Source organism: Triturus cristatus, chromosome 11 (genome assembly GCF_964204655.1).
Source record: "Triturus cristatus chromosome 11, aTriCri1.1, whole genome shotgun sequence".
Taxonomy (NCBI): Eukaryota; Metazoa; Chordata; class Amphibia; order Caudata; family Salamandridae; genus Triturus; species Triturus cristatus.
The window spans coordinates 1,116,563,452-1,116,635,540 of NC_140594.1; the positions used below are offsets into that span (position 1 = coordinate 1,116,563,452).

General features: G+C 42.6%; 1 protein-coding gene across 1 annotated transcript; it reads right to left on the reverse strand.

The window, feature by feature from the left end:
• Positions 1 to 8,702: 8,702 nt before the first annotated feature.
• On the reverse strand, positions 8,703 to 57,329 carry LOC146786137 (cytochrome P450 2J5-like). The gene is made up of 9 exons (XM_085635640.1): positions 56,719 to 57,329; positions 52,349 to 52,511; positions 50,934 to 51,083; positions 37,550 to 37,710; positions 34,543 to 34,719; positions 22,830 to 22,971; positions 14,326 to 14,513; positions 12,770 to 12,911; positions 8,703 to 9,926 (listed from the first exon to the last, which is right to left on the reverse strand). The coding sequence occupies exons 1-9, from the start codon at positions 56,887 to 56,889 to the stop codon at positions 9,748 to 9,750; spliced, it is 1,473 nt and encodes a 490-aa protein (XP_085491766.1). The 5' UTR covers positions 56,890 to 57,329; the 3' UTR covers positions 8,703 to 9,747.
• Positions 57,330 to 72,089: the final 14,760 nt, after the last annotated feature.

Sequence of the window (72,089 nt, forward strand, 5' to 3'; positions counted from 1 at the left end):
TGACCAGGTGTCTTCTGTCAAATGTGAATTGATGCCTTGGATCGATGAACTGGTCAAAGTGTTAATTGTTTGCCAGAAAAGCGAGTTATTATTGATCTTAATATCATATAAAAGTTTTGCCCACAGAGCCTTTTCTTCTTCTTTTTTGAGGCGTCAAATATTTTTTTTTTGTGTAGCTTTTATTTGACTCAGGTTGTTCAAAGCAGAAAGATCTTGACCACATTTTTTAAATTTCCTAAGTGCATGATTTATGGAGGCCTTAGCATGTTTTACTTGTGCGTTTTTTTCAATAGCGGAAGTAAGGGATCTGCTTTGAGGCAGACTGCTCTCCTGTTTTGTTGTTGTTCATTTGTATCTCCTATGTGTTGTTCCTTTTGATCTCCATATGTATTGCCTAGGTTTTTAGTGAATATCTCCCAGCTTTTTATTGTATCAGGCTCTGCAGCTTGTGCTTCTCCGAGAAGTTGCTTTGCAAGGGCCAGACAGCCTACCGGGTCATCTGTTTTGCATTTTACTCTTTTGTCTTTAGTTGTACATACTTGGCATTGTGCTTTTGCTGGCAAATATCTGGTTGTTGCCAACATTTTTATTGTAGTTTCTTGCGGAAAGTGATCGCTGTGATCCAAGATTCCAATATGGTAGTTCTCTACTTTTTTCAAACATATGGAGAGAGATAAAAGTATATTCGATTGTCGTGCTTGCTACTGCGTTATAGAATGTTGCCGTCTGTGGGCCATCTCCTGGGAATCTGCAATTTAGTGCACAGAAGCCCAGTTGCTCTAGGGTTGCAAGGAACTTCTGCGCTAACTTAGTTTGTCTTCCGCTAGTTTTGCTTTCTTGTGGCGGTATGTTCCATGCGCACAGTTTATCTTCCATATGATTGTCATCGACTGTTGAACTGTTGAACTCAGCATGTGTAAATTAAAGTCCACAGTAATGATCATGTTGTTTTTTTTCTCCTCCGTTAGTATTTTCATCAATTCTTCCCCCAACTGATTGGTGGCCTTGATTTTATCACACGGGTGTAGGTATGAGTTTATTAGTAGCACATATTGATTTTGATTCACCCCCTGTGTCATTATTCTACGTACTTGCATTGTGTTGGGGGTAATAAATTGTAGGGCAGTGATTCCACTGCATAGATGCTCCTAACAGAGCTGTATGTGGCAAGACCCCCCTTCCGATGGCCGAATCTGGCACTCTTCGTGGCTGCTACATGATGTAGATTAAATCCTTGCATTTAAATTGGTGATTCGCTCTATGTTTCATGCAACAAAATGATGACAATTTTTTTTAAATATAATTGCAGCTCCAGGGTCCGAAGTCTTGTCTCCCATACCGTTAATGTTCCAGGAACAGAGTTTTAGAGTATTTTTAAAATTTGATGTAGTTGGTGAATTATGTAAAAGATTATGACTTTTGGTGTTAATAGTCCTGGACAGCCATCCTCGTTCTAGTGGGGCTATAGTTCTGGTTTTGTTTATCCTAGAATTCGGCTGCTCCACGAATTCTGTAATCGTAGGACATTTGCTGCGGGCTCCACGTAATACTGAGTATGGTCGAGTGCTGGGTTATATTTCTGGTTGGTTATTTGGGTCTACTAGTAGGGGTTCAGGTATCTTGGCTTATTAAAGGGCCGCATTTTAATGCCCCAGGCGTTAAGTTGGGCATACTCATTCAAGACTTTCTTGGCTAAGGCTAGCGATGCCCAGACTGTTTTGGTTGCCTCTGTTCCCGGTTGATCTGTCGCTTCCACAAATTCTATTGACTCCAAGTCATTGGTTTTTCTTTTTTTTTTTTTTGAAAAACCTTTATTGACATTTCAACCAATGACAAGTATGGGCCTACAACCCCCGGGGCCGGCCGCTAAGCAGTCAGAGTAACAGAAAGCAAATTTTACCACAGGCAGCACCTCGGGGAGCAGAATCTCCATGCTAGTATACTCTCGGCCACTGAACAGCCCAAGTAGGAGACCAGGATACAAAAGGTTTTCATTTTATAATAAGGGAGGATGGAAGGATCAGGTGCCAAACAGTTTCCCAGCAGCGAAAAATGGCAGGCAGAATAATAAACGTCAACAATAAAGAGCAATCTATCTAATCAATGGCGCTGAAACAGGAAGTTCAGGATGTGGAGGAATATCACGGCCATTTGCGCCTGCAGTCCCCTGCCCTAAGACCCAGAAAACACCACGGAAATTGTGGCATACATGAAAAACCAGCCATTAACAACGAAGGAGTTCTACCATGCTGATCCCAGAAAAGAAAGACAAAGAAGAATAAGAGAAGAAAAAGGAGGCCATGGAAGAAAAGGGTTAAAGACTAAAGAATCCCCTCCCCCAACCCCCCACCCTGCACCTCTGCAGATGAGTACGGCCCCCCCCCCCAGCAGTGTGCCTGTCGCCCCGGAACCAGACCCGAAATATAGAAGAAACAGAGAAAAAGGAGTAAGAAAAGAAACCCCACCAGACGGGGGGGTAGAGAGAGAATTAATAAACTGGAGGAGGGCCTTCAAAACATGCCCCCGGCTTCTCCCTCCCGCACAATATGTTTTCCCCCAAAGCAAACAATAAACAACACAAAATCGACCATGTCAAAGAAAAGTGGGGAGCATTACGCACCTATTACACTAACAGTTATGCCGTGAGAGCACGCAACCCCTGAGCCCGCCCGCCTATTAGATGACCACCTCTGAAGGATCAGCCTTATCCTTGGCCACTCTTTGCGAATCTACCCATGCATACCCATCGACCCAGTGCCATGTCCAATGTTACAAGGAAGAGGAGCGTCCAAAAAAGACCAGGAAGCGACACACACAGGTAGGGTGGAAGTCTCTGAATACCGTCACAGTCAGCATTATGGAGGGTCGTCTTTCCCAGTGCTGCCCCAGGATCTGCACTGCACACAAGGTCCAGGAAGGCGGAATCAGCCAGAGCAGGCAACCGTTGCTTGAATATTGCCTGGGTCGCCAGAGGCTGCGCACGGGACAAGGCCACCACCCCCCACTCAGGTCCAAAACCTCCGGAACAGACCAGACCCACAGCCAGCCGATCACACGTTAGTATACTGTCCGGAGTTTCCAGCTGTTCACTATTCACAGGGGCGGCCACGACACTGTCCTCCTGTGTGCAGTGTAGGAAGTCCCTGCGTACCTGGGGACAGGCCGGCCGCAACTGTTCCGACGCTGATGCCACACCATCAAGCTTACTCCCCAATACCCAGGCGCCGTGAACCAAGGTGGAATGAAGGGCACCGAGAGCTTCGAGAAGGTCACCGTACCCCAGCACAGCTCCCGGCACTCGCTCCGCTACGCTCCTCATAGTCGCACACTCCCAATCTTGCTGCGACCCAGTGTACAGGATGGTAGACTTCGTCCTATCAAGATGGCCGCCGGGTAGGTCCAACCCAGATTGGGACCGGGACTCAGGCACAAGCGCCTCAAGTTCCATGTCACTGGAAACAGGGTTCCGGGGGCAGGCAAAAATATATATCCGGTGTGTGGTCACGGGCAACAGTCATCCCCGCCACGGACCAGCGCCCACGAAAATCCGGGAGCAGCCCGCGAGAATCGGGGCGAGTTACGGGCGGCGTCCGGGCAGCTCACCGGCGAAGGCTGAGGCAATCACCGGAGAATCTTGGAATTGCCACCTCGGGCATGCACTCGTTCCGCTACGCTTAGTGGTAGGAACGACCACGGCGAAATGTAGGCCGATATTTGCACCGCTCCGGTAGTCCGACTCCACCCAGTCACCAAAGGCCGCTGTTGTTGAACTGCCGCCCGGCCATGTTGTCCACTCGAGGTCCCGGTTCCAGGGTTGCACAGGCCGCAAACTTCAAATGGACATTTCTCCGGCGGTACCGCCGCCAGAAACTTCGGAGTCACACGATCGGTTGCCGCTCTCATTCACCAACACGGGCATATAGCGCAGGCTAAGGATCTCATGCAGGATATCTGTGCGGGATGCGGAGGTTCACGGAGCCGGGAGCCTACGCTGCCGTCCCGGTCGCCATCTTGGCTCCTCAAGTCATTGGTTTTTCGATTCTTTAAGCTACTGATGGACTTTCAGAGAAGTAAGATGTTTCCCCTGTTCAATATGTCAGTCCAGCCCTTTGATTTGTATTCAGGAAGAAACACAATGGTTTTTGACTCCTGTTGGGCTGCTTGTTCGCAGAGTGACTATATAAGTTGATTTTTTCGTGTTGGGCTTTGGAGGCTCGTTTCGACCACCCGTGCTGAATCTATGCAAGGACCTGGTATTGTGGTTACGAACCCATGTGTGATTCTTCTTCCGTCTCAAGGGTTGTCATTGGCATCTATGCTGTTGTTTGTTGTTATATTTCCAGTAGCACTTCTTTTGGTGTCTTTATGCCCTTCCTGAATGATGTTCTGTACTGTCTCATAGTTATGATCATGCTGTTCCCTCTCCGAAGTTGAGATGCCTACTGAGTTTACCTTTGGTTGATTACCAGGGCTTTGACTCTGATCACGGGTGGAAGATGCTGGGTGAGTCATTTTCCTTTTCCGACCCTTCCTCTTCTGCTTTCTCTGCTGTTTTCATGGTTATTGATGAATCAGTTTCCTGCGGAGATTTACTTATCATGACAAGGTCCCCAATTGGGGCTGTTAAGACCCTTCGAAACAAGGATGTATTGGAATCTTTTGCTTTTAGCCTCAAATCCTCGTGGGGCTGCCCTGCATCTGATTTTAAATTATAACTGAGCTTGCCTCAATCTTGGTTTATTGGGTTCATTGCTGGTGGGTCGTAGGCTTGGCGGGGACTGTTATTTTTGCTGACTGACTTACCATAGCCTCTCTTATATCAGCAAAGAGATTGCCCATTGCTGTTGGTAATGTTGACAATTTGTCTACAATTGTTACGCAGGTACAGCTGGCCTGTGTAAACTGCGCCTCTGATTGGGCCTTACTGATCAGGTTGTTAAGGTCTGCCAGTTTAATATCGATATTTGCCACAAAAATAGAGAGTGAATTTAAGACTAACAGTTGGATATCCATCTTTTCAGATTGGTATTGCATGGCGTTCATGGACATTTGCGTAGTATGCAACAGGGAGGTCCAGATGTCTTTTCTTTCCTGCAGTTTGACTTGTTTGATATCACATTCTGATGAAATCCTGCTCTTACCTTTTGGTTCTTCGCGAGAGGCCTTGTTTTACGAGGCTACCAACTCCTCCCATTCTTTCGGTGTAAGATAAGATGTCTTTAGGTCCAAGTCCTGCGTTTTTAATGTGTGTAGCCCTTGCGCTTTTTTATTGAGTTGAGTTTGACTGATACTTTGCGAGAGTTGGTAACACAGCTGTTCCTGGGATAATCTATCCAGTGGCTCTACTGTTGTTGTTTGGAGCTCATCAGATGGTTGTATTACTTTTTTGCTGACCGCTGAGTTGTGGGGGTCATTTTTACCCTCGGTGACCTCTGGTATGGCTGCTGAGACTTGTTGCCTCTCCTGTTTAAATTCTACCTGTGTCCCAATTGACTCATGTTGTTGGAGGGTCTCAAGGATTCCTACGTCTCTCTTTGGGGTGGTGATGTTATTTGAATGTGTACTCAGTTGTACCTCCTCCTCCTTTTTCTTGAGTAGTGCGAGCCATTTATCCGGGTTTTCAACCTGAGAGTGCCCTTTGGAATCGGGAATTTTTCCTTTTCCCTTCTCTTTCATAGCTAGTTCATGGTTTGTAGTCTGTCCTAGAGCATCATTTTCACTCCCTGTGCTTTTAACATAGCTGTCGTAGGTGCCGCAGGTGCTGGGCCTTACCGGCTCTTGCAGGTGCAGAGATTCTTGGCTTGTTTGCTCCCTTTCCTCGGTTCCTTTCATCTTCTCTTCTTTCCTTACTTCTTCTAGCTCTCTTGTACTTGGACCATTATTGGAAGTTGTCGGTACTCCGCATTCCTTCTTCTGTTGTTGCTGTACTATCGTTGGTTGGACAGGGGTGGGAAAACTGCTTAGGATGTCATTGCTCGAACACAGTACTGCCCCAGCATCTTTTATAGAAGAGAATTTGGTGTATATTTTTGGTTGGCGATTAGGTTTGGTCAAAGTGGTTGCGCTAGATGTTGTAGGGGTTATGAAAGCGGGAGCCTGTGGGCTGGAGAGGAGTGGAGAGATCAGGGAGCAGTCTTCCTCATTTCTCATCAGTTCACTTTTGCTTTCTTTGGTGTTTGCTTTGACAGTTGTCTTGCACATCCTTTTACTAGGCTTTGTTACGGTGTGCTGTCTTACTTTCCCTGATCTCATTATGGTCTCGAACGGTCTCAGTCCTTTCCTTACCGCTTCCACAGCGGGTCAGTGTTCACCCTTTTCTTCAGCTCCTGGTGCCTCGGCTGTCTTACATGTTTCCCCTTGGCCTCTGGGTTGGTTCTGAGCGGGACAGAGCCGGCACACCGGATGTGGAATTGTGGATAGCAGGTGTGCAATCCTGTGGAAGAGTGCTAGCTAGTGTGTGGTGTGGGGGGACTCTAATGGCCTCTCTGATGGCCCTGGGGAGTAAGAACTGTCAGAAAAAATGACTACATGTCCTCCCACCAAGTTTAGATGGGCGGATATGTAGTCATTTGTTACTACTCCTTCCACAAGGTGAAACCTAGCCGTAAGGAACTGTAAAACAATAATAATGCTTACTCTACCATGGGAGAAATCTCCCATGGTGAGGGAGCATTCATTTGTTTCTTTCCAAAAAGCAAATTCAATTTCAGTATTTTCTGTTTGAAAAGAAAAATCGATTACTGTTTGCTACAGGGTTGGGTCCTTCGGCGAGGAACCGCTGTGACGAAGGTTTCTGCCACTGCCTTTATACATGCTGCTTGGCAATCATTTGTAAATTACATATAAATCAGGGCTTGATGGATCTTACACCTATAGCAGTGGCGGAACAACAGCCCCTGCAGCCCCCGAGCTCCAGGGGCCTCCTCCGCACTATGCACTGGTGGTGGGGCCCCTGGCCATAAAGCTGCTGACTGGGTCCGGAGCATGTGGGGTCCCCTCGGTTAACTTTGAAGGGTCCCCCCCAAGTTTTTTTACTCCACTGAATTATAGGCTTGAAACAGAAGTTGCAAGCCTTATATGCAAGCTGTGAAATTAATTTCCTGACAATTAATGTGGATAAACCCAAGACCTTGAGCTTTTTTAGACGAGGCCAAAGACATTTTCCTGGTATTTGAGTACGTCCCTTTTAGAGAAGGTAATATAGGTATTAGCTTCTCCTGGAATCTGAAATGGGATAGGCCCATGTCTAAGATACAAACTGTGCTTTTAAGCACAGTTAATGCTCTGAGGAGATTTGATCAGAGAACAGGGGTCTATCCATTGATCCACTTTTAAAAGCAGTATCAGGGAAACTGATCCCTCAGGCCCTATAAGTTGCATTGTATTATATATATATGTGTGTGTGTGTGTGTGTGTTTGTGTTGAGCAGTAGTTATGGTAAAGCAGCTAGAGAAGCTTGAAATGTATGATGAACTTGATTGAGTTTAGGGAATGATGTTCTATATTGTATTTGAATTGTTTTAAAGAAGATACTGTATGATGAATTTGAGTGTTTTAGTATGAATGTATATATTCTTTTTTAGTCCTCATTTCAAGACGATGTCAGTGTGCATATTTCTATGTGGTGTATGTTTCAGAAGTAAAGTATTTAACATCTCAATGCTGCCACAGAATGTGTAGAAATGCACTTTCCTGTAATATCCTATAGCATGCAAAAGGAAACTTGTTGTTTTACACATATCTCCTTTCAGCTGATCACTGTTCCTTTGAAAAACAAATCAGAAAAAAAAGCAATTTTTTCCCTTGTGCAGACCTGCAGCTGTAATTATGCTCCAAGATCTGCCTTCCAGTGCCTCTGCTGGCTTTCGCAATGGACATTAAAATATCACAACTTAACTGTATAACCTTATTACACTTCGTCATTTGTTTACAGATGACTAGAGATGTAATAACTATAGTGTGAAAAGGAAATAATGTGCAAGCTCCCTTGTTTATATATATTATAACAGTATTAGCCATATTGTAATTCCACTCCCATGCATAGGACAATGTGGAAAAGGAAGTGCCCATATCACACGTCTTTTGGGTAATATTGCTGCTAGTTATTGATATGAATTTCCTACAGCAGGTGGTTAGGTTTGTTGTGTATTAGTGGTAAGAATGGACCTCCCTTGAATGCCTCGCTTATCTGATAATTGAGCAACTCCACTTCCAATTTTCCATCTTTACCCGAAGCAGCTCTTTAGCCTCAACCTCTTACGGTCACTGTCGATCTCCTCCACTCCTTTCTGCTTTCTCACCCTACCTTCTCTAACTCTCCACTCGCTCCCTCTATTTACTATGCCCTCTTATGACATACCCTACCCCGCTCTTTAGTTTGTTTCTTGGCAAAACACCCCACTTTCTTTCTCTATATGATAAAGCCTGCACTTAGTCCACTCTACCCACCAATGCATTCCTTTGGGAAAGTACTCTTCATAACTTTACGTGACTAACCTCTAAACACTTGTAACTAAATAAAAATATGTTGAGAATACACACCACACTGCTACCCCTGCCTCTGCCCCATGACTGAAGACACATAAGCCACACTCCTTCCACCCTGCAGTTTCCATGTGCTGAGTACATTTCTATAGTTTCTAGCCACAATCTTAGTGATGCCACAAGGCACCACTCATCAAATCAATGACAGAAAAGAGAAATTATATATTAGTGAATTTTATATAAAAAAAAAAAGTTCACAAGAAGAATTACACAAACATACAAGAAAAAACACAGCACTGACTCTGGCCAGCCTTAATTTATAAATTAAGAAGATGTAACTGAGCAGTGGTCTAGGTGTGGGTAATGTCTTAATGTTCTCATTCTGACCACATAGCCCATCTCTCATAGCTACTTTAATCTGCAGGAGAGAGACACTGTGTTAACCCCATGCCTCTCTTCCATCCTCTTCTGCAAGATACATCCTCAGTGGGTCATGAACGCTCTTCATATTGTGTTGAAGACTTCTTACTGATCATGTTGTCTCTTTTTGTAGCTTTCATAATTGTTGATTTTAGGGGATTTCACTCATCTTTCTTTCAAAATAAGGTCCAGTGGTTCATGTATCAGCATCTGAATATTTTATATATTTCTAGTACAACAGCAGTGGATAGGTACCTATTGCCTTGTGTGGTTCCCTACATCAGTGGTCCCTTTGAAGTCCATGAGGTAGTATACTTTTGGGTTGATTGGTGGGTGATTGTCCAGGGTCATGGTAATCCCACAAACTGGACTACCTGTTGGAGGTCTAGCAAGCATATGATACCACTTGGCCTAGCTAAGTTTTTTTAAAAAGACAACAATAATTGGGGTAGAGCCTGCTTTGCCCCTAGAAGAAACATTAAAACTGAGTACTCTATTCCAAATACCTTCCAGGTACCAATTTTAGATTATAGCTCCAATACTGTCAGAAAGTCAGGAGAGGAGCAGACACAGGTGCCCAAGCTTGAAGAATGAGAGATTCTCTAACAGTTTGTCAGAAGACCTGTCATAGTTATAGATTCTAACACATGGAAGGTCATCTGAAAATGTGTTAGCAGTATTGAATACTTTAGCACAATATCATGGCTGCTGTTGTGGTGAAAGTAGTTCAATTAATATACACCTATTGTAGGGAGTAATAAGATGGTGCCAGTAGGACATTGCTCCTGCCCCTAAAACAATTCTGTATTATGAGCCCTGTCGTCTGTCCAGGGCCCTCTCTGCCTAGCGGGGTACAGCACAGATCTGATACCCGTGAGGCTGTAGTGTTCCACCGAATATAGGGTCCATGTTCACATTCTTCACCCCATCCGGAAGCCGGAAGGTGAAGGCCCGGAGGAGGCTTGTGAAGAAGATGAATAGCTCAATCCTGGCCAGCGTCTCCCCCAAACACACACGGTGTCCTGTAAGATGAAGGACAAGAAAGTTGCAGTCACTTCTCTTACAACTATCACAGGCAATGGTTAACATACATAATCCGCAATCACATGGGAGAAGGCATACCTCTGATGTGGAGATGGGCAAGGTGCACAGGAGCACAAATGGGGGAAGCTACATTGCGATAACTCCATGAATACAGGGAAGTATCTCTCCATCCAGATTTTGGCAGGGATTTACTATGATTTTGTTTCAGGGTATGCCAATTTTATGGCGCAGCCAAGATGCAAAATATTTTATGGTAAGCAATGCAACGTTTATTTTAGTGGCTTTGCATGTTTTAGTAAATAAAAAGTGACAGCAAGGCAGTGCTATGTGCTGTCGTGTGTTACTTTGCATTGAATAGTTATTACATGTTTGGAGCATTGGCTTCCCCATGCATCCGCCTATGTATTTTGATGCAATCCCAAATTTACAACTACATGTAATCCTGGGTTCGCATTAAAAGGGTGTGCCTAACCAAGAGAGGCATAACAAGGAGAAATATCTTTATTTCTCCTTGTTTTGTCCTCTTTCCATGTGTGTTGCATTCTGAGGCACACATACAACGAGGAATATACCTCTAAACATTGTTTTTGTACAGGAAGGTATTCCTTCCTGCACAAAAACAGTCTTGCTCTTTAACACAAGCACCCTTTGCTTTGGCTCTAGGCAGCCTCAAGAGCTCCAGTGTAGAGAGAGAGGTGACGTTCTCCATATCTTAAAAGATATGATGGCACTGATGAGCGCTCTCCCCTTCTTGCAATGCAGCACAGCAACTCTGCTAGCCATTCTATGTTGTGTGAACTCTTGATAAAATTGCCCATTTTTGCAATGGTTTCTTGCTTGGCTTTCTCAGGTCTTTTCCCAAGCACATTTTAATGGGGAAAGTGCCCTTTTATGAATAGGCATTGCTGTGTTTTTCTCCAGCAAATAAACTTCTTTCAGCAATATATTTTAACCATCTAACTTTTTTAAACTATGCAAACATCTTTAAGTTACATGTTCAGATCTTCAGAAATTACTCAGACAGCCTGAATCTTGCGTGAATATCGGGGTAAAATAGTACACAGATTGAAAGCAAAGTAGTGACCATAAATATTAAGAATTGTCCTTGAGCATTGTCGCAAACAAAACTTCAGAATTGAGAAGGAAGCTGGTAGGACAGGAAGAGTACTTCATACAACAATTACTGCATACCAGGCAATTTTGTTTGCACAACTCACCCTTTGTAAAAGCAGGTGAAGTTTGTGGTGTGAAAAATAGTAATATTCCAAATTCTCAGTTTGGTACATTTGGATTACCAGTTACCCCTCATTCCAGCCTCTAGAACTCAGAATACAAGAATAATATTGCACAGTGGAAAAGTGCACTTGTGGTATCTGCATTCCCTCAGCAGTATTCCCACTCCTTAAGAAAGGAAAGGGTAGTTGTACCAATCCCCACCCCTAACCGTACTTGGACAAAATAGAGGATATAGTTATTAGCTGCCCCTATGTATAAATTGGACCTGCCTGGCCCAACTCCAATGTAAATCAGAGAATGGGTGGGATACTGGACAAACTCTTCAACTTATAGGGCACATATTTCTCCACCACTGCTTCTGAAGGTAGGTGAAGAACATTTTTAGTGGAATCTCTCCCTCACAGGTGAAACAGGCCGAGGAGAAAGCTGTATGTTTGTAGAACTTATATTGCAGCAGTCTAGCTGGGGAGAAAAGGACTCTGCAGACATATGCATAAACAAAAGGGACAACGTTAGAAGAATGACATTTCTTAAGACGTGTGATGTCAACCTTAACTACTGAGGAGCAATACATTTAAGAGACCCATTAAAAAGGAATGCATACACTTCATTCCGTGGACAAGGACTCAAATCTGCTTCTGCAGAAGTCAGACCTAAACCATGCATAGCCCCTCAGATCAAGACCCCAAAAGACAAGTGGAATAGTCACTTTAAGTTATGATTTACACATTCAGCAAATGTTTATGTACTTTGCTAGGACAAGATGTGTAGGTTTTTCCTATGATATCACATGTATTATTATTATGATGAACCTATTTGCTTTAGAAGAAAAACGAAAACCTCACACTTGTCATGGAGAAGCATTTATTTAAAATCAAAATTGCCAGTACCATATCAACTTAAACAAAAGGTGGAGAGAACTCAGGTGGGTGCAAGAAGGAGGGGAATGAGATTTTTTGATCATAATATATTAGGGAGCTGATTTAGAGTTTGACAACAACCCTGCTTACAAAACCCTCAGTATGCACAGCTCATTTAGATGCTGGTGGACCTTAACTATTCCATCTACGGAGCCCCATTTCCTCCATCGATGGAAAATGTCTTCTAACAGCCCAATGAGGTAGCGATCACCAGAGGAAGAACATTACACCATTTGTGCTATGTCAAGAAGACAGTGTCATTCCTTTTTTTCCTGTCCATCACGAGGAATGGAAAAGAAACAAGAATGACTTGAACGCCCAAGGAGAAAACTTCCATGGTGTGGTGTAGATTATATTTTAGTTTTTTAGAAAAAAAAGTCCTGCCTGGTAGTTTGTTTCTGAAAAACTAAAAATAATTGTCAAGATTGTGGACAGCTGTTCATACTGACAGCAGCCATCCACCAAAGTTTTAATGCATTGAAAGGAACCACTATGACAGCGGTTACCTTCAAGGCACAGAGATGACCACTTAGCCATGTCTAAATTTGGCAGATGAAGGACCATTAAGATGAAGGAGGTAATGTTCTCCAATATTCTGATGAACACTACTCTGTCTGCCAAACTCTGATTCAGGCATTAAATCTCTTGAACCCGACTTGGCGTACCTGCAGAAAAGGCTAAGAAGGCCTCATTGTTCATGAACCTCCGTTCTTTGTCAAGGAAATGTCCTGGATTGAACTGCTGAGGTGTCTCCCAATGCTCAGGATCACACAGAGCTGAGGAAAGATTAGGTATGATGAGAGAACCCTAGGAGGGAAAAATCGGTTATTGGATTAGAATGACAGGCAAAAGAGGTTCCTAATATATAAATTATTTGATATGGCACAACTCTCCCCAAGGTGGATGTCAGTGCTCTAAGCTCGGTTCTGAGAAGGTGGGAGATGTACGGGTGTCTTAATCTTTCCAGACTCCAAAACTCATGCAGTCATCTAAGTGATTGTAATAATGATCATTGAGAGTTTGGAAGGAAGATGACCATCGAGTCATAAAATCTCTGAGGAATGGCAAAGAAGAATTCTCAGAGGTAATACATGTTGAACATAAACATTAGGAAGGCTCATCAAAATGGATAGTGGTCTGAAGGGAATTCAATATCTTTGAGAAACCAGGGAGATTCCCTCAGGAGATAGACCAATATGTCTACTATGATCTCCTTTTTAAAGGTCATCTGTTTGATGGGCTTAACTCTTTGGCAACTCTTTCTGGCTTGTTGCACAATATTATTTCAGAGAATACCCTTATCAAGATCCCTTTCATGGAGCAAGTAAGAGTGTGGAGATGGGAGTTGATGTAAAAAAGTTATGGCCAGATACTCTCTGGTAGGATTCTTTGGGTCATGTGGTGTTCAGTTCATAAAAATGTAGGAAAGTTGAACTCAACACTAGAAAATGCATTTGATTTGATGGTACTCCTTAGTAACATAAGGGTTCTTCAAGCTCCCACCAGTAATGCTAACTGAAAAGAGGTGGCGTAACAGGAATGATGTGAAATAACATTCATGAAGAAGCATACCCATAGAGTACCAGAAGGAAATTAAGATTATAAAGCAACTACTTTGGAGATAAATATAGTTATAGCTAGTATAGATGTTCATGTTGCAGTCCCTGGAAACTAGGATGACCTCACCTGTTGAGATGCCACATAAGAATGTTAAATTGTTTCACCACTTAAGTTTACTTTTTGAGCACAACATTGCTTATTTCTCCAACCCACTGGTATATAGTTGTCTGTCTCACTTGCCTTAATTCTGATGAGTAACTTCTAACAAAATATTTTAAATGTCCATTTCATACTTTACTTCATGTATGAGGTGTGTCTTGAAAGTAACTGATGGCAAAACGTGTAATCTCTGCCACTGCACCACCTCGTAATGCTGATGATTCGTTCCTTTTCATGGTATAAACCCTGCACGTTGTTCTTCTTATCCTGCCTCACAATACTAGTGTATTCACGTTGCTCGTCAATAGATGCCCCAAATGTCACCCACAATGTTAGTGGATTTGCAACTTGCCTGATGGAAAACTTTATACTCAATATTACGTATTTTACCTCACAATAATGCATTACCTGTACACTGCCAGATGATAACCCCGCTCTGTCTGCTTCGTATTTTGTCTCTCAATGCTGGTCAATAGGTGACTCAATGCTGGTGCATAAGTACCTTCTCAATGTTGAATCCCTGCAACGAGGTCTCCTTCACAGTCTTCCTAAAAAGCCCAATAGGTACAATGCTGCTCATGCGCTGAATCTCATGGATCACGGCATTGGTGTAGGGAAGCCTCTTCCGGTCCTCATAGTGAATGATCTGTGACTCTCCTAGGACATCATCCAGCTCCTTCTGGACATTCTCTGGAGAGAGATAATTACACAAATCAGGGAACTGGTGGCATTCTAACACACTAATGTCTGCAAGTAAGATAGTTTTTGCAAGATAGTTGACAATTTAAGCCCATCCAGTCCCTCAACCCATCCTAATTCAGACCAACTGAGCTCAAACCAACTCATTGGAAGTCAACTCTGCTCAGTTCAATTGAATACACCCGTGCCTAATGACATAAAATAAAAACCTCCATTCAAGTGCTGAAAATATGCTCTATCATTTGAATTAAGGAAGAGACCGGCACTCTGGGAGCGATTTCACAATTTTGTTTATTACAGTGCCACGACGATTAAGCACATCGATGCGCGTGGCTTTACACAAGCCTTGGTCATGATGTGCATCACCATCTTTGATGGTACTTTATATACATTGTAAAAAAAGTGAAGACAGACCGTAATACAAACACTGAAAACTAAACATATTTACATGAGATTAAGAACACATGCCTGCACAAAAATAATTCATAGTCAATTTACACAATTTTTGGGGGAAATAGACAAAAACTATAAATTCATCTCCTTTCAAACTCACTAATAACTCAATAAACCATCAGTATTCACCTGTATTAATTCATCAAGCTCAAGGCTTAGCTTGTATTCAAATTGACTCAACATACTCCACAGTATTTAACAGGCATATATCATAATGAACGAATATTCACAAAGAGTATACTGCTTGTCAAACTAAATACAAAAATAAAAAAGATATATTAAATTAATAGAATTAATTATACTCCTGTTAACTCATGATCTGCTCTCATGTCCCAGTGGGCTATCACAGGCACTCTCTGATGTATAGTGGAAGCTCACTAGGGCAGGAGTTCTAAGAAATATAATTATTTTATTCACTTATAATACTGCAATGAGAGGAACATAGTATTTTTATGTAATTTTTTTTATTTATTAGATTAAGTTCCTCACCCAATGCCCGTGGGTGCACAAACGTCTTTTAAAAAAAATAATTGGTGGAGTTCCATTTATCAGCAGTCAACCGTCAACCATCTTTTGCCCTAGTATTTCTCCTCCCTTCTTCCAAAGTGGTACCAATAATCTTGCACAGTTTTATACAGTGCTTCCTCCACCCGGAGGCTTTTACCACTGGTAGTCACAGTAGTGATCGTGAATAAAAAAGGTGAAGTGATTGTGGTGAAGAAAAGTGTTGTTTTAAAAATCTCGTAAAGCCAGTAGATTTCTTTATTAGTACTGGATTCGGGATAGGTTTAAAAAAGTTTTCTAGTTGTGCACATATCCGACTTATTATGGTCAAGTGCACTTTTTAAAAAAATTTGTGTCCAAAAAAGGTCGACATGTTTCAGCCCTCGTCAGCCCCTAGGGGTCAAGTGGGCTTTCTTCAGGACCTGGTGCAAAACAGAGTAGCCTTAACTACAGGCACCCTTGTGGATGTGCGGGAAAATTGTTTCCTTCTTGGTTGCACATTCAATCTAAAACCATTGGGAAAAAATATTTGTAGGGGGAGGGGAAAGAAAGAAGGAAAAACACAAAAATCATTGTGAATTCATTCAATATATATGCAATCATAAAATGACAAAACTTTTTCTTGAGTGAGACCCCCTAGGTGGGGAAACACTTGGTATGGCAAAGTTCGTCCCTCCTTTACTTGTAAGAAACAGACCCTATTCACAATCCATTTTGTCATATTCCCAAAGGGGTGATAAACCAAATCTCCAAGCATCTCCTCATTACCAACACTAGAAGTGCGTGCTCTGTACTCCCTTGTGAGCGATTCAGGTTAAGGGGTCAAGAGAAATAACACTTCTAGATGTTCACAGAGGGTGACTGGGACCTTGGTCATCACATGGGACCACATTGTAAATCGGGATGAGACTAAGCTCATTTGAAAGCTTGTAAATAGATACATTTCTGGACAATAAAGTTTTTTCAGACAGACAGAGCTAAGCGGTACGGGACTTTCGTTTGTATTAATTCCGTGGCTAAGTTTTTAGAGATAATAACCCTGTAATATGAAACAGAACCTTGAAAATGAAAAAATACAATGCGCTATTCTATTCTTTTCAATGGCTTCTGAGTTGCGTAAGGCGAGTAAAATACACGACATTGTGAGCACGCTAGAGACAGAAATGCAGAAACTGTCGTGGTTACCTGGTCTCCTTGGTTACAGGCCACAACGGGTACTCTAGGGGGGTCGCTTCACGCTCTAGTGGTGATTGAAGAAAAAGCAGTGCTTCAAAGAAAGTAATCTTAGGAATACGTTACGTTTTTTCTCTCTCGGCGCTCTGGATCTCCTTCCATTACCTCTTTGGCGTCGGTCTGTGACCTGTGCTGACTCTGCCTCCTTTGACCCGGTGAAGACAAAGGTTCCGGGTCGGCTAGTTCTTTTGAAGGCAGAGTGGTCATAGACATGGGAAAAAGACTCACTAGTTTCATCAATACTTTCATGATGCGCAACTAGATTTAATTGCCGTCTAATTCTCATGATATAAAAAAGGGGTATTCGTGGAAGAAAGTCAGAAAATTAAACATAGAGAGTTCTTGTATGTCTTGACATAAAAGTTCGTTCATCGATTCATTGTATTCTCCGTTACCATTGTGAGTATGATACCGTGATCTTTTGAAGCAATTGGTGATCACATTTTTTAACAAGGATCAACTACTTTTTTTCTCAAAAATTAATGATATAGGTTTCTTCAAGCTCAGGTTTGTTGATAAGGCGTCTCTGAACTGTAAAGCATCTAGTGAGTAGATAGGTCATTTGCACATCTACTTACTGTGGGAGATGGACAGATATGGCCGCATTGGTCAATGCTCATATTCGTAATATTTCTCTCGTTTTTTTGATAGAAAGGAAGAAATATTGGTTTTCGGAATAGCGCTAAAGTTCTCAAATTACTTCACGTTGATGGGTGTTGATCTATCAATCATGTGTTCTTGAGGCTGAGCCATGGGATATTATCGTTCAGACCTCGTCTGTGTGTTTGGAGACGATATACCCATCTTTGTTCCTTTTTGAACAGTGTTCTTTCGGCATTGAAGTTTCTAAAGGGTAGAGTCTCTAAAATGACCCATTGCAGATCATCAACAGTGTGTCCTTGCTCTAGGAAGTGACAACTCATCTTTGTGGTCATTTTTTTGCATTTCACATTGCTTCTATGTTCACATAGTCTCGTCTTGGCTTTTCGTGTGGTCATGCCAATGTATCTTAAACTGCAAGGGCATGTAATCATGTAGATTACATGGGTGGTATTGCAGTTGGTATGTGATCTGATTGTCCATTTTAAATCAGGCAGTAGTTGCAATGTTTTGGTCGCTGTAGTTAGGTGACATACTGAGCAGGTGCCGCATGGAAAGTGTCCTGTTATGGGTGAGTTGTTCCATGGACCTCGTGGGATTTCATTGACAGTTTTCTCTGGAGGTCTTGTATGGACGAGTAGGTCTTTTAAGTTCCTAGTCCTTCTATTCGAGAACCTTGGTTTTGGCCATTTTAGAGATCCAGAGGTGAGGATCTTCCAGTTCTTGTTTACGATTTTCTTGATGTTATTGGACATCGTACTATAGGTACTCACACAGGTGATGAGGTCAGGTGTTGGTTCTTTTATGATGGTTTCGAGTGGCACTTCTCTCTGTTGATTTTTCGCCCTCTTTTGGCATTTTTCGATGGTCTTGATTGGGTAGTCTCTTGTACGGAGTTTCTCACTGAGTTCCCTAGCTTGACTTTTGTAATCTCTCATCTCACTGCAATTACGTCTTAACCTAAGGAATTGCCCATAAGGGAGATTGTCTCTTAATGGGCGTGGGTGAAAGCTCTTATAGGACAAGAGACTATTCTTGGCGGTTGACTTAAAGAACGTTTTGGTATGTATTGTGTTGTTTTTGATGAATATCGTGACATCCAGGAAATCCAGGCTATTTGAACTCGCTGTATATGTGAATTTCAACCACGCATCTCTCTCGTTCAGCCAATGGTGGAATTCAATCATGGTGTCTCTATCCCCTTCCCATATTAGGAGCACATCATCGATGTAGCGTTTCCAAAAGACGATTTTGTTTCGAAAAGGGTTAGAGGTGTCAAAAATATGGTTCGTCTCAAAGTCACTGACATACAGCCCTGCCACACTAGGCGCAAAGGTGCTCCCCATAGATGTTCCGTGGCACTGCTTGTACATTGTTTTGTTGTATTGGAAGTGGTTCTCAGTTAGTGCAAATCTGCAGCATTCAAGTACAAAGTGTCTCGGTGTTTTGTGCTCCCATTGTTGGTTGAATAGTAGTGTCTCTAGGGTTTCTAGGGTCTTCTGTTGAGGCAGGCTTGTATATAAGCTTTCAACGTCTAGACCAACCAATAGCATCTTATCCTCTGAGAATTGTAGGTTCTGGAGATTATGCGATCACGTTAATACCAAATCCAGCGGAGAATCAAGATATACCGCTAATCTCGATCCCTTACCAAACGTGAATGAGGGTTTCTTAAACAGTACAAAGTACTAACCATGCAATACCCTGGTTTCCCAGGACCAGTGATCCACTCTCCTATTGATTTTTTGATATATTGAGATAAGGAAGCTGAGTGGACCTAAGCCCTTCTTTCTCCCTCCTATCTGATTTTTGAGCAGTTTTATACAGTACATTTATGTGAATAATGTACTAAGAGTATATGATTTAGTACTCTCTTTACTCTTCTATCTTTATAACCTACTGCTGTTTTTTTTCTTTTACTTTATTAAACATTAAATAAAAAGAGTTTGAGATAAGTAGAAAATGGTCAATAATTGGTGTGGTTTTTACCAGAGAGTTATTGTCAGCTCTTGAAATAGGTGGTCACAGAGGTATGACAGGAGAGAAAGCTATCTGTGACTGAAGTATTCACTTTATTAGCAGCTAATGGCACAAAATATGTGTGCTCAGTGCATAATCTGGTAAATAGATTGAGGTTTTTTCAATACCATTGGAAATGTATGGAAAGAGCTAATTTATGATTATAAGAAACATTGATGAGAAGAAGACGCAGCAATATCTTCGCACAAATAATAGCTATAGAGAAGCCTATAACAGCCAAGGTGTATTTACAGTGCGCTCTTGGAAATCAAGATACCTATACATTTTGGCATTTAATTGAATGGAACTCATATTTGGCCAAAGACATACTATGTTTCTCGGTTAAATGAGAAGAAAACATTTATAAACTTTACAATGGGACCAAAATTGGAAAGTGGGGATGTTTATGTTTGTGTTTGAAATATGTGGCACATCCATTATCAGGTTTCGCCGAATTAATCAAGAACAATCAAGATGTAAAACTGTGACCATATCCTTAGAGTAAGGGTCACTGTTGGCACAGGACTCCTTTTACAGTGGTCAAGCAGTCTCACTAATCAGCCACGTAAGTGAACATCACACTTGATCTTCCATCTGCCACCAGGGCCACTGGAAGAAGAGACAAGCAATCTCCTACAAACCTGGAATGAGTAAATGTGTTTTTCCTACGCACACCAGCCAGGCAGTGGTGTATTTTGAGGCAGAAGTGTCAATGCATTTTTCAGGCTTCTGCCTTCCATTAATGGTTGGACCATTGTTTCCACAAACAGAAGATAGAAATCTCTGTTTTTCTTTCTTGATAAACTCAACCATGTTCATGTGAAGCATCTACATCATCTGCTTATCGGATTACACCTAAATACCGTGCATTGGGGGCTTGTGGGAGTGATATTTACCCTTTGCCACATAGATCTACCAATGAAGTGTTAAAATAGGGGAGAAATTGGCACTGCTGCTATTCAGACTAGACAGAGCATAGATAAAGAAAGCACGGAAATAAGTGCATAATATTCTTAGTTTAGGGTGGTGATATTAAACATATTGGACCTGAGGCACAAAGGTAACTTACACTTTTGACTAAGTTTATGCTTTTGAATAAGTTTACTACTTTTTTTGGTATTCAGAAACTGTGCTTTTGTAGTAACCCCCATAGGAAATAGTGTTACAGGAAATATAACTATTGTAAATAGTTAAAATAGTTAAACAGATACATTGAATAGTGTATATTTGCTATTTAATTGTAAAATATTTTAATAACCTGCTGTGAATTTGAAAAATAATGTAATTAAACATTTTTATAAAAAATCATTAAAATAACTTTAATTCAGTCTGTACATTACTTTAAATAATTATTAATGCACATTAAAAAAAATCACCGCCCTGATTGCCACATTCAGGGTGGATGTCTCAGCATGGTAAAGTGTAGAGAAAAATTAAACAATTATTAATTGTTACAAGTGATGTAGAGATTTGATTATAATTAATGTAATTAGTTTTAATAAAGATTTATGTTACATTATGTTGAATTATGTTATACTTAATTAATAGATGTTCTTACTGTTGCATATTTTTCAACAATAATAAATATGTCCTATTTTTACAAATTATGTTTAGAATTAATTTATATTTCTAGGTATCTTAAATAATCTGATTTAATTTAACATTCTTTCCTATTGGGTTTTATTTTAACTCCCTACCTCCATTATTTTGGGAGGGTGTTGCTATACAAGTGGCTGGACCTTTGTAGTGCTGGCCTTACTATAATATTGTAATTTACTACAAAAGTATAAGTGAAAAGGGTTGGTTACTACAAAAGTTTGTGAATAGCACATTGTAGTAGGTTTTGTAGTAGTACTACTCTGGACTACAAAAAAGAACCACAAAGTGCAGTTTGTGAATCGGGCCTGGGGTTTGTACGTTTGAAAAGTGTTAATATGCAGCTGACCTATGGGTGCACGGCATCTGACGTATAGTTAGAATACTAAGAGAAAATCCTGAAGGAATAATTTTCACTCATTACATCAGTTGTTTGAAAGATTAGTCTGAACTGTATTTAAAGACAGGTGTAAGCAATACATAAAGCGATTTGTTTAAGAGTAGTTTTTTCAATACTAAATCAAACTTAGATTAATGTTTTTTTTCAATACATACAACAACAGTGCCCTTAAATTAGTCCACGCATCAGTTCGTAGAGACATTTGATAGTGTATGAACCAGTGAGACAAAAGAGAAAAGTCTCTGTAGTTATTTATGAAGCATCAACTGTTGGTTTGTCAGGCTGATGGGGAAGGACCTGACATATGGAGGCTACACCCTAGTTATATGTTGTCATGAAATCAAATATAACTTTTCAACTTTTTAACAACTTTTATTATTATTAACTTTTTGTGATTTATTTATTGTGCACTTTTGTTTAACTTTGTTTACTGCTACCATGAAAGTTTTATGATTTCACCAGTGTCAAAGAGAAATTCACATCTCTTTCTGGTGTGTTAACGTGGTCAAAGGTAATGTGAAATCACAAATTGTGATAAGAATAGAGGCTGTATTAAGGATATGGAGCATATTTACAATAAAGTGGCGAAGCTTGTCTTTAAGCCAAGAAGGCTAACGACATGCTTCGTCACTTTAGAAATGCGGGGCAGCACCATATTTACTACAATATGGTGCAGCCCTGCATTTCCCCCTGCGCTGGAGCTAAATTAAGCTGCCTAGCGCCAACGCAGGCCCCCTTGAACCATAGTGCAAGAGTGCCTGTGTTGAGGGGAAGATTGTTTATGTGCAGGAAGATCCCCCTTCCTGCAAATAAACAATCTTTAAATGCTGTTTTATAACATCTGTGTGTGCTGCTTGATGCTGCACTCATAGAAGTTGCAAAACGGGTTTCTTTTTAAATGATAGCCTTGTATTTCACAGGTAATTTGCTGTTTCTATATATGCTGCACAAGGCAGCACACATGGAAGCAGCAAAAACGAGCATTTCTCCTTGTTTTCCTGATTAAGACCAGGATTTCCATGGCCTTTATGTTGGTGCTGCCTCCTATTTACATCACCATTCTAAATAGGGAGCAGCGTCAAAATCAATGGGTGTTGCGATGGAACGCCCATTGCCCTCCCCTTTCATGCTAAACACAGTGTGAAAGGGTGCCTTATTTACAAGGTAGCATTAAGCCACGTTAATTATCAGTGAAAGTGACGTTGTGCTGGCGATAGTGTTTTTTAAATATGTCCCTGTGTGACTTCACTTCTGCAACCCATGGCATTTTGGTGAATTACTGTCATTGACTGTTCGCATATACATACCCGAAGGACATTCTGCACATGGTGCTTGTTTTGAGCTGTAAATAAACAGTCATTTCTTAGTAGGATATCATGCACCCCACATATAATTCTTTTATTGCATTTGTTAATCTAATGAACATGCCCATTCCTTAGACTTCTGAATTAGTACCACGTAGGGTATAAAATACTTTCTGCAGTACCCATCCTAGACCTCACCTTGGATTTCTGGGTATTTCACCATGTAAAGGACTGCCCAGCGCAGGGTAATGGTGGTGGTCTCTGTCCCAGCTACAAAAAAATCAGCTGCAAGGCGGACCGTGTTATACTCACTAAATGTAGAGGCAACATCATGAGAGTCCTGAATGAAATATTAATATGCAAATTAAGTAAATGTGAAATATTATAAAAGCTTATTGTGAAGACATCATAACTTGGGGAACTGATTAATAACGTAAAGCAGTCTAGTCTTGGTCATAAAATCAAATCAACGGAAACTAGTATGTTGAATTGCATAAATAAATTACACAGATTGCAGATTTCATTTTATCATAGGTACGGATAACATTTGGTTAGATAAATTAGGGTAAGGGTATATCATAAACTATGACATGGAAGCATAATGAATGTGGATGAGTGATCATGCTTGCAGTAGTTATGGTGAGATTAATTGATTCCTTTATCCAGAAGAATGGAAGTGAAGAAAGACCTAAGAAATCTGTTGGATGGGCAGATTCAATAACCCTACAATAAGGAGTGATAGGAAAGAGCAGTATTTCCCTTTGAAAGGTGGAATGGAACAAATTAGTAGCAGATAAGAATTTTAAACAAGCATTGGCATAGCCAATAGGTCTCGTCTTTGGGACCTTGTAAGTGTTTGGTTATCCAGCAAATATCCTTGGTGCAACAACATCAACTGTTGCATGGCTAAACACTTATGAGGTCCCGAAGGCAAGACCTATTGGCTATGGCAATGCTTGTTTTGGTCTGGGCTTGTGAAATACTTTATTTCCCCCCAACCTCATGTAATTCAAGGTCCCCCTTCAATAAACAGTGCATTTTGAGGATGCTGTACAACGTGGCCAGATTGTGGAAAAAATGCGCAATGATTCAGGAGCGTCTTTTGGTAAATATGTCTCATTAAATATGCCTACCTATAAAATGACGGTCACATTTTGTTTGTATTTATTGATCTGAAATGGATTGATAAATTAAAAACCATGATACAAAACGTCACAAAAGCCATAAGTGGCAGCAGCAGCTTGCTTAAAAAAAAGTTACAAAAAGAGGGTGGGGACGGGGCAACAGAGGAGCGAGTGGGGGGTGGCAACAGGGCGTGGGAGGGGAAAAGCATCAAATAAGGGAAATCTACATGGGGTTGGGGCGAACCACATGAAGGATAAAGCAACATGGGCCAACAAGGGAATTTTTTGCTGGGCGGGAGGGCAAGCTTGGAAGACCAGGAGGGAGACAGCAACAAAGAGCGTGAGGTCCAATGTTATGCGGTTAAGCATGACCAATTACAGTACCTAGGGCATCAGATTAGCAATGAGTCATTGATGTGCGTTAGCAGTCTAAGCGGGACGTTAGCAGCTTTCCATGAAGGAACATGCATTCTCCACTATCCTGCGTGAGCATACAACAAATTTATAGCGTATAGCCTTTTGAGCAAAAAACAGAAATACAAGACAAACCTAAAACTTCCAAGATATTGGTAAGCAATAAAACTTGTGCACAAATAGCTACCACACCCCTTTTTTGTGTACAGCTTTCCAGCAATAATTACAATCCCGCGGAATGAAAAATAATATTCCTTTAGTTAGTTATTATGCATTTTTGCTGGCACACAACCACACATTGTTTGAAGTAAGTTCTTCAGCCTTATATCATATACCATTTTTTTTTTTAAAGTTGTATAAATATTGGTATGTAGAAAAACTTGCTGGTAGAGCAACATTATTAATAATAATGGTAAACCTGGTGACTAAAGCGGAGTGATAAACCCATGCTTGCAGTGAATAGTGTATGGGATGGCGTGTTTGAACCCCAGTATTTGATAGCTGCTGCACTGTTTGAAAGCGAAAGTGTTTGCCGCTGTGCTAGTTTAAAACATATTGGCCCACTGTGAGCCACGTATGTGAGTCATGCTGAAAAGCCAGAAAGATTTTAAGGTCCCTTCACCCAACAATGTAAATACTGTGAGAAGCACTACAAGGCTTTTTTTCTTTTTATCTGCCGTGCGAGTGCGTGTTGTTAAAAGACGTGCAAACTTATAATGAACACATGACAGGTCAGTTTGTTTGGTGTAATTTGACTCGGGGGGTGACAGGGAGTCAGCGACAAGGGTCTGGTCATAGAGATACGTGGTATCGACAGTACACTTTGGGAGAAAGGTATCGGGGATAGGGTGGCCATGAAATACCTTGGTGGGGTGAGGAGAGGGGAACACAAGACAGGAGGGCAAAGTATGCGTGGCTTTGCTTTCTGTGAATATTGGGAGCTGAATTGTGGATGTGGTTCTAGTCTTCCCCCTCGCTTTTCTCTTCCTCTAAATATTACTCCCTTGGACAGTAACGAAATGCTGACATGCTCTTGTGTCCTAACAGTTACTGTAATAATCCCTTCCTGCTGAGGAGCGCTTTCTGCGACAGGGCCGTTTGAGACATGATGGGCGACATATCTTAATAACTAACCTAACCGGTATGAGATAAAGGCTGGATTTTTTTGTCTAGATATTTTTTTAATGCGTGTCTGCGATTATCGCAGGTCAGATGGCACGGTGTCGCCTCTGCTGAGCACAAGAGAGTTGGGTTACTAAGAGTCCTTTGTAGTTCAGATGGCTTTCCCAGATTTAAGTGTAAGTGCTCCCAGCTCAGAATTGCCACTTTAGTCATACGTGTGTTCTCACTTAAGCACAGGGCACAAGTCCTAAACAAGCGGTCTTCAAAAAGGAGACTGAGAGGGCGGAGCGAGGGGGCGCGCTGCGGCAAAAGTGAAAGCAGCTGCAGCTTCCCGCGAGTTTAAGGGTGCCCACGAGCGATGCGCTGAGCGCATGATGAGAGAGGTAAGCCAGATTGCACCTCTGCTCATAACTGTGCGCGTAACCGCACGCTTGAGGCCACACAGAAAGCGTGTGGTTGGATTTTTGAATGCCCACTTACTAAAAGTCTCACCAGAACAGGGCATACGCTGGCTCAGGTGAGACCTAAAAATGGTATGGGCTGAAATCTCCTCAGTGCGAGGCGTTCATAATGGCAGCCACTGCTATCCGCAGCTGCAGTATAACGTCATGTCCCAAAACATAGCAACCACAAATGAATAAGTGGTCAAATATGGCTAGTAGGTGGAAATATATTCCCCCATACCTTCGAACATAACTCCTGGGTGCTGGCTGGATTACTAAAGGTAAGGAGGCTGTTTTGCCACCCGACCGCTACAGAGCTTTGTCAATGAGAGGCCATGCTCTTCGGCATCTGACCATTCCCCCCTAGCCCATGTACCTTGAGCACTATCAGATGGCATGAAATGTAGACCTACAAGTAATTTGGTGAGTGTGAATATCAATCAATCAATCATTTGTAAAGCGCACTACATACCCGCGAGGGTCTCAAGGCGCTGGGGGGCCCACTACTGATCGAACAGCCAGGTCTTGAGTATCCTCCTGAAGGTCAGCAGGTCTTGGGTCTGTTGTAGGCTCAGTAGGAGGGTGTTCCATGTCTTGGCGGCGAGGTGGGAGAAGGATCTCCCGCCGGTGTTTGTTCTTCGGATGCGAGGGACGGTGGTGAAGGAGAGGTCGGCGGAGCATAGCTGGCGGTTGGGGATGTAGAAGGAGAGCCGTCTGTTGAGGTAGGCTGGGCCGGTCTTGTGGAGTGCTTTGTGTGCGTAGATGAGGAGCTTTAAGGATATCCTCTTGTTGACGGGGAGCCAGTGCAGGTTTCTCAAGTGGGGGGTGATGTGGCCGTGTCGTGGTACATCAAGGATCAGTTGTGCCGAGGCGTTTTGGATGCGTTGTAGTCGTTTGATGAGCTTGTGAGCTTGATGAGTGAATATAGTACTCTCTATGCCTTCCCTTGGCTCAGGTGCATCTCCAGTGACAGACATGACATGCTGTATGGACTCCACGTTGGGACAATAGATTGCCAGCACCTGAAACTCTTAGGTTTATGTTTTAAGTCTTGTCCTGGAACTCTGGGGACTTCGCCTCCATTTAGGGACTGGTATTGTCCTCTGGCACTGTTCTGCCTGGTTTTCATCCACCAGCAGCAGTATTGGCATTTGATGCAGTGTCATGAAGCACTCTAACTCAGTCATGGTGGTTGCGATTGTTTGTGTGGCTTAATTTAAGAGTCTTGGAAGTTAATTGTTTCACCTGTGTTTGGGTGGTGTTCATTACCGTGATCATATTGTAACTACTAATGGTTTATAGAATAAATGTGAAAAATACATGTAATTTTTCCATAATGTATATTTTTGTATTTCATTAATTTCTGCTGTCACAAATGTAATGTGAATGTTTCTACTTAGACGCTGACATTTGGGTGTTTAATTTTGTTGTGGTATGGTTTACCACCTTGTTTTTGTGGATGAAACTTTTTGGGCTAAATTTAGCTATTGCTGGTTCTGCAGCTTGCAGTAGCTTGCATTGTAGTCCATGTGGTTTTAGCTCATACGATTTTAGCGCAGGCACTTACCCTTACGCACTGCGTTTGTCCTGGTTAAAATTGCACTCACTTTTAAACTTTTAGCGGGAGCACTCTCTTTGATAAAGGGAGTAAAGGCGCACTCGGAATGGAGCTGTTAGCGGAGTACAGTTTTGGGCCAAATAATATTTCCCCTAAGAAACCTTATCTGCTCCTTCCCCCTCCTACTCCTCATGCCCCCTGCACCACCACCCACACAGAGGCGCTTGCATAAATTTACCACCTGCTCAGGCAGTGCTTAATTTGTGCCGGTGCTTTCCGGTGCTAAGCACCGGCACCTAATTATCAGGGCCGGGTCTACACACTCAGGTGCACTTAATTATTTATATACAAGTAAAGTAACTTACTTGCTTCGCTAATGCTACTACGGGACACTTGCAGTGTAAAAGTAAAGTGTTTAACTTCCCGTCGGACTACGGACTGTACAGTGTGCAGAGTGCAGACTGTATGACACACTCGATTGTTGATGCGCATAGCGGAGACGCGCCCGCGCGACACTGTTGGGCAGGGCTTTTTGGTTCTCGCTTGAATCTCGGGCTTCGGGGGTGCAGGGCGGGGGCTGTACGCGGCAGCGTGCGTACTGCGCAGATGTTCTCAAATTGTGCTTCATTGCGCACGCCACACATTCAGTGCCACGCCGCGCACCTAGTCTTCGTGTTGGTGTTGGCGGTTCGACTTCTTCGCCGTGGCCCGCCGTTCACAAAAACTTCACAACAATTAAAACCCGGCCGGACGACGTGAGCCAGTTAGCCAGGGTCTGGCAACAGCGGCTGCACCAGGTGAGAGTGAGTCGAAGTCCAGTCAGGTTTGGAGGAGGGGATCCTTGCTCGCCTCTCAGCCACCACGCCTGCCCCGTGCTCCACCTGGCAAAGGTGCCGTCGTGGCAGTGTCTGCGTGGGAAAGCTCCCATACCAGGATCGAGCCCAGAAAATAAACACACACCCGGAATAAAAAGTGCTTTTAATTTGCCCAGGTGTGCGCATTGTTGTCCGTGACTGTACGACGGAAGCACTCACAAAGGGCAAGCCCAAACACGAGGGGTAGGGGTGGGACATTTACTCAGGAGGTGCGGGCGGCATGTCGCGGCCTCTGGGCCTGGCGCCATATATGTGTTCACAGTCACACTTCACTGCAGCTGAAACGGACTCCTCGAGTTCTGGCCTCTGAAACTGGCAGACTATCACTCCTTCCACGCCACTGACCACATGGACTCCAGTGGCCTCTTATTTATTCTCCATGGCAGACCTCGTGCACTAAAACGGTGCCTCAGTTTAGTAACCTAACCCTCATCTAATCTTACGAAGCCTGTCTCTTTCACCCATTATTACTGGCTGCAGTGGCTGCTTACATTAAGGACACTTGTCCGTCAATCAAAATACGTTATGCTCCAGGAGATGGATAGATACATGAAGAGGAAGGAAGGCCTTTGCATAAGAAGCAATCAAATAAGATTGCTGAGAAAACGAACGAATGCAAGAGGTGGGCTGGCCCAAAGCCCACTGTTAAGTATTTATATTGTCCAAATTGGCGTTAGACAACAGACAGCTTAAAACAATAGACCTTGCCAGCATCCGGAATTATGCCACAAATCCACTATGTGTGCCAATATGATGCATTGTGCCGATTGAAATTGTTTTGGGCGTTTAGGTATTCAGAGATTTTTACTTTGTGTAATAGCCAGATTTTCGTGCTCACTGGCTAGTTTTAGTCTATTGTTCACCATGAACTTATCTCTGCAGCTGTTCTCTTGAAGCGATGCCATGTGCGCTTCACAGCACCATCCTAATCCCTGAGTTTGAGAGTTTGATCATGGCTAAGGTTCACGCTGCCTCTCATCCTTCAGAGATCGTTAAAACGAGTATCAACCTCATTGGGTGAGAACTATTGCGCCCCTCGTTAAGCGCTTAGATAACTATACCAAAAGCGCTATACATGAAAATGAATAACACTGCTGCTGTCGCGTTCGCTGCAGACCTCACCTGCCCTCTCCAATGTGCCGCAGTGATAGGTGGATAAATCGCTCTATCTGAATCCCACAACCGCGGTGCACCTGCTGCGCGCGAGACCGGTCAAAAGTGAACGCGCCTACAGCCAGGGCCATGGAAGGCACAGGTTTTATAACATTGGGGCGGTTAATGCCCTCCTAAAAATACAAAGTAATACCTTGCGTCTCTTGCTGTACTCTCTCAGGTAGCAAATGAGTTTATCACCCGCCTGTACTAGGCAACTGGTAGTCAGGCCCGTAGTGTGATCCTGAGCATGCAGCCCTTCTACAAGAACCACAAGATCCTTTCCCTGATCAAATTTCATGGAGGAATCTGATAGAAGCGTTAGAACATGGGAGTTATTCCTCTGGTGAATTAGATCAGTCAGACCCAGTGACGTGGGAAGGGTGCCATGAGCCCCAAATCAAGCATGGAAAAATGCCCCCCTCCTGGATAGCAAAAGTAGTTACAATGGTTTGCAGTGTGTCCCTCACACCTCTTGGTCCTGGTGTCACTGCACGTGCTGCTCTATTGATAGCCACTCCCCAGATCTACAAACAGGAGAAACAATAATATAGTTTACAAAAAGCCCTGAGCATTTTTGCATACGAACAGGCAGCCTCCTTTTCGTATGATGGTGAGATTCGGAAGCTATCTGTCCGATCAGATGCAACTACAAAACCATACAGTGCGACGGCCCTACAGTTCAAGTGGCTGCTGCTGCCTCCAGGCAGTTGTTTCAACAGATGCGTGTCTGGATGATGAGTAATCAGACGATAGTCACGCAAATCCTTCGTCCACTTCACCTTCAAGAGAACGACGACCCACCAACACCAGCAACAGGCCGCCCACAGAAGCTGGAACAAGATCACAGCAGACCAGCTCGCCACCTCCCTGAGCCAGCACCCTCCTGCCAGCTCAGCGAACCCCAGCCAGGCCGCCGACAACCTCACGAAGTGGATCAGCAACTGCGCGGACGAACTCGCCCCACTGAGGACCCCGCCTAGCAGACCCGGCAGCAAGAAGGCTCCATGGTTCACCGACGAACTCAAGAGCTCCAAGAAGAACTGCCGAGCCCTCGAGAAAGTCTGGAGAAAGGAACCGACACCGGACAACAGGACCTCCTTCAAACTTGCCACCCGGAAACACCACCAGCTGATCCGCGCCGCCAAGAAAACAGCATTCAAGGACCGGTTGGACAACAACGCACACAACTGCAAGGAACTCTTCAACATCGTGAAAGAGCTTTCCAACCCCAGCGCAGGAAACAACGACATCACCCCATCGCAAGACCTCTGCAACTCCCTCGCTTCATACTTCCACAACAAGATCGCGGACATACACAACAGCTTCTACAACCAACCAACGCACACCATGACCGAACAACCACCCCCCACCACCACCCTCCACGCCTGGACCCCGATCAGCACCGAAGACACCATCCGCACGATGAACTCCATCCACTCCGGATCACCGACCGACCCCTGCCCTCACCACGTCTTCAACAAGGCCGACGCTGTCATCGCACCCCACCTGCGAGACATCATCAACACATCCTTCGACACCACCATCTTCCCTGAGAGCTGGAAACACGCCGAACTCAGCGCTCTACTCAAGAAACCAACAGCGGACCCCACCGACCTCAAGAACTACCGCCCCATCTCGCTCCTCCCGTTTCCAGCCAAAGTCATCGAGAAGACCGTCAACAAGCAGATGGCCGCCTTCCTCGAGACGAACGGATCCCTTGACCCCTCACAGTCCGGCTTCCGAGCCAATCACAGCACCGAGACCGCCCTCATCGCCGCCACTGATGACATCCGAGCCCTGATGGACAATGGAGAAACAGCGGCCCTCATCCTCCTAGACCTCTCCGCGGCATTCGACACGGTCTGCCACCGCACCCTAGTACGGCGCCTCAGCAACATCGGAATCCAGGACAAGGCGCTGGAATGGATCATCTCCTTCCTCGACGGAAGAACACAGAGAGTCCGCCTACCACCGTACAAGTCAGAGGCCTCCGAAGTCATCTGCGGCGTCCCTCAAGGATCATCTCTGAGCCCCACCCTCTTCAACGTCTACATGAGCCCCCTCGCGGCCATCGTACGCAAACACAACCTCAGCATAATCTCCTACGCCGACGACACCCAGCTGATCCTCTCCCTGACCAACGACCCCACCGCCGCCAGAGCCAACCTGCACGAAGGGATGAAAGAGGTAGCCGAGTGGATGACGACCAGCCGCCTGAAACTGAACTCGGACAAGACGGAGGTCCTCATCCTGGGCCCCTCACCCTCCGCCTGGGACGACTCCTGGTGGCCTCCCGCCCTGGGCACCGCACCCAAACCGACAGACCATGCACGCAACCTGGGCTTCATCCTGGACTCCTCCCTCTCCATGACCAGGCAAGTCAATAACGTCTCCTCGGCGTGCTTCAACATCCTACGCATGCTACGGAAGATCTTCTGGTGGATCCCCACCGAGACCAGGAAAACCGTCACCCAGGCCCTCGTCACCAGCCGACTGGACTACGGCAACGCCCTCTACGCCGGTACCACCGCCAAGCTTCAGAAGAGACTCCAGCGGATCCAGAACGCCTCAGCCAGACTCATCCTCGACATCCCACGAACCAGCCACATCTCCGGACATCTGAGGGACCTTCACTGGCTCCCCGTCAACAAAAGAATCACCTTCCGCCTCCTCACCCACGCACACAAAGCCCTACACGACCAAGGCCCGAGCTACCTCAACAGCCGAGTCAACTTCTACGCTCCCAAACGCCACCTCCGATCAGCCAACCACGACCTCGCCGCCGTCCCCCGCATCCGAAGAGCGACTACAGGAGGAAGGTCCTTCTCCTACCTGGCCGCCAAGACCTGGAACTCCCTCCCGACCGACCTGCGCCTGACCCAAGACCACCTCTCCTTCAGGAAGAAGCTGAAGACCTGGCTGTTCGAGCAGTAGCGGCACCCTCCCCCCCCCAGCGCCTTGAGACCCTACGGGTATGTAGCGCGCTTTATAAGTGTCATTGATTGATTTATTGATTTATTGATTGATTCGTCACACACAAGGCAGCCATGATGAGAAATCAGACGATAGTCACGCAAAGCCATCGTCACACACAAGGCAGCCATGATCAGAAATTATACGATAGTCACGCAAAACCATCGTCACACACAAGGCAGCCAGACACCATGGAATGCTGAGACCCTCCTCAACAGGAAATGACAGGGTTGATTTCCCAATTTTTTAAGGAAGAACAAGACAATGATGCTGCATAAAGCTGTAATTTGTTCGACATTTGCCCTTAATTAAAGGAAGCGTGCGTACCTATTAACTGTACAGAACTCCAGTGCCAGGTGTGCACATTGTGCGCTCTGACTCAGAACCCGATTTTACATAGAGAGACGATCGGTCTACATCAAGAGTACGTCACAGGGACACTTTTTAAAGTGGTTTGCATAGGCCCACATTTGTAATTACTTTCTTTTTTAGGTCGTTTACGACAAAGGCCAAATGCAGCGATGCGCTATTTTGCACCATTTTTCATCATTTATGCATTTGAGGGCACCAGAGGGGACTGAAGCCGCAGATCCTGTTAGAGAAGCTCTCACTGGTGTCACTCTGTCCAAAGCATGGGGATAGCAGAGTGGCATCATAAAACCTCGCCTCCAATAACATAACAGAAACTGACACCAAGTGAGCGTTGGTGTCAATGACGTTTTTCTAGAAGTGACGTCACACTGCCTTTTACTTTAATGATATTAGGAAGCTCTTCCACGTCATTAGAATGATTAAATCACCGATTTATTGTGGAATCCCTGATTTTTCACTGGTTAAGCAACCCCACCTGGCCCTTTAAGCAGCAAAATTCGTAAAGTGCATTCATAATCAATAATAACAAGCATTGGGCGCGCGGCCGTGAAAGTGACACGGCCGTGAAAGTGACATGGCCGCGTGGCTCGCGAAAGTGAAAGTGATCGCGATCAAAGGCAGATGGCGGCTGCGCGCGTGCACGCTTGCGTGAACGCAAGCGCAAGGCCACCAAAAGCCTGTGGCAGCACTTTGAAAACCCCGATACTAAATTTCTCGCAGAGCAGCGCATGCGCTGACTCAGCGAGACCTAAAAAGGAAGGGAGGATGATAGAATCAGTGAAGGATGATGAATTTATTCAGCTTTTTGGTTCTGTAAATTGCCTCATTTATTGCCTTTCACTTCATTTGGACAGCTGTGAAACTATCTCTTTCAGTAGGGTTTGGTAGACTTGCTGGGGTTGTGTTTGCAGTCTGATCCTGTAAGAACTGAAGTGAGTCCTAAGCTTGCTGAGGTTTGGTGCCCACTCCCATGTTAAGGAGGAAGACATGTTATTCACAGACGTGACCAGGGGCGGTAATGTAGGATGCGGCTTACTCTCCTTAGTGTGGAGGGCACCTATCAAAAGGTGCGCTTGATGTTAAAAAGGAGAGTGCACCGTATTATGTTTCATGTGCAGCCCCCTGCGCAGACAAAATTTTTAGCTGCCCTGGGAGCAGGGCAATCATCTGAAATATGGAGCTGCTTTAAAGATCCCCTTGCAGGTGGGTGCAGTGGGGGACTGCACCCCTTTCTACCCTCTAGAGGGCTGCCATCAGGGGGCGCACCGAAAATGCACCACATTTTAGGTGGCCTGCTGTCAGTGTTCCTCCTGACAGCTTCTTTGCCTCTGCGCACATATCTGTAATACGGTACAGAGGCAATGGGATTCCCTAATTTGCATTGAGCCACTCCCCCATGAAAACGAAGGAACACCCTCTAGTGATAGCGCTGTCACTATATGGGCTCCAGCACTATTTGGATTACAGAAAGAGTAACAGGAGCGTCAGCTGCCTTTTGTGTATTATCAAAGTGCTCCTGGGGTTCGCAAAGTGGACGTTCATACCCATTGCACGCCAGGACACTTTGCATAATACGCCCATAGGTGCTAAATTAAGACCTTAAAAAGGCATGGCCTTTAAAAGCTCAGTTGGTTTGTTAGTTAAGAGTTAAAGTTAATCAAACTATGGGAATACAGAACTTTTAATTTTTTACTCATACACTTTATTCTTCAGTTAATTTTAGTATAAATACCCATTTGCATGAGAAACCAATCAGTCATAAAGATTCCTGTTGGATGACATTTTTTCTTATCATCGCTTGGGTTTTTTCTAATGTACAAAGCATCGCCAGGGAGCTTGACCAGAGCAGCCAACATGGCAGAAGCAAACACTTACTGTTGATATTTTAGCATGGTAGAAATCAATCAAGTCCTGGGGCTCCTCAGGCACTCCATTCTCTTTGTGCCTCTGAATTTCCTTCATCAAAAATTCTTCCAAGAAGGCATTGCTCTTGAAGGCATCCTGATGAGGTCCTGGAAGATGCCGCATCAGCCAGGGGAACGCATCAAAGAGCTGGAGTGAAAGATATTGCATTGATTAAGCAGAGTGTCCTTTCTGATCATACAATCAACAAACATATTGTAGGAACTTAGCAGGATGCTCACTGAATGTTCTTGTTTAACACAATCTGAATCTAATACAGATGTATTCTGGATTATCGGTAGACAATCATGAAGCTTCACGCTCTTATTTAAGTGAGTAGGTGCCTGGGACAAGTGTTTGATTGTCTGCGTGCCTAAGACAAAATGAAATTAGAAACTGCATTGTCATAAAACGTAGAACATAAGAAAGAATCTGTTATGGTATGAACTGTACAACTACAGTAACAGTATGTAAGAACTAAGCAAGAGAACTTTAATTAAACCCAATCTATACAAGTTCTGATTCTTCTGTGTATTCTCGAAGGAAAGCCTTGCTGTTTGTGTCAAGCTGTTATGGTTGAGCTCAAATTCCCTACAGTGACTAGCGTTTATTTCTAGGTGCCATATTCTAACTGTGTTAGAACTCAGCCACAGCTCACATCACTTTTGAGGCTTCTCTCCCACACCTTCAAAGTCCCCTTGTCCATCAACCCTCCTTACTCTACCTCTTTTTCAAATGGTCAATGCTCACCCATTCTTCTAAATCCTTTAGTGCCCACCACCCACAGACGTGTCTCACAACAACAACAGATCTTTGCTACTTGTGTCCAAAAGCATTTCCTACACCTTGTTGCATTGAAAGTGGACTTGTCTCTGAGGCAGTTTCCAGAACTCCAGTGAAAAATGTAAGGCACCAAAAGCAAGTGACAGAACATCCAAGTACTTGGTGACTTAGAATCAGTCCCGAGGTCGACATCCTAAATGAGAAATACAGAATGTGGCAAAAGTGCAGGGCACCAAAAAATTAAATGTTAATAAAAATGTGATGAAGTAAGAGTTCAGAAGTGATGGAGAAAAACTGTAGCACATGTCAGAAGGGGAACTAAACAGAGTCAATGTGAATTCAATTTCAATGGCGATCTGTCCTTTACCCTAATCCTACATATGAAATTCAGAAACACATCACACTATAGTGTTCGCTCACTGTCCTATGTCTAGTCTTAATGTATGATACAATCTCTGTTGACACCTCTAAAAATGTGAAACATAAAAGCACCTATGTGAATTCCCTACATAACACCGTAAGAGAGAATGGTGCTAAAATGATCCCTGATCATGAGAACATTAATATGATGTCAGCTACTGTGGAATTTTTCTATCTCTGAGAACATCAGCCTCTCTGACAAGTGTAAACTGCCCTCTCTGTGAGTATAAACTAAACCAGTCAATATTTCGGAAAGGTGTTGGTGTGAAATTGCGTAAGATTGAGAAAATGTCATCTCATCTTTTGACTTTTGTATTCATCTCTCTTTCTCTTAAAATGTATATTTTATCCCACTTTCTCATCTAACTTCTATTTATATTCATTATCTTTCTATTTTCTCTGTCTTTGGTGGTGTGCTCCCTCTCTTTTACTTTATCTGTCATTGTCTTTGGCCTTCATTTTGGTCTTGCACATGTTGATTTCACTGAATGTGATGTCAATGTACTCCTGATAGTGCACATTTAGCAATGTCAGTACCAGTAAAAACAATGTAGATGTATGCTATGACAAATGTACGCATAATAATGAGAATGTCGGTAAATATGATATCAATGACCACCATGTTATATGTACATGTAATAACTAAGTCATATCATTGCTGTCAAATTCACCCCAGATGACCTCCTCATCAACCTCAAGTCAGAGATATGTGGTGAGACAGGCCCTGCGACCCAAACCCAAGCCTACCTATTAATAGGTCACAGATGGGGTTACACTTAGCCTGAAGACAAATGCGCAAACAGGGTACACCCTGATTGATCCCAAGGATAGGCAGTTACACCACAAACAGGTCCAAGGAGATTGACCCCAGTAAAACTCGTTTGGCCAAAAGCGTGCATTCCCAAAATACCACAAAGTCAGATGCCACATGTAGTTAGGAACACTTACCCAACCAGAACACGGCATGCACACCACACGCAGTAATCAAACGCTCCCTATGGCGGCTATCTGGACAGATTCACACTGGCCCGCTCCAGCTATCCATGAGGTCGAGAACCACCTGTGCCCCTGTATTTATGGTTCATGACTAGGCCTGGATCTACATGCTTTACAAGAATGTGTAACTATTGAATTGTACCTAAGGAACTGTATATTACCGTCCAAAATGTCTGTACATTGAGACTGTGGTCAGACACAACTCTGTTGATGCTCTTCCTTCTGCATTTAATTAAACTAACCTGTTCCTAATTTTCCAAACGCCTTGTCTTTTCAATTTGTCAAGGTAAATTCATATCCAAGCAACACACATGTAATCTATTCATATTACATGTGTGTTACAAGAGCTGGTATACTCCATTGGGGTAGCTATGTGATCTACAAACTTTAATAATAATAATAATGATGTTCTATCGTCTACTGCTGCAGTTTTTATTATACGCCTGTGCTTTCGTGGTTTAGAATACTTTTTCTTACCCGTTCCCCTCCATTTTCCATTTCTTTTGCACTTTCCTCCCCATCTCGTTTTCCCTTTCAAGTTCTCTTACTCCTTTACCTACTTTCTTATTTTAATAAATCAGTTTCTCTCTACATGGGCATTTATCTTCTTCCTAATTTTCTCTCTCTGTCTGTAACAGAAAGCTTGCATCTATGATTCATCAACTTTTCTTTCACAAGCTAACTTGTAATCTGTCTCAGGTCTCACATTGAAGTCTCTGTGCACAGGTTGCTTCCTCTGATTAACCACTCACTTATAGTATGAAGTCATCTTAACACTCACCCTGCCCCACGAGCTGAATAGTTTGCTAAGAATGACATCATTTGCTTCAATGAGCTGATGGAATTCTTTATCGTCTCTGGAGAAGCGGTGTCCAAAAACCACGGCAGAGATCACATTAGCGACAGAATGGACGATCGCCAAAGATGGATCCAGGCTTTTCCCTGCAACAACAAAAAGAAGAAACATAACTCACTCAAGTAAGGTATAATAAACCAGAGATCTGTGGGGCCCACGGCTGATCGTACCTGGCAAACTGAGGAAAACAACAGTGGACTGGAATGCTTTTCAAAGTAATTTAAGAGGTTATTTCAAGAATTCGATCCACTCCCCTTTTTTCTCAATATTTAGCAATCAGCGTTATTCTCACGTTCTCTCAGGTGCAAGGACAACCTACTAATGGGTTGTGAGATTCCAAGTGTCCGGCACAAACCAAGACATTTATTACTCTTTTTGCAATGGAAAGTTTGTTTCCCAAGCCTCCTTGACTTTGGAAGCAGTTTGCTTTGATCAGTTAAGGTCTGCATCAAAGGATGTAGTCTGATGCTAGAGTTTAGATCCGGTACAAAACAAATGCAGCCGAAATAAAGATTGTAAGAAAACAGGCTTTTTTCCAGATGCCCCCCCTTTTGCCCCAGTTAGAATACTAGATGTTTTTTTACGACTCTGAAAGTGCCCTGGAGCCTGCTTACCAGGCCCTAGTACCAGAGCTCTTTCCCCAAAACTGATATCTGTCAATTGGTAACCTTAATTGGCAAAGGACTTTAACCCGCTTATGAGTTCCTAATATATGGTACCAATGGTGCCCAGGGCATGGGTTTTAAAAGGGGGGGCAGGTCTTCAACACAGTTTGTGCCACCCTGAGTAATCCAAGTAAACTACTGACAGCAGGCCTGCAAATGCAGACTGCAGGAGCAGTGCAGACTGCTTGAACTAACCATGTGTCGCAAAGTCAATGCACTATTTTTAATAAATGCCAGTCTCCCCTAAGGAAGGCCTCCTAAAGTCCAAGAGGCAGGGTGCATTATATTAAAGATGTGGGCATGTAAGTGCATGCTTATGTGTCCCTATAGTGGCCTTTACTATTAAAGGAAACTATAAGTGAAAGACGATCCATAGGATAACATGGGCTGGCACCTGGGCAAACGCGAGGTTGGCAGCTCCAATATGGTACTGCCAAATATGTCATGTTTTGTATCAAACAACATGCCTCCTCCTCACACCTAACATGAATCTCATGTCGAGGACGATGTGGCATGCACCATGGTGGCTACCTTAGAGTTTGCCCACCTGGTTGACCCAGCCTTTCCTATGAGTTGGCTGCCAACCGGCGCTTGCTGCAGCCACAACTGGAATCTGACCCCCTGCCAGGAGATCACACCTCCCTCCCTGAGAGGCTGGCTAGTGAAGTGGCATATCAAGGCGGTGAGCTTTAAAGGCTGCACCGCCTGTGATATGCATCCAAGCTTCCTTCCAAAGGAGGAAGTAGCCCTCCACCCGTCCACAGGTAAATTTGCACTGGGGGAGGCAGGAAAATGTGATAATCAGGGGGTGTACATCTAGAAGGCAAGTCACACCTCTAGGGTGAGGTACCTGGTCTATACAGATGAGGAAGACTACTGCCCTTTTTTAAAAGTGGTAGAATAGTGGTTTTGGTGTAGAATATGACCTACACCCCAAATGTGGTCACTTCAGGGGTGGATTAGCCACTGAGGCTAGTAGCCTAATGGCCACTTGCACCCACACCCAAAAGGACAAAGAAGTGCGACAATAGGACTTGCACATTCTAAAAGAGGGACAGTAAACCTGTGGCAACACTCTTGGAACTGCCAATCGAGGCTCGTCATTGGCTAAAGATCAGTTCCCCCAGACAGAGGGATCCCCGTGAGAGCCAGAAACAACCTCGGACTTCCTTGGACTAATAGCACTAGCTGCCTGAAACCGCAAGTAAAAACAATATGCCAGAACCAAAGAATCGATAGCCATCGGGTCCTCCGAGGGATCGTCCAGGAGTAGATGGTCCAGTCCATTGTGGGAATCAAAGTCCTGCCCATCACAAAGTTTCAGGCAGCTACCATGTTCAAAAACACAAGAAAGAAGAGACAAGGATTAAGCTTTCTCTGACTCCCTTACTAATACTTAGTCTCACACGACAGAGAAGCAATCAATAACATAAATAACTGTGCTGGACGCTAAACGTGGGAAAATCAATAGATGTCTTAATACTGCCCTCACACACTTGGCAGTGTCATGCTTCATCATTGGGCCGCATCATACATCCAGGTGCAGACCCTCACCTTGGATGGAGCGCAGTTTTTTAGGATATAAGATGAAGAGAAGTGGTGAGGGTAGAGTATAATTAAGAAGACAGACAAAATGAAACACAAAAGTGTAACTCAAATCCAAAAAGGAAAACAAATCTTCTCCTGGAAGAAGGGACCAAGAGAAGTGCAGATATAGATATAAAACTGTCTCGAGGTTAACCCACAAATTTTATTATTGTCAACCTCTGGCAGGATTAAAATCAACAAGATGGGGTATTCAGGGAAGGTAACGACCCTTCAGTCCCCACTGCAAAAACCAACATGTTTCGGCCAGATTTTTATGTGTCCAACCGGATCACTCTGGCATTCATCAGGGTGTTGGTCCCTATTCAATGGTCTGTACCGCTACTCGGGTATTCTTTACCTTTTCAATCGGGGTATTATCCCCAGACCTCCGCAATCAAGTTAACTTTCTACTGGGCTTACCTCTGCCAAGACTTAGTGGTTGTCAGTCTGGCAACCACCGCCTTTACTTGACGCTGCACCTCAAGGCAACTCCGCAAGACCTTCATCTGACGTCAACAGTGACTTCATCGTCAACATTTTGCACCCTGTCCGCCTCCAGCCCTGTGTAAGCTGTAAAACCCAATTCAGCACCAAGGACTGCCAAGACAACTTGAACCCAGGCTTCTCGAGCCTGGTAAAATAGAGCTTACTGTAATTTGATTGGTCCAGGGACCAGCAACACCTTTACCCTCCTTGGGACTCACGCAACTCGACCTGCAAGTGACTGATTGTCAATAGTGGTTTTCACCATTGATTCCAATGATAAGGTTGCACTGTATTATTTTGCACTGATTTTATATTGCTTCTAAAATGTATAGCTCTGGTTATATGTATCTGATAAAGTTCATTTTGGTGTCTAAATTAAGATCAAATCTGCTTTATTTTGATACATTTGTGTCTCTGTGCAATAAGAATAGCAACCGCACAATTAAAAGCAATTCAAGCAAAAAATAACACACAGAAAAACAGCTTGAACTGAGCATAGAAGTTACAAACCCTATATATTATTCTCGGTTACTAAGTGTTTGTGAACAGTAAACCATTGGTAAGCAAAAGAAAACCATGCCCCATGTGTTCATAGTCTGTAACCAATGATGAACAGCCAACATCACAATACAACTACCACAGGGATCAGGCTGCAATCCTTCTAGTTTTTTCCTACCTGGATTAAGTAATTAGACTCTACAGTCATATCTGGAAGACATGAGGATGCATAGTAAACATGTTTGTGCCATAGGACATATAGTGGCCATTTGTTAGGCATCTGTTTTTGGCAGTTTTTTGTAGGGTGGTAGATATAGCTAACTTAGATCACTGGCTTAAGGGTCACTAGGGAAACATAGTTATTTCAGTTGGGACCCCTGACAGCACCATATTAAGATCCTGGTGAAAAAAAAATTCACATGATACCGGTAGGCATTAGTGTTGATAGAACAGTTTAAGTAGCTGACTGATCAAAGCGTAAGGCATACTGTTCCACTGAAATTACCGGCCCTGCAGAATGCTTGGTACCTGATTCCTAATGTGAAATCCACATGTAGAGCTCTCCACACATGTTGCTTTTAGCATATGCAAATGTGATGAACTCTGCCCAGAAGGTATGCACTAACTTTAGTGCTAAAATATAGCGCTAGATGCTGATTTTGCATTTTACATATTTTTATATCTTTTTTTAGGAATTTGGTGTAATTCGCAGAAGCAAATAACACCCCTACTTAAGACGTCCCACAACGGCATACCTTGGACTGTCAGTCCATTAATTGTTCTCCGAGAGGTAGAAACAACACAATTTTGATAATAATAATACAGTGCTTTTTCTTCAAGAATGTCCATAAATCTTGATCATGATTTTCATAACTTCATAAAAAGAAATTGTGAAAAAAACAAGCAGCAAATACATTTCGTGACAACTGTTCTTCAGTGCTAAAGACTCAATCGTCCAGGTCCAATGTTACAACGAAAACTTTGATCAAGGTCACAGTCATCTAAAGTAGTACAATATGTTGTTAGTGGGAATAACAAGATATCTTCACAAGGTAAATTCCACAGAATATTCATACCCAAGGTAAGGGTATCCAAAAGAATATTATTTCCAGCTCAGTTATGCGAATGTTATGAAACACAAAATGATGAAGGCTGAAGTCGGGCCCACCTAAATTATCAATGGGATGCTGATTTAGAATGTTGCTGGTGGAATTTCTGTGCCACTCTGATGGTGAAAAGCTGCAATGAATTGAGTTATTAGTCCTGGCAGTGCAAATTTCACCACCATAGATTTAGCCTCCATCTTAGGAAGAAGGGAATATCTGGCTGGTGTGAAACTGGTGCCAGTGTAAGAAGCTTGAACTTCTTCTTTCTGATGTGGATACTGGATATATGTCCGTAAAGTGATGTCCAGTGTGCCCACATAGCTGGTATATTTACCAAGCCTGGGGTGTTTTTCAACCTGCATGGGAGACAATACAATATTTCGGAATCTCTTCTATGGCAGTCTTCCAAGAGTCTAACTTTTGGAAACATTGGGGAGAGGAGTTGGCCTAACGGCTAGGGTGGTCGACCTCGAATCTGGGGAACCGGGTTCGAGTCTCGGTAATGACGCTGAACATCCTGTGATTCTGGGCAAATAACTTAATCTCCCCGTGCCTAACATTAATGAATGTGTCCTCATATAATGCAACTGGTGCTATGTAAGGGCTCTGATACCCGATTCGGGTCAAGTTTGCACTATATAAAAATTAAATAAATTAAAAAACATAAAAAAAATTGTGAAAAGGCTGCTTTTGGGGGAGGTAGCAAATTCCAGTCACTGCTGCTCAGACTGTCACCTTGGAGAGAGCTTTAAATTGAGAGGCTGGGCTGATGGAACAATTAAACTCCAGAGGTCCATGGGAGTGCCCAGGTTCAAGCTGACACTTCCTTAGACAATAAGCACATAATAAGGAATGTCCCATTAGCAAATAATATTTCAATTTCCCCATATCATATTTAGGCTTTGGGGTCCTCTGAAATCTGCTGTTTATTTTCTCCAAATTCTTCAATTTGTCAACATTCCTTGTATCGTTCCATCACTGCTTACATCAAGTACCTGTTGTCACGTTTGGATTAAGAACATCTATGTTTCAGGTTGACCATGGAAGACCATTGTTTACAATGGTTCTAGATTAATGCAATCGCCTACAAGCTTTTATAGCTGCTTGTCAGATAGTGTTGGGGAGGACTCCTACAAGAAGTTGGTGTGGCAGCAGAGAAGAGTGAAAATCACTGGTCGGTGGCTAAAGGTTGTATGACTTACAGTGCATGCTTTTACCACACATGCCTCTAGTACACATTTTTACAATGCATTCATTTACCTAGCATCTGCCTTTTCCACACATGCTCATACCACGCAGGTTGGTATAAAGAAGCTATATATATAAAAAATATATATATATATATTCCAAAAGAAGCATGTGCTCACCCTCCAGTGCCATGCTAACAAGCACAACAATGTGTTTTAGTGAAAATCCTTTAATCACAGCAAGTCTCCCAGCATAATCTAAGTAGTCTTATGCAGCAAATGAGAATGACTGTTCTTTTGATCTTATTTAAACACAGCTTCGAAAACAGTGAGGCAGGACCAAGGTATCCAGGCATTACACCAGATAAGAAAGTCGCATTGGGTTGGTTTTGTATATTCAGACTACCAGTCCCAGAATACCCTGTGCCTGGAACTCACCTGAGACACATTTGGTGTGAATTAAAAATGGGGATGTTACTGGTGTCTCTAAGCCTGCTGACTTTTGTGAGAACTGCCCAGGAAGAAGGGCGTGTGCCCGAAACGCATAGGCAGGAATCTGTACCGCGTGTCCTGCAGCGCGGCTTGTGCCTTTCCAGCGTTTTTACTTTGTGAGTGCATCTTAAGAAAAGGCAATTCTTCAGTTCAGTTAATGTGGCCGTGCCTGTGGCCACGAGATTGCACCGCCACCATATCCTTGTGGTTCTGCGCTGGATATTTGGGACAGCAGAGTCGGAACAAAGTTGCTGGGTAATTTTTCAAGATCGCGCTGCATGTGTCATGCTATGGTGCCAATAAGAACTTACATTTTACTTGCAAATGTTGGCTGGCGACCCACATGGGTTTTGTATATTCAGACTACCAGTCCCAGAATACCCTGTGCCTGGAACTCACCTGAGACGCATTTGGTGTGACTTAAAAATGGGGATGTTACTGGTGTCTCTAAGCCTGCTGACTTTTATGAGAACTGCCCAGGAAGAAGGGCGTGTGCCCGAAACGCATAGGCAGGAATCTGTACCGCGTGTCCTGCAGCGCGGCTTGTGCCTTTCCAGCGTTTTTACTTTGTGAGTGCATCTTAAGAAAAGGCAATTCTTCAGTTCAGTTAATGTGGCCGTGCCTGTGGCCACGAGATTGCACCGCCACCATATCCTTGTGGTTCTGCGCTGGATATTTGGGACAGCAGAGTCGGAACAAAGTTGCTGGGTAATTTTTCAAGATCGCGCTGCATGTGTCATGCTATGGTGCCAATAAGAACTTACATTTTACTGGCAAATGTTGGCTGGCGACCCACATGGGTTTTGTATATTCAGACTACCAGTCCCAGAATACCCTGTGCCTGGAACTCACCTGAGATGCATTTGGTGTGAATTAAAAATGGGGATGTTACTGGTGTCTCTAAGCCTGCTGACTTTTGTGAGAACTGCCCAGGAAGAAGGGCGTGTGCCCGAAACGTGTAGGCAGGAATCTGTACCGCGTGTCCTGCAGCGCGGCTTGTGCCTTTCCAGCGTTTTTACTTTGTGAGTGCATCTTAAGAAAAGGCAATTCTTCAGTTCAGTTAATGTGGCCGTGCCTGTGGCCACGAGATTGCACCGCCACCATATCCTTGTGGTTCTGCGCTGGATATTTGGGACAGCAGAGTCGGAACAAAGTTGCTGGGTAATTTTTCAAGATCGCGCTGCATGTGTCATGCTATGGTGCCAATAAGAACTTACATTTTACTTGCAAATGTTGGCTGGCGACCCACATGGGTTTTGTATATTCAGACTACCAGTCCCAGAATACCCTGTGCCTGGAACTCACCTGAGACGCATTTGGTGTGACTTAAAAATGGGGATGTTACTGGTGTCTCTAAGCCTGCTGACTTTTATGAGAACTGCCCAGGAAGAAGGGCGTGTGCCCGAAACGCATAGGCAGGAATCTGTACCGCGTGTCCTGCAGCGCGGCTTGTGCCTTTCCAGCGTTTTTACTTTGTGAGTGCATCTTAAGAAAAGGCAATTCTTCATATATATATATATATATATATATTCCAAAAGAAGCATGTGCTCACCCTCCAGTGCCATGCTAACAAGCACACCAATGTGTTTTAGTGAAAATCCTTTAATCACAGCAAGTCTCCCAGCATAATCTAACAAGTCTTATGCAGCAAATGAGAGTGACTGTTCTTTTGATCTTATTTAAACACAGCTTCGAAAACAGTGAGGAAGGACCAAGGTATCCAGGCATTACACCAGATACAGAAAGTTGCATTGGGTTGGTCTTTAAGAATATTCTGCGCAGATGGATTGCATGAAAACAGTGTAAACTTCCAAAGTTCCATGTGGTAGTCAACCCAATGAAAGTACAGTACTTCACATTTTTCTTATTTCAACTCTGCATTCACGCTGCTCATGTACTAAAGTCATAAGGACCGCTACTTCCATAATGCTTTGTAATTGTATATATACCCCTTCCCAATCCTTCAATGTCTTTCACTTGATTCATTAATTACCTTTGGTTACACGTACCAGCATGCCCTTTTTGTCCCTTCAAAGGATCTAATTCCACATATGGCAGATTCATTTGGCATCCATGTAATGTCAACGGAAATGGCACTCTCGTTTTTAAACCTGGTTATCCAATGGTTGCACGACTTGCCTGCCTCGAGTTTTCTTCAACACGGAGTGCACAAGTCCAGTGCTCCCACAAACTCTGGCTGTTCCTATAAACTTTCCAAGTCGGGGCGGGCCTTCTCGCCTTGTCAGCCACACTTTTTCTGCATCCTGAAATTCAACCAGCGGGCATCCTTTTCCTGTATGTTCCAAAAGCAGGTGACTTTGGGGATGCCAGCCTCTCGGGTTGGGGCCTAAGAGAGTGCATCAGTCACCAATTTATTTCAAAAGAAGAATGTACTCTCCCTTCAGTACCATGCAAACATCTCAAATGACAGCACTGAGGAAAGAATCCAAAGAACAACTCACATACCCACTCACAACCCCATGCAACCTCTCATATACCTATTCAAACCCCTGCAACCACTCACATACTCATTCAAAAACCCATACAAGTACTTTCTCACTTATGCATTGAGCCAGTCACACATCCACTCAGTAACTTTGCAGCCACTCATACAACCATTCACTCACCCTTGCAGACACTCACACACCCACTCACTTACTCATACAGATACTAACACATGTACTCAATCACCTGAACAGTCACTGAGACAACCACATATTCTCCCAAAGAGCCTCTCTCACACTCACTTAACTCACCCATACAGCCACTCCCACACCCACTCATTCATCCATACAGCCACTCACACACCCTCTCACCCACCCATACACCTACTTACACACCCGTTCAAGCAACCATACAGCCATGCATGCACCATCTCACTCACCAATACATTCATCATTTACAGCCACTCACTCACCCACTCACTCAACCATACACCTCTTATTCACCATTTACAGCCACTTACATACCCACGTACTCATCCATACAGCCACTCACACAGCTGCTCACTTATTCTTACAGCCAGTGACACACCCACTTGCTCACCCATACAAAAACTCAAACACCCACTCACTCATTCATAGTCTCCCACATACCAACTCACTCACACATACACCACTCACTCACCCATACAGGCACTCACACACCCACTTATTCACCCAACAGCCACACACACACACACTCACACATGGATACACACAGTTACACAGACATGCACATTATCTATGTTTTAAAACAGAATCACTCAGTAGTAGTACACAAACTTTTTTTTGTGGTACCTTTGTATATATGTTTAGCACTCAGAAACATTTAGCAAACACTCACAATCACTGGATGATGTCATCAGTGAAGTCATTTGAGATGTCATTAGTAATGTCACTGACTATGTCATGAGTGATATAACATGCGAGGTCATACGCAGTGCATTACAAGGGCATAAGTTATAGTTAGCTAAGGTAACTATAACAGCAGAATTTCTATGGTTTTGTATGAGTGAAATGTGAACCTAACTATAATGTTACTTTAACCTTTGTTTTTTCATTCAATATATACTCTGTAAAAAATATATATGTGTAGACATATATATATCCATATCTATATATTAATTCACTGAAAAAAACTACACATTAACATTTCAAACTATAAAAACACAGAAAATCACCAGTTATAGTTAACAGCGCTAACTATAACTTGCACCCCCACCATGCACTGTTTATGAGCTCACATCTCGAACAATATCATTCATGACATCACTGATGACATCATCCAATGAGTTTGCTAGTTTGTTTTACAAATTATATAGCGGTGGGTAACTACCGTATTACTTTTCTACATAATTTTGCACAGCTTGGGGCCAGCTAATCGGTAAAGTGTATACAAAACGCATGCATTCCTAATTCACCATAGCTGTGTAGAGGTATTGAACACAGTATAAATGTTTGTATTCAAGAGTAAATCAGTTTGCAAGTCCTGGTTGACTTATATTCATTATGCTCCACACAACATTTTGGTTCTGCAGAAAATGTTTCCAACAGGAGAAAGATTTTAGTTAGTAGATACTAACTTTTGTAAAAAGCCTTGAGTTATTATAGAGAATCGTGTCAGCATGATAAATTATACTTAACATAGAAGAGTGTGTGCACCAAATACTAAGCTATTCACATGTACTTGTTTTGCTTCAGCAGATGGAATATTTGTAAAAGTTTCAACACAGTCTGAAGGCAGCAGGTAGTATGATCTTTAGCACCTTCAGATCTTGGTTACCTTTAGCAAATAGTGTCTTTTTTGACAACTGTTGCATAGAATGCATACTGTTCTTATTAGAGTCTTTGAATACTCTGTGGTGTCTCTCTTGTGAGAATTTCACTGTTTGCAAATACTGGAGTATAGAATGAACTCTCTCCATAGAGTAAACACTGTAAACAGTACTTAGGGCACCACCGCCTGCCACCGTAACGGGAAAAGGGACCGACCGCCAGAGGTGCAGCGGTCCAAAGAGGCAAATTAGGATGCGCCCGTCACAATGGCGGGCGCATTCTTGCCTTTAACATTGCGGCGGGCGGTGCTGTAAACAGCACCCGCTGCAATGTTAAAGGTGCATGACGTGCATTGCAATGCACAACGTGACAGGCACCACGCGGTGCCTGCCACCTAGTGTAAGGCAATAAAGGGGGTACCACAGGTACCCCCCGTGCAGCCACTCACCCCCCGGGGGCCCTCAACGGCCCCCCAAAATCAATCTCCGCATGTCTTTCCATGGCAGACTCTCTGCCATGGAAAGGCATGCGCGCCGCACACATCATAATATGGATGCAGTGCCTGCAGGGCACCACCACCATATTGTGGGCCTTTTCCGCCTGGTAGGCAATCGTGACAATTGCCTGCCGGCAGAAAAGCGGCGGACGGTCTTTCCGTCTGCCGCGGTACCCCCGCCATGGTACTATGGCAGGGGTAATTGGTGGTTGGGCGGGGAGTTATGGCGTGCGGATCGCCACCTCTGGTCGGGCGGTGGTGATCCGCACGCCATCATAATAGGCCCCTTAGTTCTCTACTGATCTTAACTTCATTTCTTATTGTAGGTTCAGTGGTATCAGGATTTTGATGCAGATAAAAGTTGTCCGTAGTAGGGCATTCATTTTGAAATTGATACTTGCTAGTTTGGCTTTCTCTGAACAATTGAATACAGGTTGAAGATTGTTCTCTGAGAGAGTTTACCATATATGTGGATGATTGGTAATGTGAACTATGCTACCAGTAAAGTATATGCTATATGGTCAATGTTGCACATAATGCTTGTTATCAACACCTAAAGCATTTGTTTCTGTGTTGGTCGTTATGATGCCTGATCTTCTCCTATACTATTTTTTATTTATTGTCAGACCTCTAGTGTATACAACAATATGCGGGAAAACAAAGCTTGGATGATGTCATCAGTGAGGTTATCATGGATGCCATCAATGATTTCATTTGAGAGGCCATCAATGATGTCATAAATGATGTAATTGAACATGTCATGAGTGATTTCATATGTGAGGTCAGAAGCAGTGCATGGCGTGGGTGCAAGTTATAGTTAGTCTGCTAACTATAACTGGTGAATTTCTGTGTTTTTTTTAGTTCAAAACTTTAATGTCGTCACTGACAAATTCACCGAACTATAACGTTACGTTAACCTTTGTATTTTTTCAGTAAATTTCTAAGGTTTTATTAAAAAAGAAAATACAGATCCTTTTATCATACCTAACTATCACGTTACTTTAACCTTTGCTTTTTGCTGTGCCTTTCTAAGGTTTTCTAAACATATAGTAATATAGTAATATGTTAATGCAAGACCTGCCAGGCCCTGCAGCCAACCCTATGACTTTGGCCATGAGCAGCGGTGGGTTGGCCATAGGGCCTGGGAACCCCATTCTTTATGGCCATTTTTTTTTATTAAAGGGCAGAGTGGCCGTGCAGTTTCCCTCACTGAGTTGTTATTGGCCCCGTGGACCCCATCCCCTTGGCCACTCATTTAATAAAGGGAAGTGGGCACACAAGTCCCCCTCCTTAGGCCAATTTGTGCATGGCGTTGGCGCAAGTTACAGTTAGCTCTGCTAACTATAGCTGGTGGATTTTTGAGTTTTTTAAAAGTTCAAAGCGTTAATGCTGTCACTGTCCTATTTACTTTACTTCCTATCACACCTAAATATAAGGTTAATTTAAACTTTGTTTTTTTCAGCAAATTTATAGGTTTAAAAAAAATGTAAGTAATATTTTATTACCATATTTCATTAATGAAAGGAGGGTGCCTTCATGCCTACCCATGGCACCCACCATATACGTGTTGGAGGCCGCAGGGGGAGCCCCAAGGTCCCAACAGCCCCATACCCAGTCGGCTTCTCTGCATGCAGCGGCCCTGCTCCCACCCGGAGGGAGCAGCTCCTAATGCTGCTCCTTCCTGGTGGGAGCAATAGTTTGATCTGTTTTCCTACCCACAGGACAGTATTTTTAAAGTTCCTGCCAGCTGGAAACAGACTTTGTGTTTGCTCCCGCTTGGTGGGAGTTTAAAAATGCTCCTGCCAAGCAGTAGCAAACACAGGTTTCCTTTCCCACGCCAGTGCAGGCAAGGAAACCGCCATGTCCCGGAGGGTGGTCTCCCGGGACATTGTCAATGAGCTGGCCCCAGGGGATGGCACAGGGAACGGTGCCGCATGGCCAGCAGCCCTCTCCCCTTTATTATTGAAATTAGCCCTGGAGGATAGGCTCCTCAGGCCCACTGGAGGCCAGGGGAGGAGGGCCACACGGTCCCCCTCCCCTTCCATGCAAATTTCATCCCTGGGAATGCTAGGTGAATTTTTCCATCGTGAATTTCAACTAGACTGATAACAGTTCTGGTTTCCTTGGCCACTGCATCTTGTTTTGATTACAATGATCATGTTGAAAGATAAATGGTGCCCACCTGTTATTGCTATTATTTAGTTCTTGCCTTCGGTTTGTTAATCTTCACTTATCCTCACAGCTAAAATGCTTAACTTTCTGTTAGAATCTGTTAATGTGGATGATTGTTGCTTTAAATGTATGTAAGCAATCAAAATGTTCACGTGTATCCTAACACATAATGTTGATTTGCATGCTGCTTGTATGCAGTAGGTACTGTTTACTTAAAGCGTTTAGAGATCCCTTCGGGTCTGGTTTGTGCTATATAAAATAAATAGATAAATAAATAAATGATGATTGCTGAAACTGAATGAGCCCAATATGGGGTCAGATGATTAATATCATGGAAGTGGCACCTGGGCCTGAAACCATTTACCTTTCTTTGTTGCAAAGAACTCCACCAAGCTCTGGGCCTCCTCCTGGATTCGCGCTTCTAGATTTTTCTTCCCAAGTCCGAGATTCCTCAGAGCTGTCAGGCCAAAGCGTCTCTGCTGCTTCCAGGTGTGTCCAGAGGAAAAGACAACTCCTAAATAAACAATTGTGTTTTAGGTTTTAGTTAATTATATCTTCAACGGAGAATATGTATTTAATTTTTCAGCCTGGCTAAATAATGCTTTGGTCCTCGCTGCTAACATAATGCATGTACAAGTAGAGGAATTCTGTGCAAAAGACTGCAAGGGTGACTTATTTTTGAGCTACAAATATCAGTCTCTCTCTCTCTGCCACTCATTCAGCTCTTGCTGCTTCCTTTACTAACTGCAGAAAATACATTTTGAAGATAGAGTCGCTGACACACTGTGGGATCTATAATTGCCTTCCTCCCATGCACATCCAGGAGCCCTGTATCTGTAGCACAGGACACACAGTACATTCAGTATGTTTTTGTTAAATAGATAGAATGCTAGCTCTTAGATTCCGATTGTTGCACATGTATGTCCACACCACTGCGCAGGGATACTCTCTTACAAAGAGAATCTCAGTGCCAGGATACCCTCCTGGGTGATAGTGCCCTCTACAAATCTGCATACCATAACAGTGTACATTGGTAGATTTGCAGGGTAATACCGCTGCAGCCTTTTATCAGTAGCACACACTTCAGGGCCTAGACAGAGAGAGCACAGATCTGTATCCCATTTGAGAGATAAAGGCTGCTGAGAAGGCTTCCTGACAGCCAGGTCACTATACACACGGTGCCCCTGTGGCGGCAACACTGTATTGTGTGACTAATGCACAGCGTTCACCAGCTGCCCACTCTGAAAGTCTAGTTCTTTATCGTCTGTGCTATTATCGCTCGATAGTCCATTCGGTTGTCCGTCCAGCCATTCATCCATCCAACCACTTACATAATGGATACACAATTCACAAAGGTTTACTCCATGAGTAGGAATAGGTTAAGAGTACGTCGGACAACCCAACAAGGAAATCCGTTTATATCCGGTCAGTGAGTCTTTAAAGCAGTCATGAATATCTACACACAGCTTGTATTTCATCCATTCATAACCCAATCAATAGCACCTCCTGACCTCTGACCCCTGTCTGCTTTTTAATACTCTAAAAAGCTGGATGAATGGCTTATTGAGTTACACCTTTGATCCAATAAAATACTGTGCAGATCACACATTCAAAAACTTACATGCTCTTGTTCTTCAAGGTTGGTAAATTGAGTGTCTTTAAACTGAAAATCAAAACTCCTATTATTTACAGAGCTTAGAAATGACTGAAGTGTGGTATGATGCACTATATAAAAACAAGTTATTTGGTACCTGCTGTTGTGAAGCGAGAGCTACCTACCCTTGCCCCTTGACAGCTCCTGAAACGTTGGGATTGCAGGGCGACCAACAAGCTCTTCGGAGTGTGATATTAGACCATCTCTTAAAGCCTGGTATCCATTCAGCACAACCACTGGCTTCGGCCCCAGCCACACAGTGAACACGTTCCCATAGGTCTTGGCCAGCTGGGGGTGGAAAGTAATCATGGAACAAATTAATGGAACAGCAAACAAGAGGAAATCAAGTACTTACTCTAACAAATAACTATCTGATCTCTTGGGGGAAGGTATCTATTATGCATTTCAGACTCTGTGCAGCCTGGGCAAGCCATGTTAGCCACGTACAACTTATGTTACTTTATGTAGGGTAGTAAAACTGGCCTACCATCCAGGAAGATAGTGGCTCACGCAAACCTTGTCCCTTCCTAGGTATTATTTAGCTTCTGAGAAATTAAGGTACTGTTAGCCAATCATCATATTTGAAATTGTCTTAACGAAGTAGTATAAATGATTAAGTGTAAAAAACCAAGTTTAAAGTTGCACAGCTTACAGTTCATGCATACATGGGGGCATGATAGGATCCAAATGACTGTCCTAAACTGAACTCCATTCTCTTTTTACTTTGCACATTGCAAATCTCCCTTTACACACTGCAGATCAAAATCAGTGTCCTCCACCTTTCAAGGATGGAATTATCTGCATCATTAATAATGGGTTGTACATCTATCAACAAGAATTACATTTTAGAAATCTCTTTTGGTGTCCAATTACCAGGAGTTTTCAGAGTAGCCGTGTCTTACTCCAGGCCTAGGCATTTTTATCCATATATTTTGCTGGAGTAAAACATGCATAGCAATGAAAGATGCTGTGTAAATCACAAATTCTCTAGCATGCATCAAACTTTGGTCTTAATTTGAGCTACCCACACACATGAATTTCCCTCACATGGTCCAGACTCTTTAGTGAATTCTCTCATACACCTGTTTAAAGACTTTGTCTGGAAATAGAATACAGGAGTTTATTAAAGTGATGGTCCTCTCACATTAAGTTCACTAGACTGCCTAAAAGAATGACAATGCACATCCATACAATATCACTTACTGTCCTGAGTGAACCCTGGTCTGTCTTAAGGTTCAATGCTACATAAATACACAGTAGGCAATTACCAGGTACTTGGTATAAACAAAATGTCTTGTGGGAACTATGAAGATAGACCTGTGCCACAGCTACCAACGTTTGCACCTTGTCTTTGGATATGAAAGAATATTTCATGCATGATTTTAATAGAGATGGCCACTCATGCGCAATACCCAACAATATACAAATCAAATGGAGAAAAAAAAACAGTTTGTGACACCCCAATGTTATCATTATTTTTCTGTTATTATGTTTGCTTGTGTGGCGGGGCAATGTGTGCTTTACAGGATAAATGTGGACATCACCATGGTCATTTGATAGGCAACATTGAAACAGGCATAGCATTGTGTGCTTAACTGTGGCAATGTGGAAGCTCGGTTGATGCTTGCTGTCTGGGGCGTACTTGAAAACTAACTTATTGCACATTTTGAGTAGCTTGAGGGTAAATCTCCTGCCTGAGCATGGAAAACCTGTAATCTCTACCACCAACTCTAACACTAAAAGCATCTCTTTCTAGGAATAGCACCTCCCCTGTCTGAGTAGCATCACTGCACTTTGAGCATCTGTGGTGCAATTGAGCCCCAGAGTTTACAAGTTGACTGACACTGAATATCACCCACCAGAGCCCCGCAATACGTAAGAAGCACAGTGTACTATCTGAGCAACAGATACATCATGGATTTACCCAGACATGTGATGGCAGCACAAGGCATAGAATGTGGCGTTGCAGAAATAAGAAACAGATTTTGATGGGTTAATAACTAACAGATCAGCAATAATATTACACGCATCAGGCACCGCGTTTCCTGTGGCAGAGGTGTCTGTGTTTTTAGTATTTAGTGTTTCGCTTCTGAATGTGACAGGTACAAACATGATCTGCTTCAGAAAATAAAGAGCATGGCACTGAGACAGATCTGGCTGTAAGGATGCACAAATTGCATCCTGAATCTGATTGCCACTGAGGGCTAAGGCCCATCTATTTGCCTCAGCCCTCTATGCTTATGTTAAAATCATGAGCACTTCACAGTTGGACAGTTACACTGGTAAAAGGAGTCAGGCCTAATGGAATATACACCCCTACAGTGTTGGTGTTAAAAGATCACATGGCAAAAGTAAGAGGGGCATGTGAGCAGGGACATATAAAGTGGTCACATAGAATAGGCAGCTGTTGGTCTTGAACCAACATCAATAGGAAACCATAGACTAATGAATCTCTGAGGAAACCCCATGGCTGATCCTTCACACCTCAGTGCAACGTTGGATGAGGTGTCCTCTTAGTCTGCTAATGAACTGACTCACTCGTGATTTACAAGGGGGGCGGGGGTCAACACTCAGTGCCAGAAAGCACTGGCTAACAACCAAGACCCTCGGTTTTCTTGAACAGAGCCTGTCAGAAGACATCCTTGAGAGTTTCACTGAGATAACTTTGTGGTAAATGGTGAGTGCAGTTGAGTTTAGGAAAAGTTTACACTTGGTGCAGTAAAAACTGCACCGCAGGAACCGTTTCTGAACCTTTGCACCTGAGCACATACCCGTAATAACCATTAACGTACTAACTAGTCTGGGTGCTCACTTACTACTCTCTGAGGGCACAGAGAAGCCCAGTGGAACCAGAGATCAGTGAACTCCTCTGGGTCTTGTAATAAGTTGGTTTATTTTTAAAGTACAAAAGGGAGAAAAAATAAAGTGACACAGAGCATTGACAAGCCATCAAAATCCATTCTCATCTTGAAAAAACCTTTAGGAGTTTGAGGCGATTTTGTAATAAAACTGGGCATAGACTAGTTTAGGAAAAGACCTACGAATGCACCCATAGGAAACCATACAGCATTAAAAGTATTGTTATAATTGAGGAACATTATTTTGGTGGATGGGAGAGCAGTAGAAGAAACATTATGATCGAAAAGTTTGTGTGTGTGTGTTTGTGTGCTTGTGTTGTGTGTCTATCTATCTATCTATCTATCTATCTATCTATCTATCTATCTGTCTATCTGTCTATCTGTCTATCTGTCTATCTGTCTATCTGTCTATCTGTCTATCTGTCTATCTGTCTATCTGTCTATCTGTCTATCTGTCTATCTGTCTATCTGTCTATCTATCTATCTATCTATCTATCTATCTATCTATCTATCTATCTTATATATATAAACACATCTCTTTTCCTGGGCTCCTGTCCAGTGCTTAGAATTTATGCCACAGGACCAGATGACTCATTTATATTGTAAAGGGCCAATTACATTTAAATTGACCCCTTGGGTACAAATAAGGAATAATTGCTGTGGGAATTTTTAAAGAAAATGTGACCACAGACATTTTAATAGGATAATGTGAAAATTCTCCAGTTAGTTTTCTACATAACACACCGGGTTATCACCTCTATGGTGGATCTTTTTCTGTTTGTCACTATCCTTTTATTATTTGACCTCTCCAAAGGGCGTGCAAATGAACTGGAAACAGAACAGTCTCTCTGATCTCTGCTCCAGTGCTTGGTGGTTGTGTCAGAGGACCTGAATGCTCAAGGGTGTCCATTTGCCTTGTTAAATGCATTTTAATTTTAAATTACTTGACACAAACATAGAGTGTTGATTGTGGATGTTGTAAGGTAAATTACTTTTTGCAAGGAACATTGTCCTTGAAAGCAGAATGTGAAATTAGCTCAAATGACAGCATATGGATAAATATGTCAGCTGCTTTATTCCAAACAGACCTCATCCACCAGCTTTCCTCATCAACCGACTGAATGCCTGTCGAAAATTGCCTCCACATTCCATTACATCACATTCTTAAACATAAATCCCCCTTTTTTTTTAAATCCTCAAAACAGAGATACCACCATACTACAAAATATATAAAACAATATATTACTTGCATCATAAACTCAATTTTCTTTTTTCTAAAGTTCTGACTTTTTCTACCACTCCAGCTTCTTCCATTGCTTTCTTGATGATTTTCATCATTTAAGTTTCTCATCCTCGACAAAGGGTATTCCTCCTTTTGCTTCAGTCATCCAAGAATATCATCAATCTTTCAAAAACATACATATTTGTAATAGCTAATCTGTCTCTAAACATAATCAAAGACAAATTCTAGTCTTTCATGAGCCACTGTGATTGAGCAACCCACCAGCAAATGTTTCTTAGGCCCAAGTATCAGGGAGTGTGTCTGGGTCAAGAGCACGATAAGCTATACATTCAGCTGGGAAACATTTGCAAACTCAACAGAAGTAACAACCACCTTGTAACCAGGTGTACAGTACCTGCATGAGGACCTCGTGGTGCAGCACGAATTTCAGGGTCCAGAGATTTCCAATGATGGGCAGTGGAGTCGGTCCAGGAGGGTATCTTCTCCTCAACCACTGAAGCTTGAAGTAATGTCCAATGAAGAGAGTAAGAAACAGAGCAATCAACAGCTCGCTGATTGACAGCATGGTGGACGCCTGTCTCTGCTTCTAGCAGATCTCCTAAACAGTGGAATTTAAAATTTACTCTAAGCACTATTCTTCCCTCTTGTCTTAGTATAATTTATTCCTAGTTCTTTATGAATTCTATATCTATTTCTCTAGATGATCCTGTCCTCTTTTCTCTCTCTTTATCTCTTTCTCTCTCTATCTCTTCATGTCTCTCTCTTTGTCCCCCTATGTACACTGAGTCTATAGCATGTCTTTATCTGACCTGAATGTCTGTTTTCCTTTCTTCTCTTTTTCTGCTAACCCTTTATTTTACTCAATTTCACCTCCTTTCTCTTCCTTTATCTACTTTCAATTCCTCTTTTCTTTTTGCCTTTCCTCCTTTATGTACAGCCTTAATATCTATCTTCTTCAGTGTGAATGCAACTCTCTCCTCCTTTCTATTTCAGGAAAGGCCACTTTCTCACTTGCATTCTTTCTCTCCCCTTTTATACTTTGTCTAAGAACCGCAGAGGAGGCGTATATTCTCGAAGTGTACAAGATAGGAGATTGCTGTTTGTGTAAAATGTATGCTTATCACCTGCAAGTTGGAACATTTGCTCTTTCATCACTGCCCTGCTGTTGTTTGACCTCTTGTAATAGCTGCCAATAAACACATCTCTTTTCCTGGGCTCCGGTCCAGTGCTTGGAATTCATGCCACAGAACCTGATGACTCATTTATATTGTAAAGGGCCAATTACATTTATATTGACTCCTCTGGTACAAATAATTAATAATAATTGTGGGTATTTTTTAAAGAATAGGTGACCACAGACATGTTAATAAGATAATGTGAATATTCTCCAGTTAGTCTTTTACATAACACACCGGGTTATCACCTCTATGTTGGATCATTTTCTGTTTGGCACTATCCTTTTATTATTTGACCTTTCCAAAGAGCGTGCAAATGAACTGGCAACAGAACAGTCTCTCTGGGCTCTGCTCCAGTGCTTGGTGGCAGTGTCAGAGGTCCTGACTGCTCAAGGGTGTCCATTTGCCTTGTTAAATGCATTTTCAGTTTAAATGACTCTCTAGACACAAACATAGATTGTTGATTGTGGATGTTTTATGGTAAATTACTTTGTGCAAGGAACATTGTCCTTGAAAGCAGAATGTGAAATTAGCTCAAAGACAGCATATGGATAAATATGTCAGAGCTTTATTCCAAACAGACCTCCTCCACCAGCTTTCCTCATCAACCGACTGACTACCTGTCGAAAATTGCCTCCACATTCCATTACATCACATAGTTTAGTTTAAGTCTTCCACGTCTTCCCCTTTTATTTTAATGCACAAAAGAGATACCACCATACTACTAAAATATATAATATAATATATTATAATACGTGCAACAAAAACGTCTTTTTCTTTTTTTTTTAACATATTCTTTCAGATAGTTGTGGTTCTGAATTTTTCTACCACTCCAGCTTCTTCCATTGCTTTCTTGATGATTTTCATCATTAAGTTTCCAATCCTCGACAAAGGGTATTTCCTCCTTTTGCTTCGTTCATTCAAAAATATCATCAACCTTTCCAAAACATACATTTTTGTAATGGCTAATCTGTCTCTAAACTCTATTTACCATAAAAGAAACCCCAGATGCAGGCCCAGTACTTTTCATCCAGACAAGAAGGCAGCGGGTCAACACGGCAGGGTAGCAGTCATTCAGAGCAACAGTCGCCAGAGTGGCAGCCCTTTCAACTGCACAGCAGTCCTTCTTTCTAGCAGAGTATCCACAGGTCCTGAAGTGTACTGAAGAGTTGGTGTTTGGGATCCCATTTATACCTGGGCCTTCCTTCGAAGTTGGATAAGCTTCTAGAGGTTTCCCTTGGAGGTGCACAGACCTTCTTCATTCCCTGTCCTTGCTCCAGACTAACTACAGGGGGTATGCAGCCCTTTGTGTGGAGGTAGGATACAGCCTATTCAAATGTAAGTAGGACTATACCCAGCTTAGCCATCCCATCCTGTCAGTGATGGCCCATCCAGACACACCTAAAGTCTCTATTGCGTGTGGCTGACTTAAAGGAATACACAATGCCCAACTGTCAGCTACACCCAGTCATGTGACCCAGAGACATGCTGGAGGCCCTAAATGGCTAAGGCAGGAAAATGCCAACTTTCTATATGTTCCATTTTCAAATTTGCAATTTAAAATCCAACTTTAACATTACAGAGAATTTTTCATCATAATTTCAAAGACACCAATCATGAACTGTTCACTTGCTCCCATTGGAAAATTATCGCGTATTAGATGTAATATTAGTTAACTTTAATTTTAGCCTACGGGAGAGGTAGACCATCACTCGGAGTCCAATGGTTGCTCACGGAAGGAAAGTTAAATGCCACGATAAAAGCATCTCGAAAAAATGAAAAGAAAGGAAAAAGAAACACTTGACTCAACTGGAGGTTTGAATTCGAGTTTGGGCAACAACACAGTTTTCAAAATTGTTATTTATTGCGGCAGCCCATATGTACCTGTAAGAAGCGTGGTTCATTGGTTGAACATATGAAATGGAGCTCTTTTAATGTTCTGTGTCCTGAGGAAAACCCTCAAAGAAATGCACCACGGTTGGAAATGCGTTGACAGCTTCTTTTTTCAACCAAATAAGTGTTCAATACATGGGTTACCACTGTTTGCTCACAACTAAGAATTGTTGAAGAGTGCAGAAAAGAATATTTCATGTGAGCACAGAAGGGTTACTATTTGGCGACTGCTCCTGCTAAGAATATTTGAATTTTCTCTAGTTAGGTAGTAGTCAGGGGCATCATGGTATTCTTGCAGATGTAACTGTACAGAACCTGAGCTTATAAAAATTAATTTTTTGTTACGTGGAGTATATGTTTTATTTATCTGTGATGTAATTTACGTTTGTCTATATATGTTTTTGGGATTATGAAATCTTGTGATTCCTGTGTATGGTGAAAAATAATGAAATTCTAAATAAACAATTACGCTTTCAATAAGTTTCTCAAAAAAACATACTTTGTACAAAATCAAAAAAATTGTTTTTACAATCAATCATAGAAATTGATTTGTGTGATCAGAAAATTAATGGGTGATTGAATCATAATCAGTATTGGCATTGTTTCTGATATGTTGTATGTATGGCCCAGCCTTACTGACTTAAGGCCAAACCCTTTCTTGGCATGTGACTTTATAAAAGTGGCATTTTCAAAATTGCAATGTAAAATCCAACTTCACCAAGACAGAGGATTGTTTATTACAATTCCAAAGACACCCACCATAAAATGGTTACCTGCTCACATTTGGGAATTTTCACGTATTAAATGTGATAATGCTACTTCTAGCTTAGCCTATGGGAGAGGTATGCCTTGCAGTAGTGAAAAACAAATTTAAGGGTCTTTCACTACCAGAACACGCAAAACTAAAAAGCACATGTCTCACGTTTTAGATACATTGTACCCTGATCTCTGGGCTGGCCAAGGCCTAGTTGTGACTTACATGCATTAAAAACAAAGGTTTTGGCCTGGTAAAAGGTTTCCTTTGCCAAGTCGACAACTGCAGGACACAGGCTGTAGTGGAAGCACCGAGATATGGTTAAAGGGCTACTTAAGTGGGTAGGACAATTAGTGCAGAAAGACCACTAGTAGCATTTACTTTACAGGTCCTGAGCATAGGTAGTGCTACTTTACTAGGGACTTATAAGTAAATTAATTGTGCAAATGGGTCATAAGCCAATTCTACACTGTTGTAATGAGAGAACACAAGCACTTTAGCACTGGTTAGCTGTGGTAAAGTACGCAGAGTCCTAAATTCAGCAACAAAATGAAGGCAGAAAGCTGGAGGACTTAAGGCAAAAAGTAAGGTGGAAAACCACACCAAGGATACTAACACTGGGTATGTCTCAAGTCCGTGCACAAATATTAATCCTTCAGAAGTGAAATGGTGTGCCAGTCGTCGAATATGATCCAGGTAAGTAGACAATATTGATAGATCAGACGTGTAATGGTTTGCCAATCACCAAATAGGATCTGATTCAGCCCACATTTTTAGTTTACAAAATCATGGACTAATATTTCTATATTAATGTGCCTTCAAGCAAAGGCAACATGACTTTGGACAGTGTCTATCTCGTGTGCCTCTGTGACATGCTAATTGCAACATCACAAATGCCCAACCTGGCATGGGTGGAGTTGCACAGAATAACCTGTGGGCATGTAATACATCTCTCTGAACATGCCATACCATTAATATTTACGTTTATCCATTTGTCTCAGCATATTCTGTTTAATTTGAAATTCTTTCTGAAGTTTTTATTGGCTTTCAAACATCAATCATGAAATGCAACATGCCATTATGCCTATGTTTTATACTAAAGCAAATACACATGTGGTGGGGTTGTCTGGAACTTAATATGATTCATCTACACCTCCAGCTTCTGATCCACCTTCTATTCCTTCAGTGCTGATTATATTTATAATACTCCTCCCAGGAAGTTGACTTGAGTTCTGGAGCAGGTCTCCCACCAGTGCCCAAGCTCGTCTGTTTGTACTTCAACAGCAGGTCATGAACTCAACATTTGAGGTCCTGGAATCATTTTTGCATTATTCAGCCCTGGGGTGTGCAGACATAGAATTGACCTTATCTGGTATTTGCTTCCATAATTTTTTTATCTTTTTATGGTACTGTTTTTCGAGACCAAATGCTCCATTAGATGCGCCTTTTCTTTCACTACTCCACAAGCATGTGCCATTCAATGTCATTGAACTGATATTTTAGGATCCTCTCAGGAGCTATGCTTGAAAGTTGAATGGCTTAAAAGATGGATGGCTGTTTTGTTGGATTGTAATAGATTGTAAATCGACAAAGTGGATGGGGTAGGAAATGAGGATTGCTCTGAGGAACAAAGGGATAATTGTTTCCATTGAACCCATTTCAATCTTTTGAAGTGGCAATGTGCTAGGTAGCAGGAAATTACACATTCTATTTTTTTATATTTCATTTCCTGCTGATGAAATGTATCTGCCAATGAGTGTTTATCAAGTATTTTCACTGGTCAGAAAACTGCATACAATAGAATCAGGGGCAATAAAATCACACACAGTAAAATCAGTTCCGCACAACATGGAAACTACACATCAAAGAGCAGTTATACAGATCCCATGGATAATATTACTGCCCACTAAGAGTCAATCCCAGTGTGATTTTACCACTCCAGATTTACCATGTAACCCATATTCATGGCCACTTCTAGCTCTTTCAATTATTACTTCCAGCTAATATGTAGCATTTCAGTTAAGTGCAAATCTTTAGATTCGTGATTGAAGCAATGGTATATTTTGGAGTAACCTAGTTGTAACATAAGCAATTTTCATACAACTAGAAAGTTGTCTGACAATATTCCTGACTGAAGGTAGACTATGATATCCCTAGAAATAAGATGATGCTGAACGTAGCCCAGAACACAATTGCCCCAAGCCCACATTAATGTACACCTTTTTGGATGGATCTGGTGGTCAAAAAGACGCTGCTAAAGTGGATTAAACACTACTCTGAAATGTTTCAGAATTGGGGCCTCATTTGCTATATTCTGACACATAGCAGCACAGTTAGCCTTCTTCTTCTGATGCTGTGCGTCAAAAAAAAGGGCAGGTATGCACCACATCTACAAGATACTGCGCCTTCCTGTCCTTCTCCCTTGCCCCTGAGGAGGCGTGGGATTCTGATGCATTCCCAGGTTTACAACACTTTGTAAATCTGGGAATATGTCAGGTTCCGTGGATGTTGCATGGGAACACCCACAGCAAAACCTATGGAACTCCACTTTCACGCAGATTAATGTGTGAAAGGGGCCTATATTTACAAGGCTATGACAAGTCACGCAGGGTGACTTTACAAGGCCTTACAAATATGGGCAGGCACACTGCGCTGCCGATGCATCTGAAAAAGTGAAGCAGCGCAATAGGCTTGCAAATGAGGCCTTTGGTCGTAAAACTGTGAAACCATTCCGGAAGTGGTATGGAGATGACACACATGTTTATTTTTTACTTGATTCCCATGCATATTTGCTGAACCTAGTTTTCTTTGGAGGAAAATCTGTACAATATTTTGAGGAATTTGTCAATTTCTCCCAGACAACCTGCTCGATTAAGGTTATAGATTGGCAAAGGCACATAATTCTAAAACTCGTAGGAGAAACATTTGATTTGTTTTTTAGCTAAATTTGAGGTTTGCAAAGGATTCTATGTAGGAAAATGTGGGTGAATCCACGCAAGCCATATCTCCCTGGACACCCCAGTGTATCTAGTTTTCAGTAATGTTTGGGTTTGGTAGGTTTCCCCAGATGACTGCAGAGCACGGGGCCAAAAACCCATGTGACCCCCCTTGCAAAACTAGCCTGTTTTTTTATAGGCAATAATGATGTCTCCAGAATAAGTTTTCAGCCCTCACCTGCTGCGGGCACTTGGCCCACCCACACACGTGAGGTTTAATTTTTATCGGAAGACTTTGGGGAATGCGGGATGGGTGGAAGTTTGTGGACCCACACAGATTCTAGAACCTTCCATCACAGAAATGTGCGGAATATGTGTTTTTTTCAACAAAGTTGGAGGTTTGCAAGGGATTCTGGGTAAAATAACCCAGTGAGAGCAACACAAGTTGCCCCATCTTGGATTCCCATGAGTGTCAAGTTTTCAAAAATGCATACGTTTGCTAGGTTTCCTGTAGTATGCGGTACCTACTGCTCCAAGACATTTTAAGACATCAAGTAGAATTCAGTACACGTAATGTTCCAAGTGACATATTGTTGGTGTCATGACTTCTTGATTGGAATGTTGACATTCAAGAAGTCAGCTGTTAAATATACTGAGCTTTGTAAGCAGGCTGAGGTGTTAAGGACCTCCTTAATAAATACAACTTGGATTTGTTCATATACCACCCTTTGGAGTGATCATTACAATGGCGACGTGCTGAAAGAACCCTTGGTCCTTTACTTAAGAAGCTTTTACTTCACCTCAATTCTACCAGCTTTCTACACCTTCTCTTCTCTTCATAACAGTGCCATCTCTTCACTTGGTATCGTATGAGTTTTATTTTCAGGACGATATACTTATTTTTGCAAGTACCAAACAAGAATATGATAACAGGGTCAGGATGGTAATAAATAAACTCAAAGAAAAGGGTCTAACTCTCAAAGCAAAGAAATGCAAGTTTAATATCTCCAGCATTGATTACTTGGGTCATACTATCACGGGATCGGGCATCAAACCCAAAAAAATAACTGGTTGATACCATCAACAAGTTGGCCAGCCCTCTTAACAAAGATAAAGTTGTGAAATTACTGGGGATGTCAGAATATTATATTAAATTCATTCCAAACTTCGCTGACAAAACTCATAATATGAGACTTTTACTAAAAAAGGGTATTAGCTACGCTTGGAATGCTGAGTGTGAAAGAGAGTTCAAACTCATTAAGAAACAGTTGTCTGAAGCTTCCTCTTTGTAGGACTTTGATCCAAACGGTGAAATTGTTATAATGACTGATGCCAGTGCTACAGGATTGGGTGCGATCATGATGCAGGAACTTGATGGAGTAGACGTAACCATTCTATCTTTATACAGGTGTTTGAAAGGGGCAGAATTAATTATTCTGTAGTGGAAAAGGAAGCCTTGGGAGTATACTTCCATGAGGAAACTTCGAAAATTCTTGTGGGGAAACATTTTACTATTAAGACAGACCATAAGCCACTGAGAGAGATATTTGAGAAGAAGGGCTTAGACAACATATCCTCTAGGATACGCAAATGGGTGGTCTCACTTGAAGAATTTGACCTTCGTGTAGAATACATCCCAGGCGCCAAAAACAATATAGGCGACTGTTGTTCTCACTTGACCACGAGAGAAAATGATAAAGACAAGATTATTTAGGACGTTTCTAGTGAGTTTGATGAGTACGCAGTCTGCAGTGTCAATGACAGCATAATAAAAGAAGATGTAGCATCAAAAACAGTTGGAGCAAACATGACAGAGTAAATGATGCTCTAGCTGGATTTTATCGTGTGAAGGATGAGCTATCGTGCCAAAATGGCATCTTGCTGAGGGGAACCAGGTTGATTCCTTCAATCAACTTGCGGAACCAATTAGTTGAATTTGCCCATGAGAGCCACCCAGGTATCTCTAAGATGAAAGAAATACTAAGGCAAACATACTGGTGGCCAGGGATGGACATCTGTATTGAGAGGTATGTCAGGGAATGTGTTGAATGCTACAAATGTGGCAAGAATCTCAAACCCAGAGTTTAACCCATGACTTTAAGAAAACTACCAAAACTAGCTTGGGAAGAAGTTGTGATTGACATTTAGGGTCCCCTCAAACATACCAGCGCAGACAAATACATCATAGTACTTATAGATGTTTACTCTAGGTGGCCCGAAGTCAAAGTTACCAACTCTGTAGAGACAAGAGACGTGATAAAGTTCTTGGAAGATATTTTTATGAGAGGGTTTCCCAAACTCTGTGTTATCGGACAATGGAGTGCAATTCACGTCAAAGGATATGGATAAGTACTTGTCTGATAAAGGTATCAATCACAAAAGGTCTGGGTTATACCACCCAGAAACAAACTGAATTGTGTCCTACCAGAAGTGTTGGCAAACTGAGGTTCTGAACAAAGTTAAGAACTACAGATTCACCCCACATTCCATGACGGCAAGAACCCCTTTTGAACTATTCAGCAAAAGGAAAGCATGTACGATGTTATGCCCCTCTTGGATCCTGAAGAAATCCCATGATTTGAAGCACGTTGAAAATGGCTAAGAGAAATCTAAAAAGGAAGTGAAAAGAATGCGCGATAAAAGGTGTTTTGATGTTTGGAAAGCAGTAAAAGGGACAGTCATTAATGTACGTGACTTAGTTAAGATTAAAAATCATCTCAAGGGCACTACTACTCTTGGGTCTAAATACCTTTTGCCTATGAGAGTGATTAAGGTTTTTAAAAATGCTGTCAGAACAGAAAACCCCAGAGTTTGGAATTTAAGCAGGGTTGCTGAACTTCATTGCCTACATCCTTCTGCTGATCGTAAAGACAACGACAATGAGCAACCACTATCTTTGAAATGTCGCAGTGAGGCAAATAATTTGAGGCGATTTAGTTCTAGACATTGTACCAAGCCTAAATATTTGAGTGATTATGTAGAGTAATAATCATCAATGATTATGTAGTGTAATAACCATCAATCACATGTAGAAATGTTGCATGTCAATCTTACCATGCTTTAGTTGTACACTCATGTTTCTGGTTCTTATTAAATGGTTTTTTTTATTATTATTGGGGCAAGATGTGTAGTATGCTGTACCTATGTTGGTGTTATGGGCCCCACCAGCGGATGTAGTGAATGAGTGTGTTTGCGTGATCTATGATCTGTGACGAAGGAAGGGAGTTTGTGTTCCGCGCTGTAACAGTTTTTCTTGGTTTTTTTTTTTTTTTTTTAGAGAGGATATACCAATTTACTAAATTAAACCCGCTTCAGCACCTTCTGCTCCAAGCCATTGTAAAACATCAAGTAGAATTCAGTACACATAATGTTCCAAGTGACATATTGTTAAAGTCATGACTTGTTTGGTATGTTGACATTCAAAAAGTCAGCTGTTAAATGTACTGAAGCTGTGTAAGCGGGCTGAGGTGTTAAGGACCTTCTTAATAAATACAACTTGGATTTGTTCATCTACCACCCTTTGGAGTGATCATTACATTTTCCTTGGCGCCGGATGAGCTTGGGTTCACAATCCACAGCTAGGCACATTGCAAAAAAAGGGTCAGTTTTCAGTGGAAAAATGTGATGTGTCCACGTTGCATATTGGCCTGTTACCTGTCGCGGGCACTTGCTCTACCCACACAAGTGAGGTGCCATTTGTATTGGGAGACTTTAGGAAATGTGTGGTGGGTGGAATTTTTGGCATCCATGCACATTCCAGAATTTTCCATCACAGAAATTTGAGGAAAAACTGTTTTCTTTTACAAAGTTTGATGTTTGCAAGGGATTCTGGGTAACAGAACCTGGTGAGAGCCACACAAGTCACCCCATTCTGGATTCCCCTGGATGTCTAGTTTTCAAAAATATATAGGTTTTCTAGGTTTCCCTTGGTGCCGGCTGAGCTAGGGTTTACAATCCACAGCTAGACACATTGCAAAAATAGGGTCAGTTTTCAGTGGAAAAATGTGGTGTCCACACTGCATTAGGGCAGTTTCCTGTCACGGGCACTAGGCCTACTCACACAAGTGAGGAACCATTTTTATTGGGAGACTTTGGCGAATGTGGGGTGGCTGGAAGTTTGTGAATGCACGCAGATTCCAGAACTTTCCATCACAGAAATATAAGAACAATGTGTTTTTTTTTTTTACAAAGTTTGAGGTTTGCAAGGGATTCTAGGTAACAGAACCTGGTGAGAGCCACACAAAAGTCACCACATCCTGGATTCCCCTGGGCGTTTAATTGTCAATAATGTACAGGTTTGCTATGTTTCCCCAGGTGCCAACTGAGCTATGGTCTAAAATCCACAGCTAGGCACATTGAGAAAAAGGGTCAGTTTTCATTAGAAAAATGTGATATGTCCATGTTGCGTTTCAGGACGTTTCCTTTTGCAGGCAGTAGGCCTACCCACACAAAGTGAGGTACCATTTTTATTGGAAGACTTAGGGGAACACAGAATTGTAAAGCAACTGTTCATACCTATTGACTTTCTATACATTTCTGCCTTCCAAATGTGAGACAATGTGTAAAAAAGAAGTCACTTTGAAAAATGTCCTATAGTTCACTTGCTAATATGGGTACCCACAATTTCGGAGATGTGCAAATAACTACTGCTTCTAAACTCTATATTGTGTTCCCATTTAGGAAATACATAGGTATCTTTTAAAAAAAAATACTTTTTCTTGGTATTTTGCATATATTCAAACATTATTACATTATCAGTACACATGTCTCGTATATCATACATGCACCTCTTTTTACCACACTCAGTGACATTATGGCTTCATTATATATTACATGTGCGTTTACATGCTAAGGCTTATACATCACATGGCTTCAGATATATAACAGTCTTTTCTCTTCAGCTCAACTCTTTCCCAATATTCAACCACGTAGCTGGGTGTCCACTTACATTATTCTATATCAACACAACGAGTTAGGCATTATCCTACAAATTCCATAGCTTATGCCTTGTTTTCTTTAAATGATTTCCATCTCACCCTATGTTAGGATTTACTTAACAGCTAACGAATGTGATAGTAAATAAGTCTTCAATGGGTCTCATATATCTTTTGGGAGTGATGTTGATGGGAGCAGTTCCGCATACGTCAACGTTTGCTCCTGCCAGAATACCAGATCTAGGAGCCAGTCCTTAAATATAGGAGCTCTTCCCCGTCTCCATTTCCAGGCCCCTTTTCGCTTAGCTAACAACAGCCCAAGTGCTACATAGTGCCTGTATCCCACAGTTATCTGTTCAGTGTATCCCAGAAGAGCCAATATCGGGGATGCAGGTATTAGCGTTGTTGTCATCTGTGTCAGCGCTGTAAAAACATGCTGCCAGTATTGATTTATACTATTACAGTCCCAGGCTAGGTACATGAAATCCGCCCCCTCAGCCCCACATCTGTCGCATCAGTCATTTTCCCTTATTTTGAATTTATGCATTTTTGCTGGCATATCGTATATGCGATGCAGAAATGTAAAATGAATTCTGCGTAGGTGGCCACTTGCGGCTATCTGCCCGGTTTGTGTGCAGCAGTATTCCCACTGTTTATCTGTCATTTCAAATCCTAGCTCTTTTTCCTATTGTCCTCGTGCAGTGCATTGATCTACCGCATGAGTAGTTTGAATGTTATGATATAGTAAGGAGACCATATGTTTAGGTGTCTCTAACTGCAGTAGTGTTGCTGTCTTAGTTTGGACACCAGGGGCTCAATAGCTAGAGCAAATAGTAGGGGAGACAGCTGGCAACCTTGCCTTGTCGCCCTAGTGATTGAAAATGGTGGCAAGCTTTGTCCTTTAAGCAATATTCTGGCTGTTAGGGAGCTATATAGCAGTGTTATCCATGGGAGAAAACCTACTGGCTTTCCCATTTGTTGCAGTATCTCGAATACTTAATCCCACTCCACCGAGTCGAACGCTTTTGTGGCGTCAAGAAAAACCGTTGTCGCCGCCAACTCGGACTCAACGTCTTGCATAGTAGAAAACAGGGTGCGAAGGTTATGAGATGTCACCCTCCCCGGGATAAAGCCTGCCTGATCTGGCAGTACCAATATCTCCATTAATAGAGTTAGCCTGTTTTTGCATCGTTGTTTATAAGGGACAGTAGCCTATATGAATCACACTGGTCCGCTGGTTTCCACGTCTTTAAGAGCGAAGATATAAGGGCCTCCCTCATGGTCTGAGGAAGGATCCCATTTTTGTATGCCTCTTCATACACATTTTTTAATATAGGTATAAGTTGGTCAATATAAGTTTTATAGACATAGATCGGGAGGCTGTCTAGTCCTGGTGCCTTGTCCAATTTCATCTGCATTATTGAGGCATGCATTTCATCTTCTTCCAAAGGCGCTTCTAAAAACTCTTGCTGTGCATTACCCAACCACCTAGGGCTACGTCATCTAGGTATGCGGCTATATCTATCTGTGCTTGTCTTTCACTTGTGTATAATGTAAGTAGTATACCCTAAACACTTGGAGTATTGCAGCGTTATCTCTATGGGTGTTGCCTTCATGGTCTGTGACTTCTGATAGATAGTTGGAGAAGCGCGGTCTCCAACTTTCCTCTGCTAACGCTTTTCCGGCCTGTTCACCCTCTCCATATTTTCAGGTTCTAAAGTATTTTCCCCGAAATAGGCACTCCCTATCTGCTGTTTCTTTACAATCCGTCAGCTTATCCCTCAGTTACTTTTAAAGGATGCCATTTACCCCACTATTCAGATCTTGTTCCGTCCTCTTCAAGTCTGTCTCAAGCCTGTGCAGTGTTTTACGAATGTCACGAAGGACTCCAAACACTTTAGCAATGCAGAAACTTCTGATAGTGAACTTGAAGGCCTCCCACACCATGGGTATGTTTGGCACTGTGTCAAAGTTTTGCTGGAAGAAGTCAGAAATTTCTTGAAGAAGCTCTGTATGAAATATTGTATCTAGTAGTATACACGGCATGAGTCTCCAATTCCTATACGGTGTGGTAAAGTTTGCTGGGTCCAGTGGCATTTGAACCGGTGAGCGACCAGAGTATGTTCTTGCCAAATGAACTACTTTAGTGATCCAGGGTCCCATTCCTTTAGAGACCACTCAATAGTCTAGCCTGGACCAGGAAGAGTGGAATGTCAAATAAGGTGTCTCTCCATGTATCTATAAGGTCATTGTCAGTAAATATACTCTGCAGCAACTTAGACGTTTTGGAATAATGATGAGGGAGGTGTGTGGACGTGTCCCAAGGAGGATTTAATGTTGTGTTAAAATCTCCCCCCCAAATCAAGTGCGTAGACCCTATTTCACATTCAGCATGGTTTCCCCCACATCATAGAGTATCGTCCCAACTGATCCTGAGCCATTCCCAATGGGATAAATGGGATGTTCTTTTTGATCAGAATTGCTGTCCCCCTAGAATACGTAGAGTATGATGAAAAATTTAGATGCTCAGCCCATTTACCGACAAAAGATGGGGTGCCACGGGGTCTAGATGTGTCTCTTGTAGAATCGCTATAGGAATATGATGGCGGTTTAAATAGGCTAGTATCTGCCTGCATTTACGTGGTTCACCCAAACCTCTGACATTCCATTTCAGCAGCTGTATTTCCTGCATCTCATTATTTTGTGTCATAGGAATATGATAAGGGATATTGAACTGAAGGTTCTAATGCCATTTCGATCAGTAACTGTCGGTGCATGTGTGAATATCTTGTTATGTTTTGTGCATTGTTGTGTACCAACTTCTACATTTGTTCCCCATTCCTCCCCTACCCACAACAGCATCCTAACATTGCCAGAATCACTATTGCCAACCCTTCCCAAACAACCCAAAAAATTAAACTCTAAAGTCATCTCAAATCGTGGGGGACTTCCCTTTAGGGTGCGCCAGGGGCTAACACAGTTCTCCCTTACCCCCCCCGCTGGTAAAGTATCTATGCACGGGGTAAGGGGTGCTCAGTTCTGATTTGTTTACATGTCCCAATAGTTTGCTTATCTTCTTAACACATCGATTTGTGGTTGCAATGTCTTTATCCAGCAGTGTCATCTTCCAGCATTGTCCCCCATATAGTCAGCCAGGACTAGTGCGTTGTATCTGGACATCGATTCAGCATTAGTCAGCATTTAGTCATCGTGTGCCTGCTACAGCCATTGTACTCTTACGTCACCAATACATTTCATTCCGGTGTAGGTGCTGTTGCTCTCGCGGTCAAGGCCGCCTGCTGCTGGTGTGAGCCCTTGCGGGTATTGCGTTTTAAGAATTCCTCCACCTGTTGCACATGAAGGAAGAAGTGCTGCTTTTCTTGATGTGTGACTCTAAGGCACGCTGAGTACATTAGAGCATAGTCTATTGTGCCTCTCTCAGTTTTAGTTTCACCAGGATGATTTTCCTGCAAGCTTCTTGCACAGCAAGTGTGAAATCTGGGTATATAGTGAAATCATGTCCAACAAAATTTAGGTTTCTTTTTTCTCTGGCTAATCTCAGTGCCACATCCCTATCCCGGTAATTAAACAACCTTACAATAATTGGACATTGCGGAGTTCCCGGAGGTGGTCGGTGGCCCAACGAGCGATGTGCTCGCTCTACCACCATATGTGGGGAGATTGAATCTGCTATGAACACTGCGCATAACATGCATTCAATGAATTCTTCCATCTGGCCAGTATTTGCATTTTCCTGTATTCCTATGATGCGTATATTATTGCGCCTAGATCGTGCCCCCAAATCTTCATTCTTTTCTGTGATCACCTTTAGCACCTTATCCATCTGCGCCACTTGTTTCTGGACCCCAGCTGAGTTGTCTTCTGCATCCGAGATTTGATGCTCTGCCTCTGTGATGCTTGCGTCGTGCTTTTCAATTTTAAGTACTTTGGAATTCATGTGGGTTGTCATTGAGTTAATCTTATTCTCTGTAAAAATGAGCCTCTGTTTCATGGCAAGCAGAAGTGTTTTTGGTCTCAAAGTTTATTTTCGCCAGCTTTCCATCCATTTTTCC

What these genes read in the sequence shown, in the direction of transcription:
- LOC146786137 (XM_085635640.1), bottom strand. Translation starts at nt 56,889, where the DNA reads ATGCTGTCAATCAGCGAGCTGTTGATTGCTCTGTTTCTTACTCTCTTC. An exon ending in GGAGCTGTCAAGGGGCAAGG is followed by an intron (nt 51,084 to 52,348) that starts GTAGGTAGCTCT and finishes TTGTTTATTTAG; the next exon opens with GAGTTGTCTTTTCCTCTGGA. An exon ending in TATTCAGCTCGTGGGGCAGG is followed by an intron (nt 34,720 to 37,549) that starts GTGAGTGTTAAG and finishes CTTTCACTCCAG; the next exon opens with CTCTTTGATGCGTTCCCCTG.